This window comes from Osmerus eperlanus, chromosome 11 (assembly GCF_963692335.1).
Source record: "Osmerus eperlanus chromosome 11, fOsmEpe2.1, whole genome shotgun sequence".
Taxonomy (NCBI): Eukaryota; Metazoa; Chordata; class Actinopteri; order Osmeriformes; family Osmeridae; genus Osmerus; species Osmerus eperlanus.
The window spans coordinates 6,134,359-6,204,202 of NC_085028.1; the positions used below are offsets into that span (position 1 = coordinate 6,134,359).

Sequence of the window (69,844 nt, forward strand, 5' to 3'; positions counted from 1 at the left end):
TGACTGAGTCAGTCACCGTTGGGTGTTTTCTGCTGAGGCAGCAGTTGTCTGTTGGACTTAAGGAGACTTCCAGCCGTACAGGCGTATAATGAGACGATCTGAAATCTCTGCAGGTATTCCGAACTTGATTAGCATTTTGTGAAGCGAGGCATTCCTAAACCCGTCCCCGAGAGACTGTGCAGTATTTATGGGGCAAACCTCATCTAACCAACTCAAGTTTTTATTTAGGGTATTTATTTATTTTTTACGATTCTTGATGAGCAAGCGCACCTTTATCTTCGGAGGGTGCATCCGTCATCCAATTCCCCTCCCAGCCCCGACAGACCGGTGTGTCAATCACCTTGGTTCTTATTCAGAGTTATTGATCCCCGGCCTGACCCGTAGACCCTGAGGGGATTCATGGACGAATATATGGGCCCTGGGGGGGTCACGAGTAACCGAGTTAATCTGATGTCGTAGATCAATGGACAACGTCGAACTTCAATGTTTAGATTTTTTTCCCATCGTAAGTGGTTTTCTCGGTTACGGTTGCAGATCTTAAGGTACGTAATATAAATCAGCGATCCTGAAAAAAAGCCCTCACTGCATGTTGACATCCAAAAAGATTCGTTTGATTTGCGTATTCTTGTGATTTATCTAAGCGAGAACAATTCTGAATGCTTGACTGTGTTTGTACTTCCGGTGTCTAGAATGCTTCTCATTTTAAATGTCAGGTAAAGTTTTTCCATGACTAACATCCCAGTCTGACGGTGGTTTATTTATAGATTCCAAAGTTAAAGAGTTTGATAGGGTATGTTTTTTGTGTCCCCCATCTATCTCCAGAATAAAGTCCCAGCGCCAACGAAAAATATTGTTTATAACTTGTGTAGCCCTGTGGGATTTTGGGGTATTTCCACAATCATTGTATTGTCATTTGGTTATTTTATTTGAAATTGTACGATTTATAATGTTAAATATGTTTAAAATGTTATATCTCAATAGATATGTTGAACAGTTAAAAAGGTTATTGTGTAAGAAACAATATGGTACATTTAATAATTTAGAACGGTACATATTTTATTGTGAAGGGTTGGGAGTGATGACGTCGTGTCTGCTGTTTTGTGGATTGGTAGAGTGGAGTGAAGGAGAAGAAGGGAGGAATGCGAAATAGGAGAATGGCGAAAGAGTTGGAAGTCCGCGTGTGAGTGTAAGAGAAGAGAACGTGTATGATATTGTTGTTTGTTGTTTTATTATCGGCGAGATAGTAAAGACACAGACATTAATTCTACGGACAAGAAGCAAAGAAAATATGCTCAAGCTAGTCTAACTTACTGTGTGTAAGCTAGCTAGCTAGCACTGCGTGTTGTATTCACTAACTCAGTGAATTAAATAGCTAGCTGTTAGCCAACCCGGCTGAATAAAGCCAGTCAAGTTTGTTGCCTGCGCGGGGACAATTTGCACGGGAGTTTCTTGTTAAAACCGTCAGAAAACCAGATAGCGCCGTGAGCTACGTGGATGCTCACGGTTCCTCTGGCCACGTTGGAGGAAGAACGTAGACACCAACGCTCGCTACTCGTCGAACAACTGCCATCCCTCGTTGTCCTGCGGTCGGAGGGAGGTATCACTGATAGACAGACACACACAGCACTACACACGGTACCATTATTTTTGTTTGGCTCAATAGAGTGAAGTGACCATTGGTTTTAGGTCTCACCGCCCCCGAGCATCGTAACAGGCCTGCAACGGGTTTGAGTTGGGGATCGTTCTGTATGTGCCGGCCTGTGTGTGTGACTTCGGCTCGTGTATTTTGCATACGAAGTAATGTATGGTCAATGTGTTGTTGTTGCTAAAAGTACACTAAACGTGAATGTACTGGAAATTTGCAAGTGTGTATTTCATTTACTGTTAATGTGTATGTTCTTGTTGGGAAACTAGTAATAAGTAAAAGTTAAAAAAGTAATCTATAAAGCTTAATACTAGGGCATTAATTAATTAATTAAAAAGAGAGAGAGATCTCTCACTACAAGAATAATTCGGGGAGCGCACTCCGAACACATTAGAAGACATGCTAGGGGGCGCTACATAAAATGGGGGCTCGTCCGGGATATAATTAGTTAATTAAGGTCAATAACAAGTTAGTAATTATAAATTAATATAAGCTTTAGCAGTTAACATTAGTCTGTGACTATTAGTCTTTTAAAAGAAGAAAAATTTAAGCATTAAACAAAATGGAGCCGCAGAGAAGCACAGTAGGATTAGTTGAAGAGCTCAAAGACTGGTGCAGAAGAGAAGAATTGGATGAACACCATAGTATAATGGTGCTGATCCCAGAAGAAGTGGAGAATGCAGTGATTGAAGAAGCCATGGGAACCATCAAAGCCTTAGGCCGAGTGCGAGTGGTAGGACGGACACTCAGTTTGAAGCATAATCGCCTTACAGTGCTCTGTGAGAGCAAAGAGAGGGTGGACCCTGATAGAGTTCCTTCCGTTCTGGTGTCGGCTGACCAAACAGATAAGTGGAGGATAGTTATCGTTTCTGAAATGGCTGGTTCTGGCGGTAGTGTTTCTCCAAACCCATTGAAGAGTTTGTTGGAAGATCCACCAGCGGGTGGCTCGGCTGAGTCCATTATTCGTGCTGTAGGTGATTTGTTGGCCAAGATAGAGAAACCATCGGGGGAGAACAGCAGTTACCGTCGTTTGAGGGTATTCTCTGGTACTTTGCCGACCCCTGTGGGGGAAGAATCTTTAGAGCATTGGTTAGAGCATGCGCGTCTGATGGTCGAGGAGAGCGATTGTTCCGCTAAGGAGAAACGACGGCGTATCATGGAAAGTCTGAAGGGTCCTGCGTTAGCTGTTGTAAAGGCTGTGCGGACTGCTGATTCAGGAATTAGTCCAGCTCAGTGCTTAGAAGCCATTGAGAGTGCTTTTGGGTCTGCTGAGACAGGCGAAGACCTCTATTTTGCCTTTAGGTTGCTACAGCAGCAGCCAAAGGAGAAGTTGTCTGACTTTCTTAGGCGATTAGAGTTGTCGTTGACGAAGGTGATTGATCGTGGAGGTCTCCCTGCAGACCGTGCCAATCGTGCTCGAGTGGAGCAGCTGCTGAGAGGTGCTGTCCACTCCAATATGATGCTGGTTCAGCTCAAACTCAGGGAACAGAAGGAAATCCCTCCCTCATTTTTGGAGTTGCTGAGAGAGATACGAAATGAAGAGGAGTATGAATCTTCAAGGATGAAGTTGAACACGTCCGTCCTGCGCGTTCATACTCAGTCAGATAGGGAAAATAGACAGGAGGATATTGACAGTTTACGATCAGAGATTCAAGAACTCAAGTCAATGTTCACTTCCATGAGACCCTTGCAAAGCCAAGTTGTGGCAGATAACCACGTACCGGTGTCTCTGACAAAAGTGCCTACCTCAGGGGATAATGAAGTAGCGGCCTTGAGAAAAAAAGTGAAGAATCTCCAAAAACAAATGGCAGGTCATAACCCCAAAGCCTCAGAATACCCTGCTACAGTTCTTAGAGTAGAACCATCAAGACAAGCCCATAGTGATAATAGAAAGCAACTATCTAACAAAGCTGATGGGATCTTTTGTTATCGCTGTGGTGAAAACGGCCATTACTCTGCTAAATGCCAAAATGCAGAGAATCAGGCCAAAGTGATACAGAAGTTGATCCACTCGCTAAAGAAAGCTAAACAGAGTGAATCTTCCTCTCAAGCAGAAGAGAGTCATCCCACAGTGTGTTCAGCTAAAAAAAGTGAGGTTATGACCCAGAAAAGAGACATTCCTCCGGGACTGATTGGCCCCTCTTCGATCGTTCCAGTGAAGATAAATGGCCAACAGTGTGATGCACTCCTGGATAGTGGCTCACAAGTCACAATCATCTTTGAGACCTGGTATAGGAGCCACTTACCTGATGTCTCCATCCAGCCAGTGTCAGGTTTGGCGGTTTGGGGGTTAAGCGACACTAGTTACCCCTACCTGGGATATGTTGTAGTGGATATGGAGTTTCCAGTGAAGGTGACAGGCACGATGGAGACGCTTTCCGTCTTGGCTTTGATTTGCCCAAGTCCTCAAAGTCCTGAGCAGACCCCGGTGATCCTAGGCACAAATGCAAACCTGTTCCAGAGACTGTCCAGACTCTGCAAAGACACAACAGGTGTGGACATTGCCCAGACTCTTGGCATAGAAGCAAAGAAATCCATTGTACACATGGACCAACCTACCGCTGAAAGTGAAGAGGATGAAGTGGGATGTGTGAGGTCGATGGGCCCTGGTTCACTTAACTTACCTTCTGGGAGCGGATGCTGCGCCATTTGTGAAGTTGAGTGGACAAAGTCTCAGGATAAAAACATGTTGATGGTTGAGGCCTCACCTACCGTCCCATTACCAGCTGGAGTATTGCTGCAGCCTATGGTCGTGCCAAGTACAGCGGTGAACGAGGACCACTTTACAGTGCTTCTCCAGAATGAGTCCCTGAAAGACACAGTCATCCCAGTTGGAACTGTCTTAGGCCAGCTGTGTCACGCTGATCCAGTCGTTCCCACTCGGAAGCTTGAAGCAGAGGCAGCGACTCTTCCACTAGAGTTAGATCCTCAACTGATCCAGTTTGGCGAATCGCCCTTACCCCAGGAATGGAAAGAGCGACTTCGTAAAAAATTATGTGAGCGAGCAAGCGCATTCTCATTACATGAGTGGGATGTTGGCCTGGCTAAGGATGTGGAGCATCACATCAGGATGACAGACCCAAAGCCGTTCAGAGAGCGATCAAGGCGCCTAGCTCCAGCAGATATTGACGATGTTCGTAAACACTTGCAGGAGTTGTCAAAGGCTGGTATTATCAAAGAGTCACGTAGCCAGTATGCCTCACCCATTGTGATAGCCAGAAAGAAAAACGGGAGTATCAGAATGTGCATTGACTATAGGACCCTTAATAGCCGTACAATTCCAGACCAGTACACAACTCCTCGCATAGATGATGCGTTGGATTGCTTAACTGGGAGTAAATGGTTTTCTGTCCTTGATTTGCGCAGCGGGTACTACCAGATTGCCATGGCGGAAGAGGACATGGAAAAAAACAGCCTTCATTTGTCCCCTTGGATTCTTTGAATTTTCAAGAATGCCCCAAGGCATAACGGGAGCGCCTGCAACCTTCCAGAGACTTATGGAGAAAGCGGTCGGTGATATGAATCTCCTTCAGGTGTTAGTTTATTTGGACGACCTCATAGTCTTTGGACGTTCATTGGAAGAACATGAAGAGCGCCTCCTGCGAGTGCTAGATAGACTTGAAGATGTAGGGTTAAAACTCTCCATTGACAAGTGTCAATTTTGCCAACCCAGGGTCAAGTATGTAGGTCACGTAGTTTCGGCGGAGGGCATTGCTACTGACCCTGAAAAACTAGAAGCAGTGTCTAGGTGGCCTAAGCCCATGGACCTCAAGTCGCTGCGGTCTTTTCTAGGTTTCTGTGGGTATTACCGACGCTTCATAGCAAACTACTCTGCGATCGTGAGGCCCCTCACAGAACTGACAAAAGGCTATGCACCCACCCAAAATGGAAGGAAGCCTGTCCCCGAGAAGACCAAGACTTACTTTAAAGATTCAGAACCATTCAATGACCGATGGGATCCATCCTGCACGGACGCGTTCAGGATTCAGTGTTTGATCAACGCACCTGTGCTGGCATTTGCTGATGCCAATAAGCCATACGTTTTACACACAGATGCAAGTTTCAAAGGGCTTGGTGCCGTACTCTATCAAGAACATCCGGAAGGGTTGAGACCAGTGGCATTCGCCAGCAGAAAGTTGAGCTCTCCAGAACAGCGATACCCTGTACACCAATTAGAGTTCCTGGCGTTGAAGTGGGCCGTAGTTGACAAATTTCATGACTACCTCTACGGGGCCAAGTTCACCGCATGCACCGATAATAACCCTTTGACGTACGTACTCACCACGGCCAAGCTCAATGCGACAGGTCATCGTTGGCTTGCAGCCCTGGCCACCTATGACTTTGATGTAAAGTATAGGCCTGGTAAAACAAACATAGATGCTGACTTGCTGTCTCGCAACTTACCTGAAAATGGTGACGAGTGGGATCTCATGTCTCAGAATGTGGTGAAGTCCATATGTCGGCGGGTACAAGTGGATGAATCCACAAAGGTGTCCCCCAGATATGTAGAACAGTTAGGAGCTTCGCCAGCCTGTATCCCTGAGGTGTATGCCTTTCCGTCTCAGTTACACATGAGCATGCTGGAGTAACTGTCAAAAGCTGACTTGATGGCTGCTCAGAAAAGGGATGTCGCCATTAGACTAGTGATTGAGGCTGTGAAACTGGGAGGTTGGCCTAGAAATAAAGACTTAAATCCAGAGATACTGCTGATGAAGAGGGAAGTTAGCAAACTTGTGATGAGAGATGGACTTCTGTTCAGAGCAAGCAAGAAAGATGCAGAGGAGACACTACAGCTTGTGCTGCCTTCTGAGTTCAGAGAATTGGTGTTGCACTCTCTTCATGATGACATGGGCCACTTAGGGGTGGAAAGGGTCACCGAACTCCTAAGAGCAAGATTCTACTGGCCCAAGATGGCACACGAGGCAGAAGAATATGTGCGGAACTGTGGACTGTGCATTACTCGTAAAACACCTGCCAAGAAAGCTGCTCCCTTACACCACATCACAAGCAAGGGTCCAATGGATCTCGTATGTATTGACTTCCTGTCAATAGAACCCGATTCCAGAAGCATTAGTAATGTGTTGATCGTGACCGACCACTATACCAGATATGCTCAGGCCTTCCCTGCAAAGAATCAGAAAGCCCTAACGGTAGCAAAGATCCTTGTTGAGAAATATTTCGTTCACTATGGCTTACCTGCCAGGATTCATTCTGATCAGGGAAGAGACTTTGAGTCAAGACTGATACGAGAGCTTCTGACGACCTTGGGAATACGAAAATCACGAACAACTCTGTATCATCCCCAAGGGGACCCCCAGCCAGAACGTTTTAACCGGACTCTGCTCTCGATGCTGGCTACGTTGGGCCAAGAGAAGAAGAGATCCTGGAGTCAGCAAATAGCCTCATTAGTGCATGCGTACAACAGCACTAAAAGTGATGCGACGGGATACTCCCCTTATTATTTAATGTTTGGTAGGGAAGCAAGACTACCTGTAGACCTGTGCTTCAAGAACTCCAAAGATGGAACTGAGGAGAAAAAACATTTCCAGTATGTGGAAAGCCTGAAGCGTGACCTGCAAAAAGCCTATCAACTTGCTAGTCAGACTGCAGACAAGACTAACTTGCGGAACAAGAGAGCATATGATCAGAAGGTCAGTTTTCAGAACATACAGGAAGGTGACCGTGTTCTTCTGAAGAATCTAGGGCTCAAAGGGAAACACAAGCTTGAAAGTCGATGGAGTTCCATACCCCATGTAGTGGTAGGAAAGCTGCCGAACTTACCTGTATTCCGTATAAGACCCGAGGGAGGCACAAGCAGAGTAAGGACCCTCCATCGCGATCACATCTTACCCATTGGACAAGCTGTGAGGATCCCAGCCGATCAAGCAAAAGAAGAAACCCCTGGGAGACCAAGAACACGTTCGACCAGACAAAGACAACAGATAGTAAGACAAAGTGAAGAAGTTCCAGATATGACAGATTCATCATCGGATGAGGAGTGTGACCACTCCCGTAGACCATTCCGGGAGTATATGGAACGCTTACTAAAGGAAAGAGAAGTGGCTGACAGAGTCTCTGTGAGCTCAGAGGATGACGACGCTATAGAACCAAGTCCTGTGCAGTCTGCTGAAGAGCTTGAGTCTGACAGAGAAGACGGAGGTTGTGCGGTGACAAGAGTCGGACCCTTATGATTCCGAAACAGACATGGATGCTAGAAGAAATACTCCCATGGCACCAAAAGTTAGGCTGAGCTCTAAAACAAAGATCAATAGAGTGCTTAGACCCAGACTAACTGAAAAAACGAAGAAAAGACAAATAAAACCAGAATTGAGACTTACTTATGATGAGCCTGGAAAAGCCAGTGAACAACCACTTACCATAGTTCATAGAGGTATTATCATTAAGTTAGGTAGAAACTAGTTCCTCCTTGATTCACTAATAGGAGTTCACAATCCTAAAAAACAAATGAAAGTTATGTTTTATGTCTCATGAGGACATGTAGACATTTAGAAAGGGGAGGATGTAGCCCTGTGGGATTTTGGGGTATTTCCACAATCATTGTATTGTCATTTGGTTATTTTATTTGAAATTGTACGATTTATAATGTTAAATATGTTTAAAATGTTATATCTCAATAGATATGTTGAACAGTTAAAAAGGTTATTGTGTAAGAAACAATATGGTACATTTAATAATTTAGAACGGTACATATTTTATTGTGAAGGGTTGGGAGTGATGACGTCGTGTCTGCTGTTTTGTGGATTGGTAGAGTGGAGTGAAGGAGAAGAAGGGAGGAATGCGAAATAGGAGAATGGCGAAAGAGTTGGAAGTCCGCGTGTGAGTGTAAGAGAAGAGAACGTGTATGATATTGTTGTTTGTTGTTTTATTATCGGCGAGATAGTAAAGACACAGACATTAATTCTACGGACAAGAAGCAAAGAAAATATGCTCAAGCTAGTCTAACTTACTGTGTGTAAGCTAGCTAGCTAGCACTGCGTGTTGTATTCACTAACTCAGTGAATTAAATAGCTAGCTGTTAGCCAACCCGGCTGAATAAAGCCAGTCAAGTTTGTTGCCTGCGCGGGGACAATTTGCACGGGAGTTTCTTGTTAAAACCGTCAGAAAACCAGATAGCGCCGTGAGCTACGTGGATGCTCACGGTTCCTCTGGCCACGTTGGAGGAAGAACGTAGACACCAACGCTCACTACTCGTCGAACAACTGCCATCCCTCGTTGTCCTGCGGTCGGAGGGAGGTATCACTGATAGACAGACACACACAGCACTACACACGGTACCATTATTTTTGTTTGGCTCAATAGAGTGAAGTGACCATTGGTTTTAGGTCTCACCGCCCCCGAGCATCGTAACAGGCCTGCAACGGGTTTGAGTTGGGGATCGTTCTGTATGTGCCGGCCTGTGTGTGTGACTTCGGCTCGTGTATTTTGCATACAAAGTAATGTATGGTCAATGTGTTGTTGTTGCTAAAAGTACACTAAACGTGAATGTACTGGAAATTTGCAAGTGTGTATTTCATTTACTGTTAATGTGTATGTTCTTGTTGGGAAACTAGTAATAAGTAAAAGTTAAAAAAGTAATCTATAAAGCTTAATACTAGGGCATTAATTAATTAATTAAAAAGAGAGAGAGATCTCTCACTACAAGAAGAATTCGGGGAGCGCACTCCGAACACATTAGAAGACATGCTAGGGGGCGCTACACTTGTAATGAATGAACAGAGCATCTGGTTGGGCCATCTGCTAGTGAACGTAGGAAGCATAAAAACATTTTACAACTATGTGAAAGGTATCCGACTCCAAACCCATAGTTTTCAATCAGTTTCTCTGGGTGTGACTGTAATGTGGTTTCAGAGCGAGCAGGGTCAATTTCAAAGGATCCATTTTACATGAACGCGTTCGAAGGTAATTGAGGTGCGTTTGATTTGTTTGAAAGATGCCACTCGTGAAACTGACCTATTTCAGGTAGTCAGTGAGAGTCAAGCGTGTGTGAAGGCTATGGAATACACACTTGACCTGAGTTCGTGGATGCGACCATGTTTACATGTTTACAAACCCAGGTTGTGACACAAGGTCTGATAACTTTGTCATCCTTCACTCAGATGTTGACAGTGGAAGTTTCTGATCACACTTTCAATTGGCAAACCATTGCATTACAGCTTTCAAGAGTCTGGTAATTTGTATCGAAATTGATTAAACCGTAATGGCCTCTTTACTCATTCTGAGTGTTTAATGTTTGTTCCTTCCTTTATGACCGTACGCTCAGCGATACTTTATTAAATAATCCAGGCCAATTGGGCTTTCTGTTTGGCGTGGATAAAAAAAAATATTACAGCTATAACATTCCGAGCTTTGGTAAATGCTGAATCGATGGTTATTAGCGTCATTCTGCCACAATATTTATAAAGAGAACAGATTTAACAGCATCAATAACCACAGGTTGTATTTCACAACACGAAACCTAGTGTGACCAGATTCTTTTCAAAAACTAATCTGAGCTGGAATCGATCTGACGGACGTCAACAGCACAACTATCTCTAAACAAACTGATATGTTGTTAGCTTTGAGAAGACAGCTATGACTGAGAGGAGGTGCATTATGTGTGTGTGTAAGTGTTGGGGTACTGACTGTATTTGATAAGCCTGACTGCAGTAATATCCATCATGCTGCTGGGACAGCTGATCCAGGACATGTGTGTTTGGGGGGTAACCTATATCCTGGAACATCACTTTCTACATCAAACTGTCAGCCAGCAGGATAACACTGTACTCTGCACTCTCTCTCTCTCTCTCTCTCTCTCTCTCTCTCTCTCTCTCTCTCTCTCTCTCTCTCTCTCTCTCTCTCTCTCTCTCTCTCTCTCTCTCTCTCTCTCTCTCTCTCGCACAAACAATCACACACACACAGTAATACCGGAGAGATCTGGGTCCGCCACGGGAGGGAATGAGGGAACAAGGGAGGAAGAGAGAAGGAGAGGAGGGAGGTCTGTAGGGAGCCATGGAGGAAGCCTGAGGAAGACCTGGGATGATGGAGGGAGAAACTCAGAGAACGTAAGGGGAGGGAGGTCTGAGGGGGAGAGGGGGGAGATACCAAGGGAGGATAGAGGGATGGGAAAGATGGAGGTTGAGTCTGGAAGGCGTGTGAGTGGGCCCTCCCTGTTAAAGTGCTGATTAGAGATCTGTTCAACACTTTTCCTAATTCTCTTCTTCTTAGAGTCACCTACCCTGGCTCTCCTCTCGCTCGTCTCTACGGCAACCCTCTGTTGCCTGGCAGCACCGTTCTCTTCAAAGGGTTGCCGCCGCACGCCAGGCACTGGCTGATGATAAGACTGGCTCACACACACAAAGTAGTCTCAACCAGACAGCTCACAGTATCTCTTCAGTGGATGACAGGTAGCTGACCTAATTAAGACATACCCCTGCTACTTAACTTTCATCACCAGCCTCCTTCCCCTCCTCCTCTGCATCCCCCATCCCTCTCCGGCTGTCATTCCCACTCTGTGCTCCGCTCAGCTCAAACAATACAAGTTCAGGAGGGTCTCCCTCGGCTCCAGAACACCAGAGCACCCTTCTGAAGCTGCGTCTGCACCAGGGTGTTAATAAAGTTTAGTTGGAGCAGGAAGTAGACGTGAGACGGGGTGGGGGGGTAGGGTCAGGGGGGGTAGGCTGGGTGGCAGCTAACACCCCCCCGCCGTGTGCCCCCCCCCCCCACACACACACACACACACACAATCACACACACACACACACACCCTAGAGGACTCGCTGCTGCACTCTCCTGCAGAGCTGATGGGAAACACGCTGGGTGTTGAAACACACCAGAATCAGAATTCGGTTTATTCGCCATGTATGTTATACGAACACGGAATTTACTCTGGCACACACACACTGTCACACACAAACGTTCACAGTCGCAGACACACACACACACTGTCACACACACACACACGTTCTCAGTCGCAGACACACACACACTGTCACACACAAACGTTCACAGTCACACACACACTGTCACACACACACACGTTCTCAGTCGCAGACACACACACACTGTCACACACAAACGTTCACAGTCGCAGTCACATACACACACAAAGTCATAGTCACAAAGACACACGCTCCGCTGGTGGGCTGGTAGACACAGATCTGAAACACAGACAACTGAATATTTGACTTTAGGCAGCTCCATCAGAGATGAATACTGGGCCTTTTACATTCTCCTACGACAATACATCGTTAGTCCATTGCGTCAATGAAATTCACTTCACTGTAAAACCAAAGGACGTTCACTGTCTTAGTGTTGTTGCAGTTTCATTTATATTTACTTTCACTAGCCACTTTTGAACATTTACCAATCCGTGTGTGTGCATTTGTGTGTGTGTGTGTATTTGTGTGTTTATATGCGAGTCTGTACACATGCATCTGTGTGTGTGTACATGCTTGTCCATGTGTGTGTTTTATGTGTGTTTTTAAAGCCTCTACATTGCTCAAGGCAACTGCTGTACATGTGTGGTAGGTCAAACATGCCCTCTGATTGGCTGAGCCTTTGTTTTCCTAGAGCATCGTCTCTGTGGTTCATGAATGATGACCTCAAACGTGACCTTTACTGTAACAAACTTCCACAAACACCAGCATATTTCTTAGGCGATGTTGTAAATGATTTATTCCCGTTGACACGACATAGACCTCACCTCTGTAGCAGGTTTGGTCCGGTTCATTCTTCACTAGAAGTTACCATCCAAGACTGTCGTGAAAGGCTGGACTATGTGGTTCAGTTCTTTCCAAGTTCTGCATGGCAAGACAAACAGCTGATGTCCCTCCCTCTATATGTAGTCAACACCCCCCCTCCCCCCTCACACACACACACACACACATGGACTCTCTCTCAAACACACTCACAGATCTGACACTCAGAAAACACGCATACACAGGCTTTCAAATACACACACGCTTGCTCACACACAAACACACTATCTAACAAACACACGCCAACATGCACACACACGCATCCACACACACACGATGTGCCGCAGTTAATTAAAACAGCCCTAGCTTAGCATATGCAGCCGCACTGCAGCTTGAAGTGGAAGCAAATAACCAAATACAAGCATGGTAGGCACCGTCACAGTTTAGTCATGGCTAGACTCATTACCACAGATGTCTGGTCTGGTAGAAGAGATCGCACAGTGAAGGACGAAAGTAATTAGAACAAGCAAACAAAGCTGCAGACTCCAACACATGTTCTCTGCGACAGCACATCAGGCAACGACACCTACAAAACAAAGACACTTACATAAATGCATTTGCCAGGGAGCCGTCGACGTGGAAACCCTAGTAATGAGTCATGTTATTCTGACAGGAGAACAGGAAAGGACGGCTGGCTGGGACAGGAAGTTGTGAAGGATTCACATGTCATATCCTGCCAGTCACCAAGGGATGAACAGGCTGGCTGGCTGGCACAGGAAGTTGTGATGCCTTCACGTGTCAAATCCTGTCAGTCACAAAGCATGCTATGCTAGAGGATCACGGGAAGGCCCCAATTTTAGTTATCTTTGCCCAGCAGACATGTATCATGTTATCCTTAGAGCAACTGTCTGGTGTCACAACAACTAAAAAACATACTATTTAACCACGTTGACTTGAACACATTGCTTAAAATGTTATGACCCTTTAAAACCACCAAAGGCCCATCTCCTAAACCAGTCTTTAATCCACATTTGTGCCCCCCTTTTCCAACCCCAATACCCTGTCCAACCTCCACCATCCATCCTCCCAACCACCCACCCAACCCTCCCTCCTGGCCTGCTAAGACAGCGACATGGGTCAGGGGGTGTGCGAGGATGGAGTGTGGATGGACCCAGGCCTCCAGGCCAGCCAGTTGAGACAGCACAGGCAGTCAGACACATCCAATAACAGCCTGTCCTCCTGCAGCCTCTATCCAGGCAGAGATACCATGACTGGGGTGTTCTTGGAAGGTCTGTGTGAAGGTGAGGGCGGCATTTAATCTAGAGTGTGGAGTGTGTGTGTATATAGGGACCTCAAATTTTAATATGTGGACTAGTATAGATAGTCCACATATTTAAATTTTAAATTTTTCCCTATATGTTTATTGTATGCACCTTCCTGCCAAAGCAAATTCCTTGTCTGTGCAAACTTTCATAGCGAATAAATCCCCCCATTCTGATTCCAGGCATAGATACCATGACTGGGGTGTTCTTGGAAGGTCTGTGTGAAGGTGAGGGCGGCATTTCATCTAGAGTGTGGAGTGTGTGTGTATTTCTGTGTGTGTGTGGGTGTGTGCGTTTGTGTGTGTTTCATGTGTGTGTTTTATGTGTGTGAGCCTTTGTCTGTGTTTCTGTGTGGGTGTAAGTGTGTCTGGGTGTGTCTGTGTGTGTCTGTGTGTGTGTCTGCAAGCGAGCATGTGTGTGAAGTTGACATCTCACCCCGGCAACGTCCTGTGTGTTCTAAGGTGTTATTGAGTACTTCAGGGTGAGCCTGACCCCTGCAGAGGCTTGTTAGAGAGGCCTGCCACAAGGTTAACCAGCTCCTGCTCCGTAAAACAGTCCAGACCACCACTGCTCCAGCCTCACATCCTGGTCTATTGATTTGACCTCGGGGTCATGTGGCGTGCTAAACAGTGATGAATGGTTGTTGTCTGTCCTCGTGAGACCTAGGATTTTCTATTTATGACACCTCTTTCTTATGCAAATCTCACAATTTGAAACTGCTGCTGTAAAACGGTCGGTTTGAAAAAATCCACATTTGTGACGTCACAAATGTTGGTCCACCTTTTTTGGCTCTGGTCTGTACCTTTGTCACACCCCAAAAAAGTTTGTGCGCTGCTCTGTGTACTTCCACGGGAATTACAAAGAAGAATGTTTCAAAGTTTTTCAAGGATATTGAAAATGGACCACGGTCGTAAATGCAGTGTTCCAGGCTCTACAGGGAATGCTGACACTTTTTAAACATGAGCAAACATCCCAGGGGGCTTGGCTGATGGCTATGTAAGTATAGTAGCAGGCTAGTAGTCTATGAGAAAATCCCTGTGAAGTTCGAGACTCAATTATTCATTTGCTCGAACCATTTCACCAAAGACAGTTTTGAAAACCTTGGACAATATAAAGCAGGATTTGCTAAGCCCCCGTTGCTGAAAAGAGGTGCTGTTCTGACTGTATGTTCATCACAACCACAAGCTGTAAGTAGCCTATGATTTTGTCACTAAGAGTTATTAGCAATGCTAACGTATCCTGTATCTAGAATAGGTAGAATGTGTGATGATTTTGTTTATTGGCAATGGGGCTAACGTCATTTCATTTTCCTGATTGTGTTTCATTCGAATAAATAACTTGTGTTGTCATGTAAATCTACAATTCACGATTTGTTTGGCTATGTTGCGTCTTTGCTACGCAGCTTCGCTCGTTGTAAACCAACCAATCAGCGCGCAGCTCATCTATATATTCATGAGCATGCCATGAAAGGGAGAAAACCTCTCGTTTTATTCCAGGGCTATTTCACAGGGTGCATCAGGGAGCATAGAACACCACCTGGGCCATTTTCAGCCCAACCAATGAGACCTTAAGGAACAGTGTGAAATACCCTATAAAATCAGTAAATGACCCCTTTAAAGAGCTGAGTTAAGTGTCGCAGCCCCTTGTATATTTCCATAAGTGCTACACAGACCCTCCAGGTCATTGACAGTCTCCCCTGTGAGAGCGACCCTGGCAGGTTGACAGAGAGTTCTGATCCAATCGTACAGCCCATCCACAGATATTTCACACTGTGTAGAACAATGGGGTGTTCTGATCTAGTTCTGCAGGCTGTAAGTCCACAGTGACTCTGGGTTCTGTGGAACACTAGAGTGTTTGGATCCAGACCCACAGCCAATCCACAGAGACAACAGATTCAGAACTGTGCAGAACACTAGGATGTTCTGATCCAGTGTCACATCCAATCCACAGAGACAACAGATTCAGAACTGCAGAACATTGGAATGTTCCGATCCATTCCATTTTCACAGTGACATAGGACCTTGTACAACAATACAATGTTCTGGTCCAGTCTGTCAGGTCCAGATGGTAGCAGAAAGACAACCTCCTCATTATGTCCCACTTCCTTGATCTGGGCTCTTTTCCCCCTGTCAAAATGTAAGGATGAAAGGATTTAGCATCAATAGTGATCTGCAGTTATTCTGTGTGACTGTTTTAGCATGTTATGGAAAAATTCTAGTGGCACTGTGTAGATTTGAATAGTCAAGAGATGGCGGTTTCAATAAATTTATTTAGCTTGTACAAATTAAGAATTAACAAAGTACTTTGTGATCAGTCATAACGAAGGAGGTGCTAGCCACAGATCGTTCGCAAGAGTGATGAAGAACAACCCTAAAACCCTGCCTTATATAAACTTTAGATCAAATGGTTCTTCTGATGGTCAATCCATCAATGTAGCAAACTCTGTGATTGGTCAGCACTGCTCAGTGACAGTTTGACTCCATACCAAGTGTCCCACAGTTCTTTGATGTGGCATCTCTCCCCAAACCAGTAGATACTAAAGCCACAGAAGTTGATCAGTCAAATGGTCAACTGTCCTTTGTGTGGGCATCTTCAAACAAGTATTTAATTAACACCACCCATGCAACAGGAAGGGCCAGAGCAGCTTGATCAGTTCCCAGCTGTCTCTTCCTCCCCAGGTGACAAGAACTCTCCCAGATCACCCAGACTTTACATTTTAGTCATTTAGCAGACGCTCTTATCCAGAGCGACTTACAGTAAGTACAGGGACATTCCCCCGAGGCAAGTAGGGTGAAGTGCCTTGCCCAAGGACACAACGTCAGTTGGCATGACCGGGAATCGAACTAGCAACCTTCGGATTACTAGCCCGATTCCCTCACCTCTCAGCCACCAGACTTCCCGTTCCTAGACTTCACGTCTCCTAGTTAGGTGTTATAAAACTACAGGTGGCATCTCTGCCAAATGAGTTGAATCAACTTTCACTGTATCAAGCTTCTTAACCAACTTTTAGACTTCCCTTAAAACACATTCCTCATATATAAAACACACACATTATAACCGTATTCAAAATTTCCACCACAAGCAGCAAGCTCATAGACTTTGAAGGCCACGTTATACAGGCTCCAGGCCTCTTACTGTAGGAATATAACATAGAGAGAGGGGGGGGGGAAAGAGAAAGAGAGAAAGAGAGAGAGAGAGAGAGAGATGAACAAAAACTGAAAATGAAAAGACTGAGTCACTCAGAACAAAATAACTTCTATTTCTGCTTTTAGCAGTACTCCAGTTAGTGCTGAGGCTTGACATTTGCCAGGCCATTCAATACAAACCAACACAACACCAACAAACTATCTGTTTACAGCTGAGACCAACATGACTCATTCTAATGTGTTTTAATGTGTGTTAAATGTCAGAGTTATAATGGCGAAATCTAATCTGTATAGATGCCAGAGGCAGCCTCTCACCGTCCCCCAGCCCCAGCCCCAGCCCTAGCGTATGTAATACAGATTTCTTCTCCCAGATTCTCTACGCTATCATCAGAAGGACTGGGGCACAGGGATGCGCCTGGCTGTGTTTAATATTATCCTCCAAGTGGATCTCATCAAACCAACATTGGGGTGATCAATATCGAATGCGTTAGCTGGAGTGCAATGCTGTGCTGTACCAACAAATCAGTCACAGTTATCGGCTGAGCTTTCATTTACCTCTGTGGTGGCCATGTTTTGTATCTAATATTAATAGGATCACAAATAAACTGAGGCTGCCCTTGTCCAGTGTTTACACACTTTATAACACACACACATTCTACCAGAGGTATACGTACGTTCCCTCTACCACAATCACACGCACCCTCTACCACACACACAAACACACCCTCACACACACAAACATACATCCTTTCATTCCCTGCATAAAAAGGGGATTTCCATGGAGACCAATCTGTCTCTGATTCAGCATCCAAGCTTATTTAGAAGTTAACACAGCCGTGTGATTCCTGCATCAAGTGCCTGTGAACATGGAGCTGGGGGAGGCCTTACAGAGCATGCCAGGCCAGGGACAGTAGAGAGACCAGGGCCAGTAGAGAGGCCAGGGACAGTAGAGAGACCAGGGGCAGTAGAGAGACCAGGGGCAGTAGAGAGACCAGGGACAGTAGAGAGACCAGGGGCAGTAGAGAGACCAGGGACAGTAGAGAGACCAGGGACAGTAGAGAGACCAGGGGCAGTAGAGAGACCAGGGTCAGTAGAGAGACCAGGGACAGTAGAGAGACCAGGGGCAGTAGAGAGACCAGGGACAGTAGAGAGACCAGGGGCAGTAGAGAGACCAGGGACAGTAGAGAGACCAGGGACAGTAGAGAGACCAGGGGCAGTAGAGAGACCAGGGACAGTAGAGAGACCAGGGACAGTAGAGAGACCAGGGGCAGTAGAGAGACCAGGGACAGTAGAGAGACCAGGGGCAGTAGAGAGAGCAGGGACAGTAGAGAGACCAGGGGCAGTAGAGAGACCAGGGGCAGTAGAGAGACCAGGGGCAGTAGAGAGAGCAGGGCCAGTAGAGAGACCAGGGGCAGTAGAGAGACCAAGGACAGTAGAGAGACCAGGGGCAGTAGAGAGAGCAGGGCCAGTAGAGAGAGCAGGGCCAGTAGAGAGAGCAGGGACAGTAGAGAGAGCAGGGCCAGTAGAGAGAGCAGGGACAGTAGAGAGACCAGGGGCAGTAGAGAGAGCAGGGCCAGTAGAGAGAGCAGGGACAGTAGAGAGACCAGGGGCAGTAGAGAGAGCAGGGACAGTAGAGAGACCAGGGCCAGTAGAGAGAGCAGGGCCAGTAGAGAGAGCAGGGACAGTAGAGAGACCAGGGGCAGTAGAGAGAGCAGGGCCAGTAGAGAGAGCAGGGACAGTAGAGAGAGCAGGGCCAGTAGAGAGAGCAGGGACACTAGAGAGAGCAGGGACATTAGAGAGAGCAGGGACAGTAGAGAGACCAGGGGCAGTAGAGAGAGCAGGGACAGTAGAGAGACCAGGGGCAGTACAGAGAGCAGGGACTGTAGAGAGAGCAGGGACTGTAGCGAGAGCAGGGCCAGTAGAGAGAGCAGGGCCAGTAGAGAGACCAGGGGCAGTGGAGAGAGCAGGGCCAGTAGAGAGAGCAGGGCCAGTAGAGAGAGCAGGGACAGTAGAGAGAGCAGGGCCAGTAGAGAGAGCAGGGACAGTAGAGAGACCAGGGGCAGTAGAGAGAGCAGGGCCAGTAGAGAGAGCAGGGACAGTAGAGAGACCAGGGGCAGTAGAGAGAGCAGGGACAGTAGAGAGAGCAGGGACAGTAGAGAGAGCAGGGCCAGTAGAGAGACCAGGGGCAGTAGAGAGACCAAGGACAGTAGAGAGACCAAGGACAGTAGAGAGAGCAGGGCCAGTAGAGAGAGCAGGGCCAGTAGAGAGAGCAGGGACAGTGGAGAGAGCAGGGACACTAGAGAGAGCAGGGACATTAGAGAGAGCAGGGACAGTAGAGAGACCAGGGCCAGTAGAGAGAGCAGGGCCAGTAGAGAGAGCAGGGACAGTAGAGAGACCAGGGGCAGTAGAGAGAGCAGGGCCAGTAGAGAGAGCAGGGACAGTAGAGAGAGCAGGGCCAGTAGAGAGAGCAGGGACACTAGAGAGAGCAGGGACATTAGAGAGAGCAGGGACAGTAGAGAGACCAGGGGCAGTAGAGAGAGCAGGGACAGTAGAGAGACCAGGGGCAGTACAGAGAGCAGGGACTGTAGAGAGAGCAGGGACTGTAGCGAGAGCAGGGCCAGTAGAGAGAGCAGGGCCAGTAGAGAGACCAGGGGCAGTGGAGAGAGCAGGGCCAGTGGAGAAGCGAGGTCACGTTAACCCTGCTCTTCTGCGGTCACTCCAGCTTGCTCAGGTGATTTTTTTCCGTCATCTCCCTGGATATCGGAGTCTTTCACTTAACCTCTCTTCCTCCCTTCCCTCACCCCTTCCTCACCCCCAAAACAACCAAGTCAGGTGGCTGAGCGGTTAGGGAATCGGGCTAGTAATCTGAAGGTTGCCGGTTCGATTCCCGGCCGTGACGTGACGTTGTGTCCTTGGGCAAGGCACTTCACCCTACTTGCCTTGGGGAGAATGTCCCTGTACTTACTGTAAGTCGCTCTGGATAAGAGCGTCTGCTAAATGACTAAATGTAAATTTAACCCGCCGTGTTTGGGTGAGACCACACGGAGCTGAACATCCAGCTCGAGAACTACAGCGGCGCTGACCCTCTGGACTACATTTCCCCACTGAGACAGGAGTTTATCGGCCTCTCTGATAGGACGGTTTGGCTGCAAGCCAAGGCAGTGCTGGGGGCACAGTTTTCTGTACAGAGTCTCGCGGGGAGAGAGGAGCCTGAGAGATGGGCTTAGACACTGCTGTACACAAACAGAGACACTGCCCTGGCCTTGTGTGTGTGTGTGTGTGTGTGTGGGGGGGGGGGGGGGGTATGCTTGTAAGCTAGTGTTTGGGTGCGGGAGTTTGTGTGGGAGGGTTTGGTGTTTGTAGGCCTACTTGGGGGGAGGGGGAAGCGTGTCTGTGTGTGTCTGGGTATGTGGGGGCATGTTTGTAGGGGGTGGGGGTTAGTAGTGTAAGAAAGGGTGTTTGGGGGTGTGTCGGGGTAGTTAGTGTTTGATTGTGTGGGTGTCATTATTGGGAGGGGGGGTGCGTGTGTGTGGGTGTTGTGTGCTTGTGTGTGTGTGTGCATGAGAGAGAGCGGGATAGGGGGACAGGGAGATACTCTGAAGGAGAGCGAAGCGTGGAGACTGGAGAGAGCAAAATAGACAAGTTGAAGGGTGGAGATGGCGGGGTCACGGAGGTTGTGGCAAACCTCTTTGATGTCTGCAGTTAATTGGTTTTCTCCTCAGCCAGAGAGCGAGAGGAGGTTTTGTATGGAGAAGTGGAGAGTTTGTCTGAAGCGTTCTCACCCAGCAGTTTACTCCTCGTTACCTGACCTGTGCATCGGGGAAAAGTCCATTAACAACCCAGACTAACCTCAACTCATCTCCTTCAAACACTCCATAAGTCAATGTAAATACTGTGTCATCTGCTCACTTGATAGACTGTTACTCACTCAGGAAGTTGTGAATGTGGCATTGGTTGAAAATCGAACAGACACTAGATGTAAACTGGATAGAACGGGAATACTAGCTAACTGCCACATTTGTTTGACACATTTTTACCACAATATTTGTTATGACTTACAGTACATTTAGACATTTACATTTAGTCATTTAGCAGACGCTCTTATCCAGAGCGACTTACAGTAAGTACAGGGACATTCCCCCCGAGGCATGTAGGGTGAAGTGCCTTGCCCAAGGACACAACGTCATTTGACACGGCCGGGAATCAAACTGGAAACCTTCAGATTACTAGCCCGATTCCCTAACCGCTCAGCCACCTGACTCCCCAGTACATGCTGAGATCACATCATTTTATTTAACACAAGTTTACCTTCACCAAAAATACAAATGTCAAAGTCACTGTAAAAGTTGAAAGTTAGCCAGGGTGTTTTATTTTGATCGTGTTTCCCTTTTTGCTATAAACAATGCAAACTAATGCGCCCGTACTTTGCGAGGGCAAATTCTAATGGCTAGTATAAAATATGGGACAGGGGCTGGGGCAAAACTCTGAAAGATACAGCACAGTCATAGTCACACCTTCTATGGAGGAAAACAAAAGTACATTTCTTCTTGATTTACTACTGTTGTTGCTCTAGGTGACACTAGTCTAATTGTATTGGTGTCGATTACCATAGCTAGGTTAAGTTGACCGCAGATGCCAAGGTGATCAAACCACTGCCTGTAGCTGCCTGGGTCGTTCTACCGCAGAACTCAAACTGCCATCATGTGATCGGTCGTCAAGATCATGTTAACAAGGTCTTGCATCACACACATGCTCACCGAGTACGCTTCATCGGCAAGGCAACCCCCAGGCTGCTGTTGCAACAGATCATCCATGTAGTCATGTCAAGATCACGTATGATCCAGCCGTGATCAGCGATCAACCGGGACAGCCTCCTCCTCCACAGCGTCCTCCACCCCCCACGTCCCAGGCTTGACTGACAGTCAGACACCCCATGCTGTCACTGCGGTGACGTGACAGCCCAGGCTGGTGATGGAAACACGGCTCCAGTTACTGGAGGAGGGAGAGGAACATCTGAGTTGTGAGAGGGCTTTTCTGCAGCTGTTTCTGGATGTGAAGGTTGTTTACCTTTATCAGTCTGCCATAGGACCACATTACAGAGGAGAGTAGACTGCTCACCGATTTGGAATGTCCTATTACAAAAGACTGTGTATCTTTCACTCTGAAGGCCCCCCGTGGGTGCATGAGTGTGTGTGTGTGTGTGTGTGTGTGTGTGTGTGTGTGTGTGTGCATGTGTGTGTGTTCAGATTGATTGTTCTTCGGTCTCCTCAGGGTCCCTGCATGCTAATTGTCCTGTCGGCACGGTAACAGGACCTGACCATTTCACCTAGTCATGGTTCAGTACAGCATTGGCTGCCATAGCAACAGCCCAGGCATAGTCAGTTGCAGAGCAAGAGAGACCCCTATCGGCCAGAAGATATAACCAAATCAATCAAAATGTATTTGTATAGCCATTTTTACAAGCAATGTCACAGAGGGCTTCAGATACGCCCATAGAACTGCCCCTCAACCAACCTAAACCCTCAAGGAAGACAAGGAAAAATTCCCAGAAAAACTCACTAGAGGAGAAAAAATGTAAACCTTGTGCTGCCTTCGGGTCACATGACTTCGTGTTGCGACAACTTTACCCAATACAAAAACAAATAAAAAGCATTTTCTTTTCACCTTCGCGATGTGGGGGGTCTGAGACAACCGGACGGTTAAAAGAAAATGCTTCACTTTGTTTTTGTATGCGGTAAAGTTGTCGCAATATGACGGTGGGTCACAATGACTGATGGGTCAGAATGACCCGAAGATAACACAAGGGTTAAGAAACCTTGGGAGGAGCAATTCAGTGAGGGATCCCCTCCTCCAGAGACGGTTGGTGAAACAGAGGTGCAGAACACAGGCTAAACATAGTCAACAAACATGATTTTAGAAGAGTCCGGCTCAGTGAATACCTGAATACTTAAATAGGATTCCTCCAGTAGCATCTTGACAAACTACTGTACCGTGTTATTTAATGTATGCCTGTAGGTTAGAGATTGTCAAGTGTAGCCTAATCTCAATGTGTTTTTGTTTTGTAATGTTTATGTGTGTTGGTTAGCAACAAATTAAATGCTAATATGATATGCGTGCCAAGTTTTTGCAAGATATCAGCAGTAATGAGAGAAAATGCGCACCATGCAAAGACTACTAACCACTCCTCTGGTTATTATTGAAAGAAACGATGCTACTGTATATTACATTAAAACTCCATGTCTCTGCATATGATGCCTTGGCTTACTGACTGTCCGGCGTGCCTTGAGAGTTGGTGGTACTTGTGATGTGGGGTCTTTCTCTGAGGCGTGTTGCTGGAGGCCTAAAGGTTCATTAGCACGCCCGCTATTTGATTATTCTGCTGGTCTCCCTCCCTGCAAAATGGTGCCTGTAATGGAATTTAAATGAGTTTCCCGGCTGAATTAATTTACCGGCTATGAATACACACTTGCGAAAGCAGGCTAAGGCACAAGCAGGCGGAAGACAAATTTGAGGAGATGGCAACATTTGTAGAGGGATGCTGTGTGTGTGTGTGTGTGTGTGTGTGTGTGTGTGTGTGTGTGTGTGTGTGTGTGTGTGTGTGTGTGTGTGTGTGTGTGTGTGTGTGTGTGTGTGTGTGTGTGTGTGTGTGTGTGTGTGTGTGTGTGTGTGTGTGTGTGTGTGTGTATGGGGGGGAGACGTAGGTGAAAGTAATGACACAGGCACAAGGTAATACTCTCTCACTCTCTCTTATTCTTTCAATTACAAAAACTCTGTTTAAAGTACTGAAGCCTGAAAACAAATGTTTTACTTTCAAGTGGCTGTGTTATTCTGTGTGAACAAGTGGCCAAATTATATTCCCTATCCTTTAGCGATCCCGGAACCGCGATGATAGCGTACTTGGTGTGTATTGATATTTAACTTGTACCTCTGCTAAAGTTCATGAGGCAAACACCTGAGACAGGAATATCCTCTCCTGGTACAAAGCAACAGATCTGTCCTTATAAAAGTGGGAGTAAAAATCAATGATGAGCAGTCAACACACTTTATGGCGGCAATCACCACTGTGCAAACTGCTCGCTTTGAAGTTTCAATACAAACATTTCTGAGTAGCAAGGCCTATCTCTAATTCCTTATGGATAGGCCTATTTATAGACAAGGTCAGGACAGCAATATTAACCAGTAACTTAAGTAGGCCTATCCATGAGAGTCACCGAGTTCTTCATCTAAGAACTGAGATTCTTGGCTCAGTGTTTTGCCTCTCTTTTGCTATAGTAGCAGTGGTGTCTTTCATTAAATGATAAAGCTAAAGGTAAGCAACCCTGAAGCACGTACTGTGAGCTCCCCTCCAGCAGGGGGCAGATCTAACTCCACCTCCAGCCAGCCCAACTGAAACATTTTTACATTTCATATTCAATTCCATTCATTTAGCAGACACTTTTATCAAATAATAAATAGTTTACGTAAAGTACAGCAGAAAATCAAGGATCAGCATAGTGCTTATGGTGTCTCAGTGGTTAATCAAGGATCAGCATAGTGCTTATGGTGTCTCAGTGGTTAATCAAGGATCAGCATAGTGCTTATGGTGTCTCAGTGGTTAATCAAGGATCAGCATAGTGCTTATGGTGTCTCAGTGGTTAATCAAGGAATGAACAGGACGGAGACCTGCAGGGTTCTGAGAGTGGATGCTGGACTTCCGGTGGACATTGGTGTGATAAGAGGGGCTCGGACCGTACCGTACGTTGGGTCAACATGGACTCTCAAGCCTCCAGACAGGAGGCGAGGAAGACACGGCCGAACTCCGACCCGTTGCCGAGGAAACGGATACATCCCCAAGTGTATGTGAGCCCCAATGAGCCAGTTCACTCAAGAAAGCTTCTCCTGAGTGCTTTATTCGTCTAAACTGTGATTAACCTTCACAGAACAGAAGTATTTCCACCGAGAATGACGACCACCGTAACCATAGCGATCACATTCACCGCGGCCTCATGGTTGCAGGTCTTATGTCTACGCATGAATGCGGCCCTCGACGTAATCGCAGGTTCACCATAAGTTAGTTTTAATGATCCATGTGCGAGTCATCACCATATGTATGGGTCATATCATCATGTTCTGGATGTAAATGTGACATTTAGGCACTCATATGGAGTCCATTAGTTGTTTGCAAAATAATGACAGTGAAGTGTTCCATTTAATTTGGCATTAAGCCGACCCTGGTGACCCATCAACCAATCGGCTGGCAGCGCTGTCTTCTCCTAATAACTCAAAGAGAATGTCAGCAGACGTGAGGATGAGTGGGTCTCGGGAGAGAAGTATGTTTTTACAGCTCCACTCTTCAGACTGTAGGATCCCAGAGACAGCGCTGTGTGTGTGTGTCCTCTGACTTGCTGTATAGCTGGAGAAACCGCCCACATGCCCTAACCTTCTCCATTAACCCTTCTGTCCAGCTGGAAGCAGCTGTTAGAGCCTTGTCTAATGACATCATTTAGAGCTGGTGTCTTGACACGTCAAAAAACATTTTCACTCGGGCCTACATGCCAATAGCTGTATGTGCAGTTAGCATTTCACCTCCCACCCTTTCTGACAGTTTGGGGCGCATCCAGAAAAACAGTTGTTTTAGGCAACCATGACACATAAATGGTACTGAACTGACCATGATACAACATGTATTGTTGTGATTCTGATTCAGATGGGGAGGCTGGCTGGGAAGCGCCTCTGTGGTGTACAGGAGCTAAGGTGACCTCCAGTATGACCTTTGGATGACCCCTGAGGAACACTCACCTTTACACATCCTTTCCTGAAAGTCCAGCAGAACAAACTTATATTCTTGTCTGAATTATACTAAAACCCTTTATATGTATATCTTTATATTATATATTGAAAGCATGCAGTGTTTCCCCTAACATTATATTAGGGGGGCGCCCCGCACCCCCAACGCCCCCCCGGATGGTCAAGTTAATAAAAATAAATACAAATCTTTTTTTTTTTATATATATAGCGCCCCATCACAATAAGTCATTTAAGTTTACCTTTCCTATAAAACAGGTCTATAGCTTGCTCTTTTATTAAACAAACTAAATGGCCTTATGTTATTTATCTTATTTACACAACGGCATGTCATATCTGTCTCTACATGGTCATCGTCGCCGCTTTGCCCCCCGTCGCCGGGGGGCAAAGCTGTAAACCTAGGGGAAACAAGCATGAAATTTACTGTCAAATCATTTATGTATCTTGCAGAGAGTAATTAATCAGATTTCTTTGTTGTCATTCCCCTTCACGTCTCTGGTAATTGCAACAATCTGGAAATACTCACCAACTGCTAAAATCCATCTTAATAGAATATTATTTTATTAAATGCTATTTAGACTGTATTTGTATAAGCTCAATGTTGTTAACACATGGCAAACCATTTCAATCTTGACAATTCTGTACCTTCACTAACCCTCAGGCCTATGCTACTGTAACAGGCATCATATCACATGCATTACTTCATTAGGCCACTAGGAGGGGCTGTTAGCTACAGGTATGCATTAATTCTGAAGGTGAAGCGACATCAATCTCCTCCTATCCTGTCTTCACTTGTTGAACTGTGAACGCAGTATTACAATTAAGATTGTCGTACTTGTGCTGAATTCGCATCATTGTCATTGGGTAGAAAATCCTATCCTTCACCTCACTGACCAGGCAGACTCTCGGTACTGGGTATAGTAATATCTGGCAACAGGTGACAGCTGGTGATTATGTCAATTTTCTCTGAGACGGATTTGAGGTCCTCGAGGATTAGCCGGATGCTGTGAGAAGCGTTGATGATGCCGCTCTGCGAGTTGTTCAGGTGACCGGTGGCCACGCGGATCTCTTTGGTGGCATTACCGTAGACCTGTCGGAGGGTCTGGGTCACGTCGGTGCACAGACGCCCGTTACTCTCCAGTAGTTTCTGTTGCAGAAGGGTATTGAACTGTTCGGTAGGCTCGGGCCTAGAAACCGGGCGGCCCTCCAACACCGATGGAATGTCTGGGTTGTCTCTGATCACAATGAGCGGAGGCAGCTCCTTATACAGTGTCCGCGCGTTCTCCGAACTGGAGGCGATAACAAATTTCCGTGCTTTCTCAACCTCTTCTTCGCTGTCGGTCTCTGAGGCCTCGCCGGGAACCTTAACCCCGGCTGCGGCCGCGGAGGGAGGGGAGAGGGAGGTGATGTACACCTCGTCGTCCGAGTCTGTCTCTGAAGCCTCTCCTTGCACCACTATCTGGTATTTGTTGCTCGCCATTTTACTTAGAACACTACACACAACGAGAGAACACAAGTATAACTATTGTAATGTCCCAATGCTAAAATGAATTGAAAATTATTACAAACAGGATACGGACATTTGATCAGAAACTGACATGCCTTCACATTTAACCAGTCACGAGCAGGAAGTAACGCCGAATGTAAAGGAAAGACCAATCGAATGTGGAATCGGAGGACATGTGACGTTGGGAATGTCAACAAGCCCCAATCACATGACAGGAACACGCACGCCGGGGTGCTTCTTTGACGCAGCCCCGTGCGCTGCGTAGAACACTAAAACATCCAACTGAATGTTGAGGGGATGGGGTTGTATCTGTTGCAGACAGTATGCACGCTTGTTGTTACAGTGTTGAAAATGATGAAGCAAGCTCTACCGTATGCTGTTAGACATGGTCGCAGACTTCCATACACCACCGAAAGGCGTACGTTTGCTACCTCGTCTCGACATCAGGCACCCGTGATGGCTACCGCAGTCACTGTGCATCGACCACTGGACCTTTCCTAGCTAGCGTCACCGGTCATTCTGGCTGCCAGCTTGGTCCGCTTCTGTGTGGTACGGCACACATTTTTCATACACTGTTTTGTATTGTGAGGATGTCTGTTTACTGTAGAAAGGAAAACTTGTGATTAGGATGTTTGCAAACTAAACGTTTCAAGGCAATGTGTTTCAGTGCAGGCAGCTATTTCGTGTATCATGTTAGTGAAATTGACGTGGGAGATTCACTGATTTGTCTTTTTTTTTTACTTTGAAAGGGCTTGCTGACACTTTTAGTTGTATTCTTAGGAGCGCGTTCCGACAAATTATTCGAATATTATGCTAATGAATTATCCGCTTGTCGCTTGCTGTCATTCTCGTTTTTCTCTCCATATAAATATTTTATATAAATCCTAAGTTTTAGCCCCCTCACATTTTAAATGTACATTTTTTAACTCTTAACCCCGAAGCCTTGGAACCATAGGAGCCCAGGTGGGCCCAGTCCCCCAGGGCAGAAAACAGGAGGCCAGGCGTGGAGAGACCAGGAGGGGGAGACCAGGGGTAAATCCGGCAGACAACCATGGAGCTGAGAGAGAAGAAGCCCAACAAATGGTGGACGGAGTCAGACACGTTCGCCATGCTGAATCTGATCCAACAGCTGGACCTTGTTCACGAGCTGGACAAGAAACGCCAGCGCAACTACTCTCACTTCCGGCGTCTCCGTAGCAACCTGGCCAGGCGGGACATCATGTTCACTGTCAACCAGATACGCAACCGCTGGAAGAGCCTCAAGCACAAGTACCGCAAGATCAAGATGGCGGGCTATCGATCACCAGCGGCGAGGCTGGCCGCCATAGAGTCCTTTCGCTACTTCCGGCTGTTGGACCGCATGCTTGCCCGGAAGCCTCGCACATCAGGTCCTGACCTAGAAACAGGCTCAACAGAGGGGCACACTGAGGTGGAGAGGACCCCCTCAGACCTGGAGGACCCTACTGATGATGGAACAGGTAGGTTAGATCTCACTTTGTTCCCTTCTCTCCTCTCCTCTTTTCCTCAGTCCCCTCCCCTCCTCACCACCCTCCTCTCCTCCTTTCCTAGGTGACTACATGCCTTCCTGGCAGAGCTCCATGGCTCCTCCACTAGAGGGCGACAGCGACAACCCCAGGGCCAGTCCTGATGAGTGCCAGGCCAGCCCCGGGGCACCAGCCTGGGGGCTACACCCTCCAGAAGAGGCCTGGGGGGGCCCTGGCCAGCAGAGCCCCAGCCTTGGAGTCCCTCGCTGGGAAGAGCATGGCTCTGATGAGGTGATGACCCTGGGGGAGTCCGGGGAGTATCTGTATCCAGTGAAGACAGAGCCACAGACTCCCCCCTGCTTGGCTGGAGGGGAACTGGGCAGTGAGCATGCTAGCTTCAGCCCAGGCATGCCTGCTGGTAAGTGGGTTTTGATGACAGATGCTGTTTTTTAAAAACACAATTCTCAATGGGACTATACCGATTTTGAAATCCCCAACGCTGATCTATCAATTGAACGTGCAACGTAAAATATTAATGTATTTGTTTAGCAGACACTTTCATCCAAAGCGACATACTTGGTAGGGATTTAAACCAGCAACCTCTTGATCTCCTGTCAAATGCTCTACCACTGAGCTATGCCTGTTCGCCAACTAATTTCTTCTCAGGCACTTGTGAGGACAGCCCCAGTCTGGTGCTGCAGCAGCTGAGCATGTTGAACCAGCAGGTGGCGCTACAGCGAGCGGAGCAGCGGGCCTTCCACTGCAGCCTGCTGGGTCTACTGGACCGCCAGACACACCTTCTGGAGCAGCTGTCTAACAACACGACACAGGCCTCCAAACGCTGCCCTGACAGCTACACCCACCAGTCACCCAGCGACTCCACCCACCAGTCACCCAGCAGCCCTATCAAACCAGACCCTGACAGGAATGACTCCTCCAGCAAACAGGCCTTTCCATCCCGGCAGGCCATAACGACCTCGTTCTTGCAGAATGACCCCCCAAATAAACAGATGGACCTTTTGGGGCAGGCTGAGCCTGTGTTACAGACAGACCCATCCACCATGGTGCTGCAGGTCCACAGCGCCTTGGTCCAGATCCTAAGAGGGGTGGAGCAGGTCCAGACCCAGAGACAGCAGCCCTGCTCATGCAAGACCTCTCCGTCACAGCCCCCCTCCCTGGTTCCTTCCCCCTCCCAGCCTTCTTCACAGCCCACATCCCCCTCCAAGCCTCCCTCAGAAACCCCTGCCCCACCTCCCCCCTGCAAGACCTCGCCCTCCAAACCTCCCTCCTGACAGACTTCCCCCTTCCCAGAGCCTCGATAGACCAGCTGTCTGATTGGTGTTTAAGGAACCAGTTACATATACAACAGAGCCCTCCTGCCCTCTGGTGGTGGGAGGACTGAACTGACACCAGAGACCCATCCAAGGACTGTGTATGAGTTGGGGAGACCTCAACACCCCTTCCAGCTGTTGTAATAATGTCATTAGTCAATAGACCTTTGTTTTGTTGGCTATTTGCTGGTTTGCTGATGGACTGGTTGTGTGGCGCTGGTCAGTGAGTGTAACGCTGTTATGTCATGGACTAATAAAGCACATGGAATATGTAGGCTTTAATAGAATAAGCCACCGGCTTGATTGTGATTGTACTACAGAATAACCTTATAGTCTGACGTGAAAATATTTATTTGCATTTTGGAATTAAAAATGATGAAAAACGTGTTTTTGGAAGTGTCATGTTTGCATGTCAGTGAAATACGACTGCGACATTCGACAGCGCTCAGACGACGGTCCTAGAGGCTTCCGTAGTCCGGAAGCGCCTAGTTTACATTGACGATTTGTGTCCCCCAAAAAATTATATTTATAGACAGGTAACTACTTTTATATAATTTTTCAAAGCATTTGTGTTTTCACATTTCTAAAATAATTTCGTTGAGAAAGAAACATTGCGATAAGAGCCGTAGCTAACCTGGATGCATGCATATGAACCGACGTCAGCTAACTACGTCGTTAGCATGATAGCCTTTACTGACTTTTTCCTGTTGTTCGACCCTTATCAGAAGGTTTGTCAGAGAAACGATTACGTTTATAACGGTTAGAAACGTATTTTATCTTTGCAGATATGGCGGATGACGCCCTGTTTGAGTTTCTCCATATGGAGATGGTGTCCCTTGTTTACAAAGACCACGCTTCCATGAACAAGGTAGCTAGCAAGCTTGGCAGTTTGCTACCGAATCACAATATCGTCTCAGCATGACATGCTGATATGACCGTTTTTCCTTTCTCTTCACAGCAGGACCGGGCGACTTGTGTCTCTACCCTAGAAGGAATGGGATTCAGAGTTGGACAAGGCCTGATAGAGAGGTGGGCATAACGTTAGATATTATACCGTACGAGCCTGAACATAGACTACAAGTTATAAGGTTATGGTTAAACCCATAACTATACATAACTTGTAAGTATAACTAATCAGAATCTTCCGTTGAAACTCGGACCAACAGAGCAATCAAAAAAAGTTTGGATCTACAGACACAGCTTACAACCTGTGGACTAACTGGTTGAACTTACTCATGTCAGGTTCACCAAAGATTCCCCTAGCTTCAAGGATGACCTGGACGTGATGAAGTTCATCTGTAAAGACTTCTGGATCAATGTCTTCAGAAAACAGGTGGACAACCTCAGGACCAACCACCAGGTGAGCTTGGCACACAGGAAGTAGCGCCCACAATTTCAGAAATACTACATTTCCCATGAGGCACAATCTGTTCTTTCTGTTCTTCATGACTGTTGTTGTTTCCCCTCCAGGGAACATATGTTCTCCAGGACAACAAGTTTGCTCTGCTGACTCAGTTTTCCAGTGGAAAACAGTATCTTGAGGATGCTCCCAAGGTAACACTGCATTCTGCAGGTTCTCTAACCCAGGTTCCCTTACTGTACACAGGTTCTCTTTAGGATCTCTATAACAGGTGCCCAAACATTAGACATGAAGGTCCCCTGTGAACACACACACACACAAACCAACATGTTGGGCTGTGTGATCAGTTGTGGTCACATCTATGTTGCTACAGTTACACGGCTGGAGGGGAATGAGGTGATCTGTAGGTTGATTTGTTGTTTATTGTGGTATTGTTGTGTGTTATGTGATCCACCGGCCTGTGTGTGTGTTCCCCAGTACCTGGCGTACTCATGTGGTCTGGTGAGAGGAGCACTGTCTAACCTGGGCATGGATAGTGTGGTCACAGCAGAGGTCTCCCTCATGCCCTCATGTGAGTCCAACACCGCTGGGAATTCAGAGCTCTGTCTGTCAATTTGTCTGGTTGTGTCTGTCTATCTGTTTGGTTGTGTCTGTCTATCTGTCTGGTTGTGTCTGTCTATCTGTCTGGTTGTGTCTGTCTATCTGTTTGCCAGTACCCACTTGTTCCTGTCTATTACTGCATGTCTGTCTGTATGTCTGTTTGTGCAATGTTTGACAGGCCTGTCTGTCTGTACCTTCCTAAATCCAACCTCTTATTCTAAACACCACTCCATACTTTGTCCCTCATAGGTAAATTTCAGGTGGTAATCCAGAAAATCTGACCCTGTCTGGACCCAGGATAACCTATTCTGGACCTGGTCAGGCATTCTCCCAAAACTTGACAAAGAAGAACAACTTCATAATGTGAATGTTAACCTGTAGCCTGTTGAGGGTTACGCACACTTAGAAAGATAAACACACACACACATCCAGAAGGGTTTACTACATGTTATTTTTGTACACAGATGTTTATTTATTGTCCTTACTTTGTCAACGATCGATTATAAAGCGATATTTACGGTTAACTTTTCTTTAATAGAATTCCTAAAGCAGCCAGTAGATAGTCTTTATAGTTTTTCATCCACAAATCACTGCCATCTCCTGTCTTAATTTCCGATTTGTAATTATTATTTGTGTTAAAACAATTTTCATTGTCTCTCTCCATCCATTAAGTTATGAGTTTACAATTTCCCTTCCTAAAATGTTTACTTTTAATAATGTGTCTTTGTGTTCTCCGTTGTTCTCCCCTGTAGATGTAGTTCCCTTTCTTACCACTAGAGGTCAGCCTCTGCTAGATTTACTCTGCAGTCTGCCTTGAGAGTGTGTGGTAGGAGCCAGTAATATATTCATGCAAGAATATATTTTACATGAACAAAGCAATCAATCTGCGTTAGTACGCATCAAAAGCAATAGCCCGACATCATAGACCAGGTTCACCATATTGTACAGATTTTTAGCAGCGGTTAACTCAAGGTCTGGAAAGTGGATGATATTGATGGATAAAACACAATCCTCAGTCAGAATTTGGATGACCAGCGACCGTGAAAAAATAGTTCTCCCTCGGGAACGCTTTAAAATTGAACCAGATGTCACTAATAGATGGTTCTATACATCACAGTGCGAGAGTCGAGGGACATGACTGATAGAGTATCTGGAGTTTATTTTGGTATGCTGATGGAGTCAAGTACAGATTCATGACCGCGTCTGTAAACCTGTCAGTTTGAGCCTCTGCTTGCTTCTATCACACGTTCCCTCGTGTTCTCTAGACCTCGCTACTCACAGATGTGTGCAGAGGGAGTGTGTGTGTGTGTGTCTCAGACAGTCTGTAGAGGGAGTGTGTGTGTGTGTCTCAGACAGTCTGTAGAGGGAGTGTGTGTGTGTGTGTCTCAGACAGTCTGTAGAGGGAGTGTGTGTGTGTGTGGCTAACAGTGTGTAGAGGGAGAGGGGTGTGTATGTTTGCAAGTAAAAGGGAAAAGAAATCTGTCCCAGAAATGTCTTGCCTTGAAATATAGGCCTCTTGCTGAACCGACGTGTGACTTGGAACCCTCTACAAAAGTTTGATGGTTTTCTGTTCTGCAGCTTTGCCCTGGATCTTTGAGCTTGAATTCAGAGCAGGTTAGTTTAAAACGACCTCCCCTTCGACTTTCAAGCGAAGGCATTCAGAGGAAGGATGTCAATTCTGTTACTCTCACATCTCCTGAGAGTTTATTGTGAATCTGAATCTCCCAACTCTTACCTACTTATAAAATTGATCTTCCAAGCATTGCCAACAAGGTCCACAACCCAGCTGGACGGTTTCTACCTTCCAGAGGACAGAAGCCAGCGCTGGTGTCCTGCAGCAGGGCTGCACAATGGAGACCAGAGTGGAGCACAGGGGCCTGGGGGGAGCCTTTCACCAGCTCTCTTTGTGGAGAACTTTCAAACGCTCCTTCTCTCAATCTGGGACCAGGCTGCGTTATTGTAAACATCCTCCACTGCTCGCTCGCTCTTTCGTTCTTTCTTTTTTCTTTTCCCTCTCATTCATTTCTCTGTGTTGAGAAGCAGGACTGTGAGGTGCTTTTATGGAGGCTCTCCCAAACACCACCATCTGTGCTGTGGAGATTTCCTTCCTCAATGTGGTGCCCTCGCCTGCCCGCCCGCCCTCTTTCTCTCACTCTTTCCCTCCCTCCGTTGTTAATCTCCTTTCTATGTCTGTTACGTTTCCATCATTATCGTCATGCTGTTAGTTCCCTTTTCAGTAAAGCGTGTAAAAACTACTATGCAAGTTTTGTAACCAAATAAGTCCTAATTTTGTAGTCAAATCACATGTACAGCATCGGTGTCACCGCAAATATAAAAGGAATGCTTTTCTGAATCACATTTTCTTTACCTTTTATTTGAGATCACTCACAAAAGTCTTCATGATATTGTTTCCATTCAATGGATCTTTGACAAGTTGTACAGCATTACAAATAAAGCAGTGTGTATTTGTGATCGTGTCTAATGGGTCATTTGAACCTGGTGCAGGGGCTTCTGGGAGAAATCCAACACAGAGAGTGAATGAACATCCCAAGAACGGGGTGGATGCCCTCACATTTACACAACAAAGTCTGCTACACAGACAAAATGATGTGTGAGATGACCCCTCCACCTATAAAGTGTCCTGGTAGGACTGGGGGTGGGGAGAGAGGGGGGGGGAGGGGCCGGATGGAAGACAGGCAGAGGAGAAGAAGCTGTAGATGGAGGGGACTCATGTGAATGGCAGAGGAAGAGGGAGAAGGGGGAGGAGAGAGGAGCCGTGGATGGATGGATAGATGGGTGAATGGGGGGTGACCAGGGGAGGGAGGGAGGGACAGCTGCTGGCCTGCATAGCGCAGCATGGTCCTGCGTTTCCGGCGCTGCCTGCATCACAATTTCACCCATAAACTTAGAAGAGGAGAGAGAGGACTTATTACAAAACAACACCCCCGTTAACCACCCTCCTAACCCAGTGGGTGGAATGAACCCACCTCCCTCCACTTATTCTCTTCATCCTTCTCTTATTTTCTTTTCAGTGCACCACTCACACACACACATACACAGGAGACTTCATCTTGGGATGGGAGTAGGCGCCTCAGATCCACTCTGCAGCTGGGGATTGAATGAGGGAACACAGAGCTGCTCACACAAAAGCTGACCCTACACACACACACATGCACACGCTTACACACACTGACACTGCACACACTCAAACACAAACCCACGTTTACACACACAGACACACGCAGTGCTCGTATGGTGCTGGGCTTTACTGATTTGTGTTGCTGTCACTGATTCCCTCCAGAACTCACTCTCGCTGATGGAAAGAAGGAGAGGAGGAGAGAAGGCTATTTTCTGGCTCATACCCCTCGTAATTACTCTCTCATTCCCTTGTCTCACACACCATGTGTGTGTGTATGTGGGTGTGTGGGGGGGTGTTTATTGGCCGGTCACTGTCTCTGCTTTACCTCCTGCCCTGTGACATGTGACATAAGGCTTCTCCAGACCAGGTTGAGAGTTTTGTAACTAGACAAACATACACACACAAACACGCTAATACACACACACCCACAAACATCCCTGTTTCCACTTGTCCCTGCTATAACTCTACCCTAGTTTTCAAGCCAGGGACTGAAAGAGGAGGAGTAGGAGGGAGGTGAGGGAGGGAAGGGGATGAAGTGAGGGTTAGGGAGGGTGAGGGGTTCCTGCAGGAGTAAAAAGTGGGTGATTGACAATGAGGGAGAATAAGGGAGAGGGAACGAGGAGGGGGGAGGGGGTTGAGAAAGGGAGGGTGAGGGTCTCCTGCCGATTGCTTCTTTGCGGCTCAGTCAGAGGAAATCTGGCTACAATACCAGAACGCCTGAACGGCGCTTTCCTCTCTTTCTCTGCCGCTTCTGAAAGGATTACCTTTTTTTTTCTCTCTTTTTTTTTAGGGGGGCCTGTTGCTAATCACTTCCCTCAGAGGGAGACCCAGCCTGATTAAAAGAGGGGGGGGGGGGTATCAAGGGGAAGTTGGGTCTTTGAGGGGGGGGGGGGAGACAGAGGCCTACCTGAGCCCCCCGCCTGGATAGGAGGAGCCAGTGTAACACTTGACTAATCAAAGGCTTCTAAGGACAGAGAGTCTCTCTCTCTCTGCCAGGTCACTACTGTTAGAGACCTGGCCTTCTGACTGGAGCTGAGGCTCGCACTGTCAACGAGGATCAGGAAAAGATCCACGCCGATGATGAAGTGACCCGCCGGACACATCTGCTTCTCGTTGCGTTCGTAAAACATTGTAAACCTCGAAGCGTCACACTTTGTTGTGGGAGTTAAAGCCCAGTCTTGTAAAAACAGATGGTTTGAAAGCTGTACTTTCTTCCGTTTTGGCATTAGCCAACTAATCTGAGCCCTCACAACAAATCTGGATAATCACACAAACATTCAAAGTGTGGTCTCACACACACACACACACAGTCTTGGCACACACACAAACACACTGTGGTCACACGTGCTGAGCTTGGGATTGTTTAGGTTTTACCACGAGTTGAAATGCTAACATCAGATATTAGCTCTACCTCGGCTTTAGTTTAGCATCACAAAGCAGTTTCAACTCCAGGATCATAAACACCCAGATAACAGTACTCAGTTCAGTATTTGTTTTTGTTTGGTATGTTTATGGTCTGTTAAACTCTATTTCTTTTATTTGGATGGTCTGTTTGGGGTTAGGAGAGAGTCTGGGGTGAACGTGAGGGGACTGGAGTTCCGACCAAACTGGGTTGAGACAGGAAGGAAAGAACACTGTTCTCTCAAATCACTATAAGTGCTTCTTTCTTAAAATTACTAAAGTTCACACACACACATCTGACAATGGAGCCAGAGTTATACAGGTATGGACGTTTAGGGTTTCACTAAGCTCAAGGCTAAGTTAATGGATTGTTCTGGTGAACCAGACAGAGTAGCACCCTTCTTTTCCCTGAATCAGGGACAAAGCCCATGGTGCCACAGGCTGTATAGGTGTGTCCTTCTACCTGGAAACATGCCAGGGTCCACCTGTGGAAAGGTGTGTCCGTTTGACATATATAAGATTAGAATGGCCATTTGGAAAGCAGGAGGACACTAGCCTACAGCAGAGGGCTTTGTTCTCAAGGCGAGACACAGACATCTCAAAATGGTGGTTGGTTACACAGACAGAGAGAGAAAGATAGAGGTTTGGTTTCTTTACCTAAACACAACTTTGTGGGTTTGTGACTTTCTGTATCCCAGAGAGGACTTTATCAGGTTTTGATGACTCCCTTGCCCAATCAAACTACCTCACCACAATTCAAACTTTGATTATTTATATGAATATAGATACCTCAAGATTTAGTTGGACTTAAGTTACAAAACCTGTCAGAATCTACAACAACGACAAACTGCAGCAGTGCATTCAGCTATCATCTCCAACGGTTCTCAAGCGGCTGCTCGCTTCGCCAGCAGACTAAGACAACAACACACTCTCTCTCCGCTATCCTCCCCTCCGCTGTCCTCCGCTTCTCCTCCCAGGGTGGAGCTGGTGTCGTACGGAGGGTCTTGTCCTCCCTGGCTTTGGGCAGGCCTGCAGTCCATCCTGTCTCCCATCCTCCGTGTTTACCAAATGACATGTCCCAGCAAGGCTAATCTGGCTATTGGTGCTCAGTCAACCTCACACAAGCTTTCACAGCTGACTCACCCTATGTCACTGCTGCCAAGGAACCAATGGGCTCCCTGCTGAAGAATCACCCCCTTTGTCCTGCTCCTCACCCCTCACCCCTCTCTAAACCCACTCGCTCTCTCTCTCTCCACTATCTATCTCCCTCCTCCTCCTCTCTCCCTCTTTCTCTCCTTTTGCCTGCTGACTGGTTACAGAGCGTTTGTGTGGCTGACTCTCCCTCTGACTCATCCTGTGTCCCCTCGTCCCCTTTTCACTGGTCTGCCTGACCCAGTCATCCCTCCTCCTCATCCCTCCCACCCCAACCCCCCCCCCCCCCTCTCCACTTCTCCAATGTGTGGACGTTTAATTGAATCCACACAGGTCCGCTGTTCTGAAGAGAGGAATTGCTGGGGGGAGGGGGGTTAGTGGAAGGGTCATGTCGTGAGGTCAGAGGGCAGGTGGTGACCCCTGACCTCTGTGTGGTACCTGCTGGGCTGGCCCTGTGGGGGGGGGTCAGGAGAGGGCTGGATGAAGCCAGTGTAGCTTGTCCAAATGAGACCCAGCTGGAAAGGAGAGAACTGGGACTGTGCAGAAGAGATGGATGAAAGTAGAGGGAAAAGATTGGGGGAGGGAGCGCGTATGAGGGATGTTTGTTTCTAACCTTTCCCCGTTCTCCCCCCCGCTCCTCCTCCTCTTCTACCTCTCAACTTCTGTCCTCCACTGCCCCTCCAAGCCCTTGTGATCCAGTCACCAGTTTTTTGTTTGAGTGTCCTTCAATAAGACAGCAGGCGAGGAGAGAAAGGGGGAAAAGGAGATGGTAGAACGTTCTAGGAAGGAGGGAAGAGAAAAGAGTGATGTTTCAATCTTAAAGTCATGAGTTTAAAGAGCCGTTTGGCCCGTTACCATGGTGAGCCACAGTCAGGAGTGACATTGACGCCTGATATGAATTAGCATACCCATACAATCATAACATTCCATTGGCAGATGCGGGTTATGAATTTGCATTTCTATACATTGAACATTCCATTCCAATGGCAGAACATCATGCATTCCGTTAAACTGACTGACATCGCAATAGGCTTGCAGTCAAGCCTAATTCACATGTTGAATTGTGAACCTTAAGGGTAACAATCAATAGTAGTGATGCGGTCTAAACCTTTGTGGGCTAAACCTTTGTTATTGTGTATGTGGCTATTTGGCTTCAGAAGGTTGCTAGAAGCTTCACTTTTAGCAAATGTATGTGCTGTAGATTGAATCTGAAATAGTTAAATTTGCAATTTGTGTCCATTACTCTATAACCAATGGCCCATAGTGACAAATTGAATGAAAACATCGGAAATCTTTTATTTACAGAAGTGTTACAGAATATGCTTGCTATATGCACTCATACAGTATGTGCGTGTACATATATATATATATATATATATATATATATATATATATATATATATATATATATATATATATATATATATATATATATATACAGTATGCACACACTGTATATGAAGATATATATATACATTGTACTACTGAATATATGTATCTGAATATGCTATTAAACCCTAACCATTTTACTAAGGTTTGTGATCACAGACATAAGATCACAGGACATTCAGCCAAGCACGACCGGGCAGCCGCCTGCTCTGTGTGTCCACAGACCGCTTCTACATGTAGTTCATCCACTGCTACTTCCTATCTGTCTCTCTACCAGGCCAGGCCAGCTTGACCCCCCCCCATCACCCCCCCCCGTCCTGTCTCCCTGGTGGGGGGGGGGGGGGGGGGTCGTCCTGCCTTGTTCACTAGGAGCAGATGTTTAGCAGCCTCCAAATAACTCCAGGCCCTCTGAAATAACCCCCCCCTCCCTTCAGCCGTTTCAATAGGGTTTTATACTGAGGGCCTTGTTTTCTATACCCCCACCCTGCCCCCCACCCTGCCCCCCTTCTCCCTGGGTGAACAGAGCAGCACAGGGCCCAAGGGCCCGCATGTGTTTCTGACATTACTGAATGTCTGCTTATGATGCGGGTGTCTGTATGTGAGAGAAAAAAGGACAGAGAGACAGAGAGAGGAAGAGAGAGCCAGAGAGAGGGAGAGAGAGCCAGAGAGAGGAAGAGAGAGCCAGAGAGAGGGAGATAAGGTTAGTTAAAGGGTCCGTTAGCTTAGCCACTGTCCTGAAGCATAGAGGGGTCTTGTTACCTGAAGTGTAAACATACTGCTTGACCATGAGATCAGGTATCTATACACACACACACACACACATAGCCTGGGGCGTGAGGGTGTGTTTACCTGTCGTTGTGCCTTGATAGAGTGATTTCACCCCCTTTAGGAAAATAGATTGTTTTGGCTTGTTTGAGTATGTCTCTGTGTGAGTGGATGTGTCTGAGCATGTGTGTGTCTTAGCATGTGTGTCTGAGCGGGTGTGTGTGAGAGTGTGTGTCTGAGCGGGTGTGTGTGAGAGTGTGTGTCTGAGCGTGTGTGTGTGAGAGTGTGTGTCTGAGCGGGTGTGTGTGAGAGTGTGTGTCTGAGCGTGTGTGTCTGAGCGGGTGTGTGTGAGCGAGCGTGTGTGTCTGAGCGTGTGTGTCTCAGCGTGTGTGTCTGAGCGTGTGTGTCTGAGCGTGTGTGTGTGTGTGTCTGATTCCCCTGAGGTGAACCCTGCTGGTGGGGTGTCCTCCTCCTCACCTGTTAAAGACATGTCAACAGATAAGCTGCGTGGAGAGCAAACACACACACACACACACACTCATGCACAAACACAAGACTCAAACACATACTCTCACACACAAGCACACACATGTCCATGATGATTAAACAATCCAGACTCCCTGCTGGTTAACTACTGTCCCTGCGCCAACGTAATCGTAGCACGCATGCACGACACACACTTATCTGGAGAGTCATCCCTGGAGAAGCATGCTTCATTCCTACAGCCTACTGGAGAAGCATGCTTCATTCCTACAGCCTACTGGAGAAGCATGCTTCATTCCTACAGCCTACTGGAGAAGCATGCTTCATTCCTACAGCCTACTAGAGAAGCATGTTTCATTCCTACAGCCTACTGGAGAAGCATGCAGCCTACTGGAGAAGCATGCTGAACTAATATTTTCATTAGACACCCCATACCATCAACAGAGGGTGTTAACAAAAGGTTTGGTTTTAATCTCAGGGTGAAGAACTGGGTTATTTTTGATATGCTTTGCACCTGTACATATAGCATTAGCATGACAAAGCTAACGGAAGCTACAATGACTGGCCTGAAAGAGAGGTTTGAGACACTGGCTGAGGAGCTACTTTTCATCTGCTCTGACTGACTGTCGACCACATCAATGCAGGACCGTTCCTATACAGCTTTGTATAGGAACGAGTGTATGTGTTATGTGTGTGTGTGCTTGCGAATGTGTGTGTGCATGCATGCATGTGGACGCTTAGGTGCATGTGTATGATTTAGCGACACACAACAAATTTATTTTTGGAGGCCTGGTTTGAGGTCTGTTTTGAGGCGTGGTTTGGCAGGACACCATGCATTGTAGGCAGGATAGGAGCTTCTTCATACATTCCCACACAGAGGAACATGCGTGCGCACACACACACACACACCCCCTGTGTGTTGGCATGAGTGATGAAGGGAGGTGGAGAGGTCTGGAGAGGTCTGGGGTGTGTGGACGGGGGTGTGAGGGCAAGGGGGGGTCTGGAGGGGGGCAGGGGGGGGGGGGGGTTGGTGGAGTGCCTCCTGACACTGTTGTGATTAAGGATTAGAAAGGGGGGGGGGCGCACGGATAGCCCTCTCTCTTTTCTCCTGCCTAAACAATCACCCTCCCCCCTTTTCTTCCTCCCTCCATTCCCCTCCTCCCCAAAGCCCTTCCCCCGGCCTCTCGGAGTCTCCACTCCCCTCCCCCCCACACTCCTCAACGGGGGAGGGGGAGGCATTGTTAGCCAGCCTTAAAACTCCTACTCATTATGCTCTAAAGCCCCCATTACCCCAGCTGAGAACTCCTCTGCTCCACCCCCCCCCCCCGCCAACCCCCCTCCTCATCACCCTTTCCCCTCCACCTCTTCCTCCACTCCTCCTCCACCCCTCTTTCTCTCAGCCCCCCTCCCTCCTAACCACACAAACCCCCTCTCTCTGGCTCCCCCCAGTTTGCAGCCTCTGTGACGTTAAACACTGACAAGCCTAATGCTCCCCTCAACAGTACTCTAAACAAACCCTAAACAAACTCCCAGATGCCTGTTTACCCCACTAATGGCTTGTACTGAGGACCAACAGGTTTAGGAGTTTGGGGGGGGGGGGGGGGGGGGGGGGTCCGAGTATAACGAAACAGAACCAGAGTTCTAACCACACTAACCGTATGTCATTTACACTAAATGCTGTCCTTCCTATAACCACTGGGGAGAGAAACCTCTAGGTTGTTCCACTGAGCAATATTTTGACGCTATGTTGTATAAATGATTATCCTATCCTATGTTTTAAACGGATTAACTTTACTCATCTAATCCGGAAGTTTTTTTTTCTGTATCCCCTTTTAAAGAGACCGACGAACTGCTTAATTAAACATTGTCTTTATGTGAACATGCTTTCAAGAACCCTTCTGGTGACCTCTGCCCTGTCCACAGGACAGTTCATGACATCATCGTGTTCTGAGAGGCCGTGCAGACCGCAGACGGGGCCCAACCCAAACAGTCACCGGCTCAGGGCCTTTGTTCCTGTCTGAAGTTATGTTTCTGAAGGAGTTGGCTGAAGGATGAGGCTGAAAGAGCTAAAGAGTTTGGCCATAAGACCCTCCAGTCAGCCTGCTCTCGGGCTCCAGAGGGCCCTGGACTCCGCCTCCCTGCCCTCCAGGAGGACTGATGGCCTGGCATGGGGAGACGCCGGCCCTCCCCCACCCTGGCTCTCAGCTCCCCCTTCCAACAAAGGAGAGAGGCTTGTTAGAGTGGGGCTTCATAGTGAAGGACCCCCTCTCTATAGAGCTGGTCACAGCTGGGGTTCTATCACGATTAGGAAACCAGAAATAACCGAATGTTTCTTCATACTTGTTTTACAGTTGTTATAAAACCAGTGGTTTGCATCAGGAAACCGCCTGTCTAGCATCTCCTTCCCCTCACCGTTAACCCACCAACAGCCTCTTTTCACACAATGCCAGTCCTGGTGGTGGCTCCAACCAGTCCTCTGCCCTGTATTTAAATCTCCAGCACAATTATCTTCAACTCAATTCACTGTGTTAATCCCAACGGAAATTCAACCCCGGCCATAACCATGTTGTTATAGACTAATCTTGGCCCTGGGTTTCCAAAATGTCTGATTGGTGAGAGTATAGGGCCGTGTTATCGCTAGCATGCTGTCCTCTTGTCTCGTCTCACCTCACACACCCCTGTTCTGTTTTGTCTTGTCACCTCCTCAGTTCTGGACTTTCATGTCTCATGTCTTCACAGGGGAAGCTTCAACACCTCTCATATCAAAGGCCTTTCCCGAAGCTAACTGTCTCCTGTCTGCAGTGCAGCAGTGACAGGGGAGCTGGCTATCCTAGGGGTGTCACTCATTTGCGAAAGGCCTAATGTTTTTATGTGATGAATTTAACTTGTAACTTAACTACTCTTGGTAAATGTAGCCTTTGAGTTGGCTACTCTCTTGCAATCATGAATGGGTCTATATAGCCTTCACTCACACTCACGTCTGGCGTGGCCTCATCTCTCTAGTGAAGAAGCTCTGACTTTCGTCGGGTTCGATAATATCGAATGAACACGTGTAACAAGCCTCAAGTATGTTGTATGTGATTTTTTTGTCTTTGCGATTTGATTTAGCTACATTTGATTTTTTCAAGTAAACTAGGCCTACCACTACACAATTTCGCCACCATCCTTAGAAATACTGTGACAGAAAGCGCAATTTGTGCTCGTGGCAGACTCGTGGGGGTGGATGCAACTGTAGCAATTTGTCACGGGGCAGTTTTGTGGGGTAAAAAGTTAGGCTATCTAACGTTTCTTGGTCTCTATTATTAAACACGATAGAACGAGGTTGTTTTGGCATTCGCAACTTCCGTGTGCGATTAACTTACTTAGAAACACGAGAACAAAACAAGTAACATCACTCTTTCTGCATTAGGCATGTTTGTGGGCGGGATAAATAGAAAAGAGAGATGCAGAGGCGTGGTCATCTCGTACAGTGGTGGCATTAAAACCACGTGTACCCACACACAGGGAAAAATTCGCAGACAACTTTGGAAACTTATACCATCCGAAGCAAGCTTTCTAGACAGTCTACCAACTTAAACCGTCGCTTCAGAGGGGATCTAAGATTCGGTTAGCGGACATGCCGTTGTATGCACTCAATCAGTTTCTTGATTTGGAAGAGGTTATGTGCAAGGTAATTTGTTGTTTATCACTACTTAAACGAAGCTAGTAACGTCAGCGCGTGCTTGGGAATGTGGATGCAGTTAGATAGCTGTAGCTAGCTAGCAAATGCCAGCTTCTTCACACATGTTGCATGCATGCACAGAATATGGCTATACATTATCTTGCATTGGCTTTACCTTGATTTCATATTTAGGATTATGCCCATTCAATCGGTGTGTACGTACATTAAACATAGCTCCACTGTGGGCATGTTTGTATAAATAATGCTTCCTCAGATGGAAAGGCAACCATCGTTAGTGCGGTCTCTTGTGCACGAGGAAAGTTAGTTTTTAGTAACGTCCGTTCTCTCAACTGTGAGATTGGCTAATATCAGCTTGCTGCTTGTGTGTAAACTAGTAACACAGAACAAAAAAACTGCATAAGCAGAGCTAACACAACTTCCGTGATCATACTTTTCACGCTGCACAGAACACTTGTTGCATTTGGCAAGGTCATGCAGTGTCTACCAACGCAATAGGAAGCTACGTATCTCTGACAACTAACTCTGCTACACCCGTCGTGTTCATTGTATGAATTAATTCTTTTTACATCTACTGTTTTGGAACTTTTTTGTGCACTTTTCGAATGGTCACCCTGATACGAATTCAAAACATATCTCTTAACCAGCTATCGAGTGCAAGTATAATACCCGATTAAGCGCTGCCATTGTAGTTGCTTTTTTGTTATTCGTGCACTGTAGAGGCACATCTAGCCAGCTAATTTGCAAAACGGTAGTTAGAATGAGCTGAGCAAACACCTTTTTGATCGAGCACGCTTCAAAAGTCAACAGGTAGTCTGGCAATATACACAAGCTAACGACCTAGAAAAAGTAGCGCTAAGTGTGTAGTGACAATTTAGACCTTTAGCCACTAAAAAGCAAACGTTATTATATATTTTAAAACATCTTGGAAATCTTTACTTTGGAATAAGGTAACATTAAAATAACTACTCAATGGTAAGATTAACTTGAAATTGCATTGGAGCGCTGTTTAACCACGTCAAACATTGATTGCCTTGTTTAGATAAGAGGATCAGATGTTGACCACCACGAGTGCAATGCATCTTACGTTACTCCACAGTACGATCGCCTAGCATAGTCCTTACGTTGAGGTTGCCTGATACGTCCTAGGTAATATCTGGGTAGTGAAGATGTTTAGAATGTGTGTAGCATTCTGCCATGCTATGTTTAGTTAGTTATTATTTGCTGTAGGTGGATGAATGCTATGTTGGGAAGAGATGAAAAGCCCATCGCTGTGAGCAAATACTGATGTTTCTCTCTTATAGCAGCTGCTCAGTCTGGATCTGAGGGAAACCACCGGACCCCCAGGCCTACCCCAGAGGCCCATAGGCTACAAGAAACCCAGCGCTCCCTGCTCCCTGTCCTCCCTCTCCTCCTCCAGCTCTCCTCTGTGCCCTGACCCACCACAGCCTGCAGCCCTGGCCTCCAGCCACTGGGGGCAGCCCTTTGAGCGCTGTAACAGAATGTCTTTCTGGGCGGAGCGATCTGTCAGCATGGTGGAGACCGGTTCCAGCAGTCTGGGTTGGGCTTCCTCTCCCGGCGAGCCCAAACAGCCGGCATCTCTCAGCCCTTCTCCTCTCTCCTCCTCCTCCACCCTCCTCACCTCCCCCACATCCTCCTCTTCCTCCTCCATCTCCTCGCGCTACAAGACCGAACTGTGCCGCACCTTTGCCGAGAGCGGAATCTGCAAGTATGGGCCCAAGTGCCAGTTTGCCCACGGGCAAGATGAGCTGCGGGATTTGAACCGGCACCCCAAGTACAAGACGGAGCCGTGCCGCACCTTCCACACCATCGGCTTCTGCCCCTACGGCATCCGCTGTCACTTCGTCCACAACAACGAGGACGACCTGGGGCCCCCTGGCCGCCCGGGGCCTGCCCGCACTCACAGACCCCCTGTCTTCAGGCACAGCTTCAGCTTTGCCGGCTTTCCCTCGGCCCCCGCCCTGGAGCCATCCTCCCTGCCCTCCCCGTTCCTCCGCACCCCCTCCGCCTCCCCCCCGGCTGCCGACATCACAGACCTGCTGTCGCATGCCTTCCAAGAGGAGGACTGCGTGTTCGAGCCCGCCCCAGCCTACCCCAACGCCCAGGCCCGAGATCCCCGGTCTCAATTTCTCCCCTCGCCCGACTCTGCGTGCAGCCTGTCCCCTGGGACCTGTCTCCTGGAGCAGAGCCCCCCCGTGGGGCCCACCCTGGGGGTCCGCAGCCTGTCCTACACCTCCCTGTCTGACCAGGAGGGGGCGTGTAGCTCGGCCAGCAGCATGACCGGCTCGGATTCTTCCGGAACAGACTCCAGCGGCCGCCGCCTGCCCATCTTCAGCCAGCTCTCTGTCCCTGACGACGGCTTTGTTAGCGACGCCTGCAGCGCCAGTTTCTTCCTGTAGGGTGCGGGGCGTATTGCCACCCATCCCCTTCTGGCCAACACTGGTCTGCTGGTGAAATAGTTTTAAAGAGACAGTGACTATATACCTACTGTGTAGTATTGTATTGTACAGGCAGATGCTTGGGACAGATTCACCACAACAAATGACGCTACTGAGGGTGCTACTCATCAATTGAAACAGTGACGGAACCTTCCAGAATGTCTCGTAATGTAGATGCCAAAGACTTGTGTATGCCTGGTGGTCAGCTTTTCCACAAGACGGTGGGGAGACCATTAATATGGTATTTTTTTCCTAATATATATATTTTTTTTACATGAGCTGGGGGAAAGTTCTGTTTTCCACTCCAGTAGTGATTACCTTCCTGACTTCAGAAAGGTATACCTTTTTTTTTTCTTCTTCAAACTCACGTGTGTTTTAAATGAACTCCTGTGCCCGTGAGCTGTTAGGCAGGTTCATTTCATTGTTCCGAGTTTCGTCAACCCACAGTCGGTTCTATTTTAGATCAAAAGCTTGAATCGGTTTCCTGACTTGGCGAGTGCAGCTGGTGAGAATGGATCAGAGTTTTCACCTATGTTGTTGGTTTCCTGGTCTTTGCCAAATCAGTTTGACTTTTGCTAAATGCAAAATCTCCGAAGACAGGGGGTAGACAGGGGGTTTGGATGGACCTCTCAGGCGTGTGCGCGCTTTCTAACCTTTTCTGTTGTGATGAGTAGACCTGGGTGTGTTCTGTAGAACTGTTGTAGGATCAGCAGAGCTCTGCATCTCTCCTGTCTGCTTCATCACACAACATGACCAGCCTGTAGCCTGCGTGACCAGAAGGGTTCTGTATGTTGTAGACCTCTCTGAGTTTCCTCAGGAGCCTAGTGGATAGTGTGTCTGACATTGTGGTAGCTGGTTTTCGCGAGGGTCTTTCACATCCTATTTAAATGCCTTTTCGACCAACTTGTTTCCAGCATGTTTAGAGTTAAAGCAGAATCTTTAGTAAATTAATTTATTTTTAATGTATTTATAGAGATACTTGAGTTTTTTCTGTATTAAGTTTAATATATTGTTGGGGTTTTTTGTACTTGAAATAAAATGTTCTTTTTTTAAAAGGATGGTGGTTGTTCGTAATAAAAAGATGCGCTTCAGACGTTCTTAGTGGTGTAATCTGTTCCTAAGATAAACAAGCTTATTGGCACATCATACACATGTATAACTAGTCATATAGAACGCTCAGTAATCACCAGATTAATCTTCTAAATCTCTGGTGTCCTTTGCTACCCCCAGAAGAGTGTTTGTGACTATGTAAAGAGTTAGTGTGTGTGGGAGTAGCCTTGCAGATCAGATTTCATATGGAGATAAGATGGCTTTTGTTTCTTCCCTAATCTCTCCTCCTGGGTCTCTCCTTCCTGCTGAGAGAGAAGGCCTTCACACCCAGGCAGTATCCTCGCAAAACAAATTGTTGCTGTACTGCCCCGATTACGAGCAATATCAGAGAGCTTAACATATGCCCATAGAAGGGCACCCAAACTAACCTAAACACTCAAAGACAAGAAAAAAAAAAACCTCATGAATGGAAGAATCCTTGGGAGAAGCACTCCAGTGAGGTATCCCCTCCTCCAGAGATGGTCGTGGACAGAGAGGTGAAGACCGTAGGCTGAATATCTGCTCCTCATTCTGCTTCTCCATCCTCCTGTCCTCTTCTTGGGTGCTTTTAGCCTCTTAGTTTCCATTGTCTTCTCTCCTCCGCCTCCATCTTGTGGGTCCACACACATGACCTTCCTCCCCCTGGTCCTCACAGCAGCTGTCCACATCTCACCAGAGACCAGATGAATATTAACTACCATGTAAACCAGCAATGGCCTGATATAACCGCCCCCGTGTCCACACACACACAGTAACACAAACACACCCCAGACACACTCACATCATACACAGTCACCCCCATACACACCATCATGCAAACACACCCTACACACTCACAGAATCATAGTCACAGAAACACACAGTCACACACCCACACACACAGTCACTGACTCCCCCATCTCCCTTTCTTGAACAAAAACACATAATCATCTTTACGAACAAAGTCTTGTGAATGCCATCCCATAATGGTTGCCCTTTTTAACGCGTTGATCTTCTGCTCCCCCGGTCAGAACCCCCAGGTCACCGCGGCAACCACAAAGAGTCCCTGGAGACAATGAGGAGGTGGGCGGTGCTACTCTACGCTTGGCTGTTCAGGAAAGGGACACAGATATAGTTCATCATTCCCTTGTCAACAGAACAATAAGATGTGCTGACTGCCATGGAGAAGGTAGAGGCTGGGAAAGGGTTAAAAATGTATTCTTGTCCTTTATCATGTGGTTGTTGTGTGTGTGTGTGTGTGTGTGTGTGTGTGTGAAACAGAGAGAGAGGTGCTGGTGAGTTGTCCTTGCCTCTGTGTGAGTGAATGTGTGTGCGTGTGTGTGAAAGAGACTGGTTCTGGTGTGTGTGTGTATGTGCGTTGATCTGAGACGTGTGTGTGTGTGTGTGTGTGTGTACAGGGCTCTGAGAAAGAATCCCCATCGCCCAGTGAGCTGGTACAAAAGCAGCAGCATTCCCTCACAGAGCAAGCCTGTCTGCAGGGCCAGCAGATGGCTCATTCAGAGCACGGGTCGACCATATGGTCCTCCCAGAGATGGGATCTCCTCCAGGGAGGGGGGGGGGGCGGGGTCATGCCCCCCGCACGTATCCCTGAGAGGGAAAGGGGAGTGGAGCGGTGGGGGGGAGGGAGGAAGAGGGGATGGAGGAGGGGTGGGGGTGAGGGGGCGGAGAGAAGGAGAGAGGAGAGATGTGGGGGAGGAGGCAGGGAGAAGGAAGAGGTGGTGTCTAAACAGATGAATGCAAACAGACTTCCTTCCCCAAAGTGTCTTTCCCAGAGGGTGGGTCAGTGTAACGTGAACACCTCAGTTATAATGCCGATTCTGTGTGGAGGTGGAAGGAATCTGCCTCTTTTCCTCTCTGTTACGTGGAACCAGCGAACTGTTTCGTCACTGTGCCTCTCTAAAACCCCTGCGTGCAGAATGAGTTCTTGATGACTTCTTCCATGATGTTGGAACTTTCGTCTGTCAAATTGGAAGATAATGACAGTAACATGTTCGGTTGTCAAATAAAAATAGACATAATCTACGTATTTAATTTTAATTTAATTTTAACTTAATTCAATTGTTAATATGTGAGCACAGATCAACAAGTAGGCAGTTACACCATGGAAGCAACAAGTGTCCTGCCTTTTCTACCTGCAGTATCAATGCCAGCCACTAGAGGTCAGCAAAAGGCTGTGGAATCTCCATTATCCCTCCTGGCTTCCAGATGAGACATTACAGATACACACAGACTTAGCTTCCTACTAGGAGAATATTAGAGAGAGATGTAACATACAGTCCTATATGTGATGGTTGTTAACATAAAGTGCTTTTGTCACTGTTTACCATTGTTTGTAGGGTATTGATTGTAAGGGATTTATTGTACATGTACTTGTAAGTCGCTTTGGATTTAAGCTTCTGCTAAATGAATACATGTAAATGTAGTGTGTGTTTGAAACTGGATCCTGGACTTCCTGTCAGGCAGACCCCAGGAGGTGAGCATGGGTGACCTCTGACCCTGAGCCTCGCAGCCTCTCAAGGCTGCGTTCCCAGTCCCCTTCCTGTCTGGCCCGTTCCGACGTGGTCCTTGACGATGACACCGTCTAAAGAGAGGAGGTCAACGCCTTGGCCACATGGTGCCAGGACAATGACCTCTCTCTCTCAAGACCATCTCTCATCTGCAAGACTCAGGGGACGATCTGGGGGTGGGGGGGGGGCGGTCGAGGCCCTCCATGTGTTCATCAGTGAGGATCTCTCCCGGTCCAGGCAGTCTGTTGTTTTTGTGGCAACAATCCCACCTGAAACAAACCAATCACAATCGCTGCCTCCTGTCGTCCAGGCACGCCCCGACGGGTGCTGACCACCTGCATCGCCATGGCTTCACTTCCTCTTCCTGCAGGGCTCACTTCCAGTCTCGGACACACAGGGCAGAAAGAGGCAGGAAGTAGTGGAGGTCTTCTCAAGGGCCTTATTCTGCTTTCCCCCCTCTCTGTCTTTCTGTCTTTTAATCTCCCCCTCTTTCTGTCTCTCAGTCTCCACACCCCCTTTCTCTCTCTCTTTTTCTTTCTCACGCTCAGTCTTTTCAGTTTTTTTTAAATCAATGATTGCCATGAAACACCTTCTTTGAAATTGAAGTGATATTCATCATCCTTCATCAGCTATGACACAGAATAAAAACAGCCTCAAGGGTTTCCATAGATAATAGGGTCCGTCATAGAGACTGATGCCGTGGGAGGATAATTACATCACTTCCTTTGGTGTTCGGGTATTATTTTATGTTTCTTACACAACACTTCAGATCACAAATGCAACTACCAAACTTCTGTCACCTTCTAGTCTTACCTTTTCCCTCTGTGTGTGTGTGAGAGAGACACGAGAGAGCTTGAAACTGTGTTTGCTAGTTTTGAAATGAGTACAGTACATTCTCTGGTGAGCATAATATTGACTGATTGAGCTGCTTCCCAGCACAGTGTAGGCTGGTAGTCCAGCAGGCCGCTGCTACTGTGGGGTGTAAAGACCCAGCCCTGGACCTGGTGGAGGATGAGGAGGAGGAAGATAGAAGGAGAATGCTCCCTACCGATCACTGCTGCTGTCTATATAATGTTTGATCTCCCTCCCTCCTTCCTTCCTCCCTCCCTCCCTCCCTCCCTCCCTCCCTCCCTCCCTCCCTCCCTCCCTCCCTCCCTCCCTCCCTCCCTCCCTCCCTCCCTCCCTCCCCCCCTTCCCTCCCTCCCTCCCTCCCTCCCTCTCTCCCCCCCTTCCCTCCCTCCCTCCCTCCTCCATGCGTGTGTGAATCTGTTCCAGCCCTCCAGGCGTTCTATCCCCCAGCAGGACTTGCCCAACACTGTTCTCCCAGCGCCGAGAGAACATGTGTAGGTGTCGCAACGCAAGCTGCCGCGGGTAAAATGCTGCCCGTAAACAATCCAGTTCCTTCTTCTCCTCAGATGTTTTGCAAGAAGCACCGTTTGGCCTCAGAATCCTGGGAATGTGAGGAGTTAGAAAACACACCCTCCCTTGCTGGGCTGAATCCCAGTTTTGGTGGAGAGGAGGACAGTGTGTGCTGTTTTGTTTGTATATGAACCGGATGACCGGCTTTTTTCCCCTCAAGTGACCTTCGACCTGGAATGGTTGCCATGGCGTTGACCCCGTGGCGAAGGAGAGCTCAGGGAGGGTACGCCAGAACAAACGCCAAGCACAGCCTCGTGATGGGAACGTTGTTTGGTTTCAATGTGTGTGTTTATTCAATCCTGGGGCCCACACCACTGATAAGGGAGGTGGAGTGTGTGTGTGCCTGTGGGCGGGTCTGTCTACTTGTGTGTGTGCATGTGCGCAATACCACAGATGCATTTTGCAACTCCAAAAATAATGTCCCTGGTTGTCAGAGGCGTTTTACCCTGTAGCTCAATACAGTTACTCCTTCTCCCCCCCCCCCCTCTCTTCCCCTTCTCTACATCTCTGTCTCCCCACCTCTTTTTCATCTCTGTCTACCCTCCTCTCTTTCTCTCTCAGTCTCTCTCTCTCCAAATCTTTCTCTTTCGCGCCCTTCTCACTCTGTCCCCATCTCCCTCTCTCTCTCTCTCTCTCTCTCTCTCTCTCTCTCTCTCTCTCTCTCTCTCTCTCTCTCTCTCGCTCTCTCTCGCTCAGTCCCTCTCTCTCTCATGCCCTTCTCACTCAGTGTCTCTACCCTCCTCTCTCTCTCTCTCTCTCTCTTCTCTCTCTCTCTCTCTCTCTCTCTCTCTCTCTCTCTCTCTCTCTCTCTCTCTCTCTCTCTCTCTCTCTCTCTCTCCCTCTCCCTCTCCCTCTCCCTCTCCCTCTCCCTCTCCCTCTCCCTCTCTCTCTCTCTGATCCTTCAGCGCTCACCTCTCTGGCTCAGAGACCATCAGGGGTGAGCACTGATAGCTGGAGACACAGTGACTGAGACAGGAAATAGATCATCAATCCCAAAAGCTCTACTGCTATGTCAGAGTGGTTTCAGGGCTGTGACAGTGTGTGTGACAGTGTATGACAGTGTGTGTGTTGAGTCAGAAGACTTGTGATGCTGCTTGAAATCTGGGTCACAGACCAGCCCTGTAAATAGTTCCAGTCTACAAGTACATTTACATTTAGTCATTTAGCAGACGCTCTTATCCAGAGCGACTTGCAGTAAGTACAGGGACATTCTCCCCGAGGCAAGTAGGGTGAAGTGCCTTGCCCAAGGACACAACGTCATTTGGCACGGCCGGGAATCAAACTTCAACCTTCAGATTACTAGCCCGCTTCCTCACCGCTCAGCCACCTGACTCCCCAAGTATGAATGTAAACACCCCCAGTCCCTCTCCCTCTGAGACCAGCTTCTCTATAAGATGCTGCCTGTTTCCCTATACACTGCCAATTTCCCTGTCTGACTGCCTGTCTTGCTGACTGCCTCTGACTGCTCTCGCTCTCTCTCTCTCCCTGTGTGTCTAATCATGGCCATAGTGCTTGACTGGGCAAATTAAGTGTTTGTACAAGACAGTGTCACTATATAAACTACCCCCTGTCAGAAAGAAAAAGAGAAGGGGTGGAGAGAGAGAGAAAGAGAGAGAGAGAGAGAGAGAGAGAGAGAGAAGAGGGAGAAACAGGAACAAAGAGAGAAATAAATAGAAAAAGAGGAAGAGTGAGAGAGAGGAAGAGATAAATAGAGGGATAGACAGAGAGAACGAGAGATAGGAAAAAAAGAGATTGGGATAGAGACAGAGAGAGACACAAATGAAGAGACCAATGGAGAGCGAGTGAGAGACAGAAAGAAAGAGAGAAAGTAAAAGAGAGAGAAATACAGAGAGAGAGTTAGCAGGAGAACAGCAGTGTTTCTCCTGAAAGCACAGCTAGGCCTCAGCCTCCTAGACCCTGACAGGCAGGCCTGCGTCAGGGGGCTGGACTCCTCGCTGCGTTTCGGGGATGTTTGCCAGGCCAGCAGGATGAAACACAGGGTCTGTGTACTTACCCCCCCCAACCCCAACCCCGCCCCTGACCAACACCGTTCCCAGGCAACCGGGCCTAAATATTGATCCGTGTTGTTTGATGAGCGGGATTGAAACACGCTGCCAGACAATCGTGTCTGATGACGTCTCCGCCTTGTCTCTCGTCGTTTCCCACCAACGGCGCTCTCCCATTCAACTCCTTATCAGCCCCCCCCCCCTCCGAACCCCACCCCCCCCCCCCCCCGCCACGCCCGGCCGGGTCCCATAATTCCCTGATCTGATCTATGAGGTGGTTCTTAGACAACCATGTCTTCCCGAAGTCGCTATGGAAACCGATCGATTCCTTTATGTGACCCGTGTTTCCGGATCATTCCTTGTGTGTGTGGGTTTAAATGTGTGTGCACTCATGCTTCTGTGTGTGTGCATGTGTTGAGCTGAGTATGGGAGGGTTGATCCCTCCTCATAAAGCAGAACAGTGACAGGGTGACGGGGTGACCCTGAGTTCACCCGCACTTAACACTGACCAATCACCTGCTGCTGCAAACACACAGCGCTGGTACACTAGTACGCTGCTACACCGCAGTACGTTACAAGACAGTCTCACTGATGACATTGGATTGAAGTACATCATGTTGTATTAATGTTGTTTGTGTATTTATGCTGCTGAACAGCCTTCCTGCTTGTTGTGTATATGGAGCTGAGCTGTACTCAAGTGGGAAGGTTCTGTATTGTAAATATTCTGTGTGTTATAAAAGAAGAGGATCTCTGTTTAAGTGTGTGCGTCCACTTTCTATGGATTGTTGGTTCTTTGTAGGTGTGTCTCTGTGGGTGTGTCTGTGCCAGTGCGTGTGTGTGTGCACGTGCCTCTGTGCCAGTGTGTGTGTGTCACTATGTGCATATTTGCCAGTGTGTGTTTGGACACAGGATGTTTTTAGACTACACGTTCCTGTGAGCATTTCCTCTAAACCTGCCTGCCAGCACTGTCTTCAGTAGCTCCATGGCCTCTACTTCAGCCTCCACAGCCTTCAGCCTCTGCCTCAGCCACCGCCTCTACAACTCCAGCTTCTACCTCAGCCTCCATAGCCCCGCCTCTACCCGGCCTCACAACCCCTCACTGGAGTCAACGAAGTATCGGTTGTCAACGTTACTTTACCATAAAATCGATATGAAAGTTTCATGTTGAGGTTCTGATTTGATTTGAGGTTGACTACTGTGACTCCGTGAAACGTGTGGGCTTGAACCAGATGCAGGAGAGAGGACACATGGGCTGGTTCAGGCAGGAGACTGCGCTGAGTCAGTGTCTTACTAACGTTCATATTTGGTTGTTCCCTCCACCAGCCCAGTCTCCACCCTTGCTTCTTTTCTTCACCTGTCAGGAGGGATGATTGATGTCTAAGCTCTCTTCTGCTGATGTCGAGACTAAATCTCACGTCAGGTTTTCTGGGGCAGAGAGCCATGATGAATTGGGACCAGACCACCATAAACCACCTGTCTGTCCTGTCAAAAACTGTCATGCCAGCCTCAGTATGGCTCAGGGGTGGAATGTTGGACCACAGGTCAAGAGGTCGCAGGTTCCAATATCCCTCTGGATGGCTCTTTGAAACAAAATCGGTAAAAAAAAGCAACTACCTCCTGACTGAATCTGTGTTTTTGTCCCAGTATGGAGGTTTTCCTGGGTTGCCCTCCTCCTCCCCCTCCTCCCCCTCCCCCTCCCCCTCCCCTCCCCCTCCTCCTCCCCCTCCTCCTCCTCCTCCTCCTCCTCCTCCTCCTCCTCCCCCTCCTCCCCCTCCTCCTCCCCCTCCTTCTCCTCCTCATTCTCCTCCTCCTCCTCCTCCTCCTCCTCATTCTCCTCCTCCTCCTCCCCCTCCTCCTCCTCCTCCTCCCCCTCCTCCCCCTCCTCCTCCTCCTCCTCCTCCTCCTCCTCCTCCCTCCTCCTCCTCCTCCTCCTCCTCCTCCTCCTCCTCCTCCTCCCCCTCCTCTTCCTCCTCCCCCTCCTCCTCCTCCTCCTCCTCCTCCTCCTCCTCCTCCTCCTCCTCCTCCTCCTCCTCCTCCTCCTCCCCCTCCTCCTCCTCCCCCTCCTCCTCCTCCTCCTCCTCCTCCTCCTCCTCCTCCCCCTCCTCTTCCTCCTCCCCCTCCTCCTCCTCCTCCTCCTCCTCCTCCTCCCCCTCCTCCTCCTCCCCCTCCTCCTCCAGCTCTGACCACAGGCTCAGGAGGGGGGGGGGGCTCTGGAGGAGACTCCCCCATGTTGGCCGTCGTCTCTGTTTCCATGCAAACTGATGTCACGTCTCTGGAGAGGAAGATCTTATCTTGACTTCCTGCCAAGCCCTCTCAAGAGTCAGCATTCCTCAACGTGCTTCCCCGGCCTTGTTATTCTAGGCTGCAGGTTGGAACACTTAAACACCCCAGCGTCTGCTCAACCTCTCTCTCCCTCTCTCTCTCTCTCTCTCTCTCTCTCTCTCTCTCTCTCTCTCTACCTCTCTTCATCTTTTTCTACCTCTCTCTGCCACTCTCGTTCTTCATCTACTTCTCTCTCTACCCCTCTCCCCCTGTCTCTCAACCTCTCTTTATTTCTCTGTCTACCCCTCTTTCTCATATCGATCTCTCTTTCTTTACATCTCTCACTCCCTCTCTTGCTCTCTATGTCTCTCCCCCTCGCTCCCTTTCTCTCTCAGAATGACTGTGAGGCAGAGTGAAAGTCTGGGTCTTGTTCAAGGTTCTTCGACACCTCTGCATACCAGTTGCAGTGCTTCACCACACTGTGTGTATATGTGTGCGTGTGTTTCTGTGTGTGCGTTTTATGCTTGTTTATGTGCAAAGAAACGTCATAGGAAACACTGACTCAACGGGCCCGACACCTTTGGCAGTATTTGGTGGTCCGTACACTTGTTGAGTGGGTCAAATTAATTCATTACTGCACAGCACGTCAGCACTCCTACAACTTCTGTATTTAGTGTTGTCACAAGAATGTTACTTCCCATAACAGCTGCGTTCATATGTACGCACACACAGACTAAAGTGTGACGACACCGGTACTGGCACTGTCACCCAAACAAGCTCTGTCTGTCTCTGTCTCTCCTCTGTCTCTGAATCCATCTCTCTCCACCTCTACCTCTCTCTGTCTCTCCTCTCTCTCTGACTCCATCTCTCTCCACCTCTACCTCTCTCTGTCTCTGTCTCTCCTCTCTCTCTGACTCCATCTCTCTCCACCTCTACCTCTCTCTGTCTCTCCTCTCTCTCTGACTCCATCTCTCTCCACCTCTACCTCTCTCTGTCTCTCTTCTCTCTCTGACTCCATCTCTCTCTACCTCTACCTCTCTCTGTCTCTGTCTCTCTTCCTCTCCCTGTTTTCATCTCTCCCGTCTCTCTCCTCTCAGTAGGAGAAACAGTGAGCAGATCCCCAGGGGCGCAGGTCCGTCTCGTACAGGGGCCTACAGAGCACCAGACTAGACTGTCTCCTCTGAGAAGAGTTCAGGACACGACTGATGATTACAAACAGACCAAGGAGGCAATGCATGGCTCTCTATCCATCCATCATGTGTTTGGGGAGTGGGACGGGTGTGTGGAGAATATGTGTGCGTGTAGAATGTGTGTGTGTGTTTGTGTGTGTGTGTGTGTAGAATGTGGTGGGGGAGGGGGCAGCCTCATTCCTCAGTCCACAGGGGTCAGTTGTGTGTGTAGGGTAGGGTGGGGGGGGGGTGAGTGTGTGTGTGTTTCTGTGTAAGAGTGTGTGTGTGTCGTGTCCATGTCAACTCCTGAGAACTGTAATGGGTTAGAACCCGTCCACCGTTGAAACGTGGAGAAAAAACAAACCACTCATCTGTCACCCCGGCTGTCTGACTGCTCCTGAACAACCTTGACAGGCTGATTAACCAGGCTGAGCGGTCATCTGATCCAGGCCCCCACTCTCCAGAACAGCCTGATCAGTCCCACATGTGCTTCAATGTTCAAAACCTTGTGGCTGTTTCTTTCATGCACGGCTCTGCTTTCCTCCTCTCACACAATCGCCCCCCCCTCCATTTTTCCGTGATGGACTATTTTCATAAGGAGGAATTCAGCTGACGGAGGGAGAACTGCAGCGTTGGTATGTTCTCCTGGAGAGAGCTGCCAGCACTAGACCAGACTAACCACACACTGACACACACACTGACACACACCCCACACACTCGTCCAGGCACAGTCTCACACTCGCTCCCACTCCCACACACAGACACAACCACACACACTCAATTACACAAACACTCAGACACATGCACCTCCCTAACCACAACTACTCTTAATCATACACACACATACACACACACTCACACTTATACATACATACCACCCTAGTAACACTCACACACCTGTTCAAATACCCAGCCAGGCCAGACCAGCGCGACCACAAAGAGGAATTGTCCATGTATTTGCTATGTCATACACTGCATTTCCAAACTCTCGCTTATTTTAGCCAGAAAAAAGAAAGAAAAAACACGTAATTACCTGTTTGAAGTACGACCATCTGTGCTACACTAGAGGGTTCCTCAGGGGGGTTAACATACTGCCAGCTCTGCCAAAAACACACACATACATACACGTGCGCACACACACTCGGGCCTAGCTCGAGTGAAAGTATGGCTGTTAACAGGGCAGTGAAGGTTTCAGTGTTTTTATTTCTCTTTTCCCAAATAGGCTGTGAATGCCCAAGCTATGAGTAAGCGGCTAGCTCTTCGCTAACGTTCTCCAAACATGGCCTCACGCTGTGGTCTGTGTTCACCTGCAACTATGTCTCATCTGTTTTCACATCATAGCATAGCGATGCCCACCATCTTACTAAACCAGAAAACGTTTCTTTTTTTAAATTAGAAGTAAATTATAAATCCCCCAAAAGTTTAAAGCAAACAAACCAAAAAACATCAACAACTGCTAACACAACAATGCATCTGAACGTGGTCACTATGACGACCCTGTTGGAAGCCTACGTTGGCATGTTTCAGAGGAAGCAGAAAGAGGTAGTGATATCGGAACTTGGGGAGGTTTCAAACCAGGAGAGGTTGTGAAAGACGTTCTTTTCTAGCAGAAGCAGATGTGAAACACTCAGGGGGTTTCTAGCACTGCACACTGGGGTGACGCAAACCGGACGGTTCTGGTTTTGCAAATGGACACGATCTGGCCTGTCGTAAACGGGCCATCACTGTACCAGCGTGAACAGTTCCCCAATTCGGCAAGCATGACTCGACGCACACTTCCTGTTACACCTGAAATAGCTTGTCTTCCAGTAGGTGGCCTTTGCTCTAAGTCAAGATGTGCTCTTTGAACCGAACCAAACCTCGAGGATCAATACGTTGAAAACTTCTTGTTTTTCACTCAGTGACGACGACGAACCACATAAGAGATAACCTTTGACCCCTGGGCCAAACTCCAGCTGCACCAGGGGCAGGGAGGAGAACGTGTGTTTCGTCTGAGCAACAAGGCACCGTGAACTGGGAGCAAAAATAAGCCCTGAGCCCAGGTGAGCAAAGTAGCTTGTGAGAAAGAGTTGAGGAGAGAGAGACATAGAGGAGAGAGAGAGAGTGAGGAAGAGAGATGGAGAGAAAGAAAGAGTGAAAGACCGTATAAGAAAGAGACAGAGCGTAAGAGATGGTAAGAGAGAAAGAGTGAGAGAGCGGTCGTAAGAGAGAGAGAGAGCTAGACTTAAGCCCTTTGTAAACAGAGATCCCTCAGTATGACCGCAAAGTAGACCCCTCATTATGCCAGCTTTGTTGGTTTAGACAGACGTCGATTTGGCTCTGTGTCTACCTCTGCTGCCGGCTTAATACCAACACAATAATGACCCCCCATTCCACGTCCGTGCCTTTCAGACAGACCTGCGAGGCGGCAGAAAGGCCCAACATTTCTGCTTTCATCAGGCTGAGAAAGAGGGGGCTTTAGAAAGAGACTGTACGAGCGAGAAAGAGTGAAAGAGGTCAGAGAAGAAATGAATAGAGTGTAAACGAGAGAGAGAGAGAGAGAGAGAGAGAGAGAGAGAGAGAGAGAGAGAGAGAGAGAGAGAGAGAGAGAGAGAGAGAGAGAGAGAGAGAGAGAGGGGGGTGGGAGCAGCCTGCAGAGTGCTGGAGGAGGACCAGAAGGAAGTCTTGGAGGGAAGGAGGCACATAGCTGGGATGTGACGCTGAGGCCTTGCGAGTGGAAGTGCTTTCCTTTTATAGCCCTGTCCTCTCTCTCTCTGTCTCTCTCTGCTCTGCATTCCTTGGCCTCGGCCCAGATCCTGGGGGGTGGGGGGTGGGTGGAGGGGTGAGGAGGTGGGGGGAGGGCGTGACGCACATGCAGAGGAGGGGGTGGAGTGGAGGAGGGCTGGAGGAGGAGTGTTGGCACACGCCACGGCTACAGGCAGAAGGAAGAAAAATCCCCGCTCTCAAAAACTTTTACTTTCACTGGCTGGGCCTGGAATTAGGCTGAGGCCGGGGCTGGGGCCGGGGCTGGGGCTGGGTTAGGGTGAGGGTTAACCCTAAGCTCTTTATCTCTAATGCAAAAGATGATATGATGTGGCAGGGACATGTGACCCTGACTGTGACCAAGCATAAAATCTCACCTCTCTCTGCTCAAACAGTCCACCGTGGTTGACAACCACAACCACAGAGGGAAAAACTGCGTTCTGATTCCTTCCTTTCCAATTCTCCACTTCACGATACAATTGAACGTATTTTAGAACATTCTATCTCCTACCTCAACAGGTTCCAGAATATTGTTCACCTTCCCTGGTCTGTTCTGGGCCTTAAAACCCACCACAACACGGTCCAAAAGCCCCCTTTTGTTTTTCTCCCCATTTCCTTCCTCCCTCGCTCAGAGTTCATCAGATTACAGGCACAGAGAAACAGGCTGCTTCTCAACTTCCCCTCCAGGAAACTGCTCTCTGGTATTTTTTCCTATGGTGTGTTCATCCAGACACCAGCGCCAAGGCTGCAGTTTCACAATCTCCCCCTGGCACAGCTATCACTGAGGGGGATGTAGAGAGGCAGGGAGACAGGGATGAAGGCAGGGATGGATGGGGGCAGGGAGGCAGGGAGGAAGGAAGGAACGAACAAAGGAAGGAAGGAAGGAAGGAAAGGGTGAGGAAGGGAGGAAGGGAGAGAGCAATGGAGAGAAAGAGGAAGGAGGAAGGGGAGGGAGGCAGGGAGGAAGGGGGGAAGATAAGGAGGAAGCGAGGGGTGATGAGGCAGGGAGTAGGGGATGGAGGGGGGGGGTCAGGGACGTGGTCACTCAACCTTGTGCTGTCAGAGCAGAAACACAAACAAGAGTCCTGGGTGTTGGCAGGGTGTCAGAGTAGAGGTCGTCTGGAGCAGTGAGGCTGGAGAGAGTTGGAAGTGAGTGTGACTGTCAGGCACAGCTCTGACTAACCCTCACACAAACCCTTCACACACACTCCTCACAAAAAACCCTCACGCACATCCTTCACACGGGCTCAGTAAAGAGCAAACTAGAAACCAAACCAACTTCCTTAACGTGTACACGTGTCTATATTTATGGGTGCGTGTGTATTGAGTAAGTCGTCTGTGTTTGTGTACTTGAGTGTGTAGTGTGTGTGTGTGTACCTCTCTCTCTTTATCGCTGTCTTAGTCAGAGGCTAAGGATCAGGTGAGAGGAGCAGAGAGCAGTTTCTTCAGCCTGGTTCCACAGTTAATCATTACCATGAGGAGGCCTGCTAGCTCTGGCCCCAGCGAGGCTAACTAGAGCAGCGTGGATGAATACAAACCCCTCTAGACCCCGAGCACAGCCAGGCCTGGCACAGGACTTTTTCTGTTTCTGGCTTATAAATTCATTTCAGTGTTCATAATGCCTCTTCCCCCTGCCCTTCCTAGTGAGTCAGCAGACCTGCGTGTGGTTCATATATCCAGCCAGCCAGCCAATCAGTCAGTTAGTCAGCCAGTCAGTCAGTATGCCAGCCAGCCAATCAGTCAGTTAGTCAGTCAGACAGTTAGTCAGCCAGCGAGCCAGCCACCCAGTAAGTTAGTCAGCTAGTCAGTCGGCCAATCAACCAGTTAGCCAGTCAGGCTGACAGCCAGTCAGTTCACCACCAGACTCTCTTGGAGAGGCAGTTAGAACCGAAACTGTATTGTACTGTAGCTAGTGGTACGTGCCAGTGGAGCGAGTGGTACGTGACAGTAGCTAGTGGTACATGTCAGTGCCTCCGCTGGTACATGACAGTAGCTAGTGGTACGTGACAGCGCCTCCACTGGTATATGACAGTTACTGTTCTGTTGATAGTGGTACGCAAGTGTCTCGTGGCAGTTTCATTGGGTGACTTGCAGCTTTTGTTTACTGTCATGTAGCCTAACTGCCCCGCGGCCATTTTAGAATAGAATTGTTTAAGTATGTGTGGCGGCCTGCGGAAACCCGTGGATGTCGCGGCCGCTCATTGTTGGCTATAAGCCATAAAAGATCGAAAATCGTTTTCTGTCAAAATTGAGATTTTTGATGTTTTGTATCGTTAACACCCTAAACTTCATTGTAATGTACAAAAAGTATATGATTACTTATGAAAAACGGTTTTTGGACATGTCAGCTAGCACGATTTTCAAGCCATGTCAAATCAAATGCTGCTCTTTTGAGTGCTGCAGCAGCCCAACAACTGAGAAGTTATTAATGTAGCCTATACTTAAACTGACATTTACATTCACAACGTCATTACGAACAAAAGGATTTTCTCCCATATCACTTTTTGACACAGGTTGACTTTAAAATGATGTAACTTCAGCTGTGATAAAGATATCTGAGTGATTTAAACAGATTTGTATCCAGGAGAGTTTGTAGTTTCCAATATGTATAATACCCAGAAAGTACATTTGCAATCATAGGGTTTCATTAATTGACAAGGTTCTTCATATGAAAATAATGAATTATTATTAACAACTATATTTACTCAGAGTATCGAAATGCAAATGTAGGCTACCTACAGTCAGGCCCATAAATATTTGGACATTGACACAATTTTCATCATTTTGGCTCTGTATACCACCACAATGGATTTGAAATGAAACAATCAAGATGTGCTTTAAGTGCAGACCTTTAATTTCAGGGTATTTACATCCAAATCAGGTGAACGGTGTAGGAATTACAATACATTTGATATGTGCCCCCCCCCTTTTTAAGGGACCAAAAGTAATTGGACAATTGGCTGCTCAGCTGTTCCATGGCCAGGTGTATGTTATTCCCTCATAAAGGGAGTTCGTTATTTCATTGACAAGGAGCAGATAAAAGGTCTAGAGTTCATTTCAAGTATGGTATTTGTGTTTGGAATCTGTTGCTGTCAACTCTCAATATGAAGGCCAAAGAGCTGTCACCATCAGTGAAGCAAGCCATCGTTAGGCTGAAAAATCAAAACAAACCTATCAGAGAGATAGCAAAAACATTAGGTGTGGCCAAATCAACTGTTTGGTACATTCTTAAAAAGAAAGAACGCACTGGTGAGCTCAGCAACACCAAAAGACCCGGAAGACCACGGAAAACAACTGTGGTGGATGACAGAAGAATTCTTTCCCTGGTGAAGAAAAACCCCTTCACAACAGTTGGCCAGATCAAGAACACTCTCCAGGAGGTAGGCGTATCTGTGTCAAAGTCAACAATTAAGAGAAGACTTCACCAGAGTAAATACAGAGGGTTCACCACAATATGTAAACCATTGGTGAGTCTCAAAAACAGGAAGACCAGATTAGAGTTTGCCAAAAAACATCTAAAAGAGCCTATACAGTTCTGGAACAACATCCTATGGACAGATGAGACCAAGATCAACTTGTACCAGAATGATGGGAAGAGAAGAGTATGGAGAAGGGAAGGAACTGCTCATGATCCAAAGCATACCACCTCATCAGTGAAGCATGGTGGAGGTAGTGTTATGGCATGGGCATGTATGGCTGCCAATGGAACTGGTTCCCTTGTATTTATCGATGATGTGACTGCTGACAAAAGAAGTAGGATGAATTCTGAAGTGTTTCTGGCAATATTATCTGCTCAGATTCAGCCAAATGCTTCAGAACTCATAGGACGGCGCTTCACAGTGCAGATGGACAATGACCCGAAGCATACTGTGAAAGCAACCAAAGAGTTTAAGGCAAAGAAGTGGAATGTTCTGCAATGGCCAAGTCAATCACCTGACCTAAATTCAATTGAGCATGCATTTCACCTGCTAAAGACAAAACTGAAGGGAAAATGCCCCAAGAACAATCAGGAACTGAAGACAGTGGCAGTAGAGGCCTGGCAGAGCATCACCAGGGACGAAACCCAGCGTCTGGTGATGTCTATGGGTTCCAGACTTCAGGCTGTCATTGACTGCAAAGGATTTGCAACCAAGTATTAAAAGTGACAATTAGATTTATGATTATGTTAGTTTGTCCAATTATTTTTGGTCCCTTAAAAAGGGGGGGGGGGCACATATAAAATGTGTTGTAATTCCTACACCGTTCACCTGATTTGGATGTAAATACCCTGAAATTAAAGCTGAAAGTCTGCACTTAAAGCACATCTTGATTGTTTCATTTCAAATCCATTGTGGTGGTATACAGAGCCAAAATGATAAATTGTGTCAAATGTCCAAATATTTATGGACCTGACTGTATATTGACTTCAGTTATTACAATTAATGATATACGCCACTAGGAGGCGCTGATAACAACACAACGATGTTCATTAGAGACGAGAGTTTACAACGGTGGCTCATGTGCACGCTTAAATTCAGTTACTCTGAGTAAAATAATTTGTTACTAATTCATTACGTGTGTACAAGTCTGCTTTACATTACAGTCACACCATTACACTATATGCAATATAATGTTTAAATCGACTACTTTGTATGGTGAGCTTGTAGTGAGACATCAAAAGTATGGTTTGGAGTCTGTTAGCACGAACAGTTTAACTTATTTTTTTAAATAAAAGTTTATAGCCTGTTCTCCTATTCTAAAATGGCCGTGGGGCAGTTACACGACAGTAAACAAAAGCTGCAAGACACCCAATGCAACTGCCACGACACACTTGCATACCACTATCAACAGAACAGTAACTGTCATTACCAGTGGAGGCGCTGTAACGTACCACTAGCTACTGTCATGTACCAGCGGAGGCACTGGCATGTACCACTAGCTACTGTCACGTACCACTAGCTCCACTGGCACGTACCACTAGGTGCCAGTAGAGGCACTGGCATGTACCACTAGCTACTGTCATGTACCACTCGCTCCACTGTCACGTACCACTCGCTACAGTACAGTACAGTTTTGGTTCTAACCGCTACTGCTCTCTTGGTTAGCTTAATCTCTAAGGTTGTGCCACCCCCTCCCGCTCCCTTCCCCATCTACTCCCTCTCTCCCCCCTCTACTCCCTCCCCACCTCCTGCTCCGTATCATGGCTGTGTTGATAACTTCCCCAGGACGAGCTTTATCAGAGACATTAGCCTGTGGCCTAGCCACCGTATCTAACTGAGAGATAGAGAGAATAGAGCGAGAGAGAGATATATGCTGGGGCAGTATTTGTTTCGGAGAAACCCACACTTTATGAAACTTTTGATTATCAATGTACTCTCCAAGTACACAGTTACTAACTAGGCCAGAAAAACCCAGCCTTTCCTCTTATATGACAGACAATGCATTCTGGGAAGCATAGTATTGACAGATCGGACCACACTGCACAGAGATGATTGATTATATGTTCAGTCCCCTGAAACTAGGCCAACCCTCTACAATAATCCCGGCAGGTTGAACATCATGACTCAAGCTTACCAAATCAGATGTAAGGTTACGAAAGATGGCTTAACTCTCTGGTTGTTAAGGCTTATGATGAGGCATTGTGTGTTGTGCCTACACTGGCTAATATTTAGGCCAAATACATTGGCTCGTGTGGCTGTGTTGTCATAACAGAGCACTGAGGGAAGGCTTATCTGGGGTTACTGGGACACAACGATTTTTGGTTGCAACACTCTCCATGTCTCTCTCCAAATGACCACACAGCAATGATATAATACTGATGTGTTTATGATCCTATCATTGATGATGTGATGACAAAAGGCTGTTTATTTTGCACTTTAGAATGAGATTTGGAGAAAAGATCAAAAGAGGTCTTTATTTTGTTTTCTCTGTTTATTTCATTTATTTCTCCTTTTCAGGTGATTAAAAATAGATTCATTCTTTTTTTTCCACACAGTTTTTACAGACCCTGAAACATCATTGATAAATAAAGTACAAAATACATTGTTTTTTTGTTTACCACAATAAATATAATAATAAATAGATTAGTTATGTTTTACAATTACAAAACATTGCAGGTAAGCCAGCATATAATGGACATACTGTGATGTCACTGTACCTGGTGGTGGGCAGGCCACAACATGGCTGAACTCCAACCAGGGTTGTCAAAACGTTATGCAACACACCTAGTCTGAGTTGGCAAGGTTACAGACACACGCACGCACACACACGCACACACACACATACACAGGTGTTCAATTGCCTCCTGATCTCTGTCAAAGCCAAGGCACAATATCGAGTATGTGGCAGAAACAGTTCTTAAAAGAGCATTGCAAAATATAAAAGTTATGTATAAAGCTTTGGTTAAATGCTACATGGAGAGACTGACCTCCCAATACCAACAGTAAAGTGCGTCTCATTTGAGTGAGTTAACGGTCGTCATGTTTCAAGTCACATTGATGGTTAGAACATAATTTCATAAGTTTGTGGTACCCAGGCCTAGAGGATACCATCGCTACAAACAGACCTAAAACTGACAGACATGTTTGCAGTTTACCGTACGGATATGGCCCTATACGTGGACATTTGAGGGTAAATAACTAGAAAACTCAGACTCGTCTTCGTTGTCCTCGTGATTGGTTCAGGTTACAGGCACTTAAACTTCCATCTTTAACACGGCCATCAAGGCTTAGTTTAAAGACGCATGGAAGACAAAAGATACAAATACAGAAATGCACACTAGTATAAAAATACAGTTTCTGATAACATTTGGGTACCAAAATAATTTCTCTGAGCAGATTCTTTAGGCACATAAATAAACAATATAAAGTGTTGACGCGCATCTTGGTGACAGGTTGCGGTTGTTGTTATTGTTGTGATCTGAATAAGCTGTAAGGCTTGTGACGCATAGTCTGGTGTGGTGACAACCCTAGTCGGAGAGAGACAGGCGCGCGAAGACGGTGAGCCTCTTGTTGCCTGACCCGTCAAAGGTGGGGGACTCGGAGCCGCTGGTGCTACCGGTGCTGGTGTAACTGTCACGGTCCGAGAGCGAGTCTTCAGAGGAGAACCGTTGCAGACCCGGTGCGGTAATGTACAGGTTACTGCTGTCCTCCGTGGGAAAGGATTTGTGGTTCTGAGTTGGGAAGTTATTTCCGTGGCCACAGACACAGCGTGAGGGTTTTTGAGGCTCAACTTTCATCGGAATGTTGTGGATGTCACCTACACTAGCTCGGCTGTGACCAAACTGGAATGCCTCGCGCATGTTGTGGGTGTCAGCGAACACGGGGGAGAGAATGTCCGCAGGTGGTGGAGACACCGAGGGCGCACGGGTGAAGGCTAAGGGGTCGTGGAGCGCGGGGGGAGGAGAGCTACGAGATGCCAGAAATCCAGCAAAACTGACGCTCTGTCGGAGCTGACGGGGATTGTGACCAACAGGTGACTGGGTTTGAAACTTCGACGTCAGAGGGGTGAGTTTCTCCTCATGAATGAAATGACAGCGGGCTCCATAAGGACAGTAACCAAAGTTGTAGAAAGTGCGGCACGCTTCCGTCTTGTATTTGGGATGACGGTACAGCCCGCGCAGTTCATCCTCTCCATGGGCAAACTGACACTTGCTCCCATATTTACAGCTACGGTTCTCCTGGAAACTCCGGCACAGCTCAGTCTTGTAGCGGTTGGAAGGGAGAGGGGTTTGGGGGTTAAGAGGAGGGAATCCGGGAGGGGGAGGCACTGCATCCTGGTTCTTCATTTTGCCAAAGGACAGGATATTGGACTCGGTGAGGCTCATGGAGCGGTCGGGTCTGAACTGGACTTGCGGTTTGCTAGGAGCCGTTTTGCTCCAGATGTCCAGAGGCCAACTTAAGATATCATCGCCTAGCTGCTCCGTGCTGAGACTTTGGTTCTTTTGAGACGGAGAAAAGAAAGAAGTTGACCGGTTGAGGGAAGGCGCCATCGATTCGTCATCGTCCAAACCCAGATTGAGCAGTTTCTATATGGAGAAATACGCAATAATTAGTTAACGTTGTGTTGGTAGTTTGAGCTGTGTTGGGTGCCTGCATTAACACCCACATTAAATTACATATAGTTACAATATAACTTTATATTATTATTCTCCAAAATAAAATATTTTGAACTAGATGCCATCTTTACAACATGGACCAACCATATAGCCTACTGACAAATCACACTTACCATTGTGATTATATCGTCGAGCATATTGCACATGCTGTGGTGAACTTGCGTTGTTTCTGAAGTTGGCTTTCTCCACACTTGTTTTCCAGCGAGAAGACACGGAAGATTGCGCTGCACTGCTACGGCTTGACAGACCAGCTTTTATTGTCTAGCTTCGAGGCAAGAAAGCGGGCGGGGTTTTCACGCGCATGTTCCCGGATACCACTCCCATAGACCTATAGGCTAGTTTCATACACAAATCAGCCAACCGGCGCTGTCGTAAACTGTTTGTGTATTTTTAGACAACTGTGAATGTTCAGTTTCAAAATAATCTCAGTAACATAAATGCTTCGTTTACATCGCGTGAAGGGTGCCTAAATAGTCTACTTTCTCAAACCTACATCACTTGAAAAATATGTTTATGTTGACTGTTCAAGCGCAGGATAACCGGTTTTCGGTTAGTATGGAATGATTAACTGCTTCGCTGCTAAACATTTTCCCCTCCTGGCTCTTACCAGAAGCACCCCCGACGTTCCCCTCCCTAGTTTCACACGTTCGTCTCTGTTGTTATTATAAAGTGTCACGCACACGGTTCCCATAAGTGATACGATCATTATAATAACTCCATAGTAATAAAGCTGAAACGTACTGTAACAAAGGAATATGAGTGTTAATAAATGCACAGTTCATTTAGCATTATTCCATCAAGGAATGTGTTGAAGTGATTTTCTGCTCTTAGTGTTCATTAATTTACAGATGGACATAATAGATGGGCGTCATAAAAAGTTGTGAACTGCGGTGTTCTTCGTGACTTTATTACATATTGCCTGATGTATCCCCTAGAGTCAGTGAGTAGGCTAAGGAATTGTTTTGATGTAGCCTAATACTGACCTTACACACAGTACATATCAAATACGATAAGCAGTTTATTGACTTCATTCTCATGGAGGCTGTCCAGGTAGACTGTTTAGCACCAGGCAGGACAACATTTATTTTGCGGTGTACCAAATTAGTTACGCGTGTATGCGTGCGTGTATATGTGGATTACAATGACATACTTATTTTATGTAAGTTTGTGTTTTTCCCTTTCCGCTGTTAAGGTTACTGTCAACGGAATGATGCAACAACAGTGGACATTATTTAACCACCACCAATTAAGTTTCTGTTCTCTATAACGTCTCCAAACAGCTGATATGTTGCACAGCTGAGAAACAAAACCGACCTACTCATACATGCGTCTGGGCTTGGGAGAAGGGTCACTGACTAGTTTATATTTCTCTGTGGCTTCTGCAGGCAATCCTATCCTCGGAAATAGTTATTCAAACGATATAGCCTACTCCACAATATCATAGCAATATACAGCCTTGCAGCAGTTTTAAAATCGGAACACGAGAGTCGTGAGCATCGCTCCCAACTGCGCGAGGTCCCACACTTTAGGCCTACTACCGTGCGGACACCGTGCGAATACCACGCAGTTCCCTGGTGTTGTGAGTGTGTGTTTGTCCTGTGTGTTAGCTGTCAGCCAGCTAGCAGGTCTGACAGCGGGGTGTGAGAGTCGCTCCTGTTGACTGACACTTCTCAACGGTGCTGGTGAGGTCATCTGGTTGCAGTTATCCAAGAGGCCAGAGGGGCGTTGTGGAGAAGCTGCTACGTTTTTATTTTTAGTACAGGGAACTACTAACAGACACAACAATGACAAGGCAGGTATGGTTGTGATGTTTCAGGGAATTTGCTGATAAAGGCTATTCTCTCCCCTGTTTAAGAAGGGGGAAGTCTGGTGATTTTGAGAGTCGATTTGGTGTTGAGAATGACTTGGCAAAACATTAATCTGTCTGTCATCAAAATCTGTCATCCATCCATTTAGGTCCTACCACAGAAGATTATTACAAACATATAAGCCCAGATGCGAAAATCAGTCAGGAACAACCTTCCCCTCCTCTCAGTATTCCTCTCTCTGCCTATTTTCCAACCCTCTCTCTCTCTCCACCTCTATTACTGTCTTGCTACACCCCTCTTTTCTATCTCCACTCTCACCCTCCTCTCTCCACCTCCACCCTCCTCCCTCTCTCTCATCCTCCTCCACCCCTCCTCCCCTCTTTCACCCTCCTCTCCACCTCCCC

The 69,844-nt window shown here is 47.4% G+C and overlaps 5 protein-coding genes across 9 annotated transcripts; 3 read left to right on the forward strand and 2 right to left on the reverse strand.

The window, feature by feature from the left end:
- The first annotated feature begins 438 nt into the window (after positions 1-438).
- Positions 439-30,303, forward strand: si:ch211-116o3.5 (uncharacterized protein LOC325902 homolog). 3 transcript variants are annotated; one of them, XM_062472506.1, is made up of 4 exons: positions 439-542; positions 28,043-28,579; positions 28,671-29,003; positions 29,252-30,303. In XM_062472506.1, exons 2-4 carry the CDS (start codon positions 28,153-28,155, stop codon positions 29,875-29,877), a joined length of 1,386 nt encoding a protein of 461 aa, XP_062328490.1. In that variant the 5' UTR covers positions 439-542; positions 28,043-28,152; the 3' UTR covers positions 29,878-30,303. The 3 variants fall into 3 exon arrangements, with proteins under 3 accessions (XP_062328490.1, XP_062328489.1, XP_062328488.1); XM_062472505.1 differs by lacking the exon at positions 439-542 and adding an exon at positions 27,334-27,650; XM_062472504.1 differs by lacking the exon at positions 439-542 and adding an exon at positions 27,335-27,675.
- On the reverse strand, positions 25,834-27,225 carry bloc1s3 (biogenesis of lysosomal organelles complex-1, subunit 3). Its single transcript, XM_062472508.1, has one exon. It carries the CDS (start codon positions 27,072-27,074, stop codon positions 26,481-26,483), a length of 594 nt encoding a protein of 197 aa, XP_062328492.1. The 5' UTR covers positions 27,075-27,225; the 3' UTR covers positions 25,834-26,480.
- A 106-nt stretch (positions 30,304-30,409) lies between the features above and the next one.
- trappc6bl (trafficking protein particle complex subunit 6B, like) lies at positions 30,410-34,341 on the forward strand. Of its 2 annotated transcripts, XM_062472510.1 has the most exons (7): positions 30,410-30,452; positions 30,702-30,784; positions 30,875-30,945; positions 31,159-31,276; positions 31,387-31,470; positions 31,754-31,847; positions 32,126-34,341. In XM_062472510.1, exons 2-7 carry the CDS (start codon positions 30,704-30,706, stop codon positions 32,155-32,157), a joined length of 480 nt encoding a protein of 159 aa, XP_062328494.1. In that variant the 5' UTR covers positions 30,410-30,452; positions 30,702-30,703; the 3' UTR covers positions 32,158-34,341. The 2 variants fall into 2 exon arrangements, with proteins under 2 accessions (XP_062328494.1, XP_062328493.1); XM_062472509.1 differs by lacking the exon at positions 30,410-30,452 and having other exon boundaries at positions 30,585-30,784.
- Positions 34,342-43,640: 9,299 nt separating this feature from the next.
- zgc:114130 (uncharacterized protein LOC570332 homolog) lies at positions 43,641-47,397 on the forward strand. Of its 2 annotated transcripts, none has more exons than XM_062473702.1 (2): positions 43,641-43,875; positions 45,189-47,397. In XM_062473702.1, the coding sequence occupies exons 1-2, from the start codon at positions 43,822-43,824 to the stop codon at positions 46,302-46,304; spliced, it is 1,170 nt and encodes a 389-aa protein (XP_062329686.1). In that variant the 5' UTR covers positions 43,641-43,821; the 3' UTR covers positions 46,305-47,397. The 2 variants fall into 2 exon arrangements, with proteins under 2 accessions (XP_062329686.1, XP_062329687.1); XM_062473703.1 differs by having other exon boundaries at positions 45,192-47,397.
- An 18,031-nt stretch (positions 47,398-65,428) lies between these two features.
- Positions 65,429-67,896, reverse strand: zgc:162730 (uncharacterized protein LOC564559 homolog). The gene is made up of 2 exons (XM_062472710.1): positions 67,746-67,896; positions 65,429-67,542 (listed from the first exon to the last, which is right to left on the reverse strand). Exons 1-2 carry the CDS (start codon positions 67,776-67,778, stop codon positions 66,484-66,486), a joined length of 1,092 nt encoding a protein of 363 aa, XP_062328694.1. The 5' UTR covers positions 67,779-67,896; the 3' UTR covers positions 65,429-66,483.
- Positions 67,897-69,844: the final 1,948 nt, after the last annotated feature.

Bases quoted from the DNA above. Each gene is read 5' to 3' on its own strand.
- bloc1s3 (XM_062472508.1), bottom strand. From the start codon at position 27,074: ATGGCGAGCAACAAATACCAGATAGTGGTGCAAGGAGAGGCTTCAGAG.
- trappc6bl (XM_062472510.1), top strand. From the start codon at position 30,704: ATGGCGGATGACGCCCTGTTTGAGTTTCTCCATATGGAGATGGTGTCC. The intron at 30,946-31,158 runs GTGGGCATAACG...TACTCATGTCAG, and splicing joins GGACAAGGCCTGATAGAGAG to GTTCACCAAAGATTCCCCTA. The intron at 31,848-32,125 runs GTGAGTCCAACA...TGTCCCTCATAG, and splicing joins GGTCTCCCTCATGCCCTCAT to GTAAATTTCAGGTGGTAATC.
- zgc:162730 (XM_062472710.1), bottom strand. From the start codon at position 67,778: ATGTGCAATATGCTCGACGATATAATCACAATG. The intron at 67,543-67,745 runs GTAAGTGTGATT...TTCTCCATATAG, and splicing joins TCGACGATATAATCACAATG to AAACTGCTCAATCTGGGTTT.
- zgc:114130 (XM_062473702.1), top strand. From the start codon at position 43,822: ATGCCGTTGTATGCACTCAATCAGTTTCTTGATTTGGAAGAGGTTATG. The intron at 43,876-45,188 runs GTAATTTGTTGT...TCTCTCTTATAG, and splicing joins TGGAAGAGGTTATGTGCAAG to CAGCTGCTCAGTCTGGATCT.
- si:ch211-116o3.5 (XM_062472506.1), top strand. From the start codon at position 28,153: ATGGAGCTGAGAGAGAAGAAGCCCAACAAATGGTGGACGGAGTCAGAC. The intron at 28,580-28,670 runs GTAGGTTAGATC...CTCCTTTCCTAG, and splicing joins CCCTACTGATGATGGAACAG to GTGACTACATGCCTTCCTGG. The intron at 29,004-29,251 runs GTAAGTGGGTTT...ATTTCTTCTCAG, and splicing joins CAGCCCAGGCATGCCTGCTG to GCACTTGTGAGGACAGCCCC.